A 72089-nucleotide genomic window follows, 5' to 3' on the forward strand; every position below is an offset into this window, starting at 1 on the left:
CAAAGAAAGGATAAACCGATTTGGGCTGCTGAGCTTTGGAAAGATATTGCTGCCCGAATAAAGAACATGGTTGTAAAGATATGTCATGTAGATGCCCATGTGCCCAAGAGTAGGGCTACTGAAGAACAGCAAAATAACCATCAGGTAGACAGAGCTGCCAGAATTGAGGTGGCTCAAATAGACCTGGACTGGCAGAACAAGGGTGAATTATTTCTAGCACGGTGGGCCTATGAAATCTCGGGCCATCAAGGAAGAAGTGCAACATACAAATGGGCTAGAGATCGAAGGGTGGACTTAACTATGGATGCTATTGCACAGGTTATCCATGACTGTGACACATTCGCCACAATTAAACAAGTCAAGAAGATGAAATCTCTTTGGGGGGAATATATATATATGGGGAGATGTGGCAGGTTAATTATATCACCTAGCCACAATCTCGCAATTGTTAGTATTATGTGCTCTCCATGGTGGAGGCAACCACTGGGTGGCTTGAAACATATGCAGTACCTCTTGCTACCACCTAAAACACCATATTAAGTTTGGAGAAACAAGTTCTCTGGAGACATGGCACCCCAGAAAGAATTGAGTCAGATAATGGGGCTCATTTCAAGAATTCTCTTGTTAAAACTTGGGCCAAAAATCATGGCATTGAGCGGATTTATAATATCCCCTATCATGTACCAGCCTCTGGTAAAATCAAATGCTACAATGGGTTATTAAAAACCATGTTGAAAGCAATGGGTGACAGAACATTGAAGCACTGGGAGAACCATTTGGCAGAAGACCTGGTAAGTCAATCAATCGCAATGGTCCTGCCAGCTCCCTACATGCTGTCAAGGGAGATAAGGTCCCTGTAGTACATGTAAATAACATGTTAGGAAAAGCAGTTTGGGTCTTTCCAGCTTCTGGGAAAGGCAAAACTCTTCATGAAACTGTTTTTGTCCAGGGACCTAGGTAAACTTGGTGGGTGATGCAGAAAAATGGGAATGTTCAATGTGTACCACCAGGGAATTTGATGTAGAGAAGTGCAGTCAGTAATTCCATGCGTATATATAGATTTCTGTGTGCACGTGTTTAATGTTTGTTAATTATGGTTTGTCTGTATATATTAAGCATGATGTTGTGATGTAGGGTGGAAAGGGTGGAAAGAACCAAGCCTTCACTGTCTTGGAACAAATCCAAAAGAGAAAGTGGAATCATTTTTTTTTCCCAGTGGTGCCTCTACCATCATAAGCAAGTAATGCTTACCATTGTGAGATCGTGGCAAGGTGATATAATCAACCTACCACACCTCTCCATATTTATACTTTTGCCATCGCCCTTCCCCCCAGAGAGGTTTCATCCTCTTGGCTTGTTTAATTGTGGCATGTTTCACATGAATAACCTGTACAATAGCGGCCATAGTTAAATCCTCCCCTCAGTCTCTAGCCCATTTGTATGTTGCATATCTTTGTCTATGGCCTGAAGTCTCATGGGCCCACCAAGCTAGTAATAATTCACCTGCTGGGCATGCTGAGGGCGAAGAAAGGTGCGTACAAGCTCTGGAAACAAGTGCGTGTCACCTGGGAAGAATACAGGGATGCCGTCCGGATTGCAGACGTAGGATCAGGAAAGCCAAGGTGCAGGCAGAACTGAACTTGGCGACGGATGTGAAAAACAATAGGAGGACTTTCTACTGGTACACTGGCCAGAAGAGACAGGTCAAAGCGAGTGTACCTCCTTTGGTAAATGTAAAAGGAGACCTGGCTTCAACGGTTGAAGAGAAGGCTGAGGTACTAAATGAATTCTTTGCCTTGGTCTTCACTGGGAGCCACGATTCCAGTACTTCTCATGTCCCTGAGCATCCCTAAACCTTGAGGTGGGGACTGGGGTGGTAAATCTCTTCCCACTGTGAGGATAGAGAAGGTCCGAGACCACCTCATGAGACTGAATGTGTACAAGTCTATGGGGCCAGATGGCATGCATCCCAGGGTTCTGAAGGAGCTGGCTGTGGTGGTTGCAGAGCCTCTCTCCATCATGTTTGAAAAGTCGTGGCTGTTAGGTGAGGTCCCGGATAACTGGAGGAAGGGTCACATCACTCCCATTTACAAGAAATGGAGCAAGGAGGACTCTGGGAACTACAGGCAGGTGAGTCTCATCTCTGTGCCTGGGAAGACTGTGGAACAGATTCTTCTGGATGACATGCTTCATCATATGAGGAATGAGCGTGTGATTCAAGACAGCCAGCACAGCTTCACCAGGGGAAGGTCATGCTTAACCAATCTGGTGGCCTTCTATGGTGGAGTGCCGGCACCGGTGGACAAGGGAAAGGCAACCGATGTCATTTACCTGGACTTGAGAAAGGTCTTTGACATGGTGTCTTGCTCCGATTTATAGGAGGGAGATGAGGTTCTTTTAATATTATATACCCGGCACGAGATTAAGAAACAACGGTTCATATGTTAGTCCAACCAGTTTATTATAATCCTAATCAGGGAGACGGGGAAGGGAAGGAGGGAGATAGAAAAGATAGGAAAGAAGCAAGAATTGCATAAAGCGGGGATAGTCACCACCAGGATCCAGCAGCGGTCCCGTTACACAGTGTTTCAATGGTCCGAGGTAGAAGCAGCAGGGGGGGAGAAAGAAGCAGCGTAGCCGGCCTTGGGCAGCAAGCAGGTGGCAAAAGGAAGTTGCGGAGCCGATCCAGGAGGAAGCAGCAGGACTCAGGTAGCAGGCCCAGGGGAGTCCGCCAGCACGCAGGAATTCCGTGGTGAGAAATCTGATGGCAGACACCTACCCTCATGGTTTTCGGTTCCTCCTTTTATCCTCCTTTTCCTCCTGCCTACGTGACATCCCTGGGTGCTTGAGCAAGAGTCATGTGCTATCCCCCCGAGATGGCCATCATCCTGAGATAAGTCCACACAGAAGACCACTTCACAGCTATTTAGCTGCAGCTTATCTTCCTCTCCTTGCCCCTGGCCTTGTCCATCAAAGTTCTCCAGACAAAGGATTTCACCACCTTTGCCCAGGACTAGCCTGGACTTGTTCATCTATGTCCTTCAGACAAAGGATTTCACCACCTTTGCCCAGGACTTGCCTGGACTTGTATAAGTCCATCTGTGTCCCCAGCAAGCTTTGAGACACTGATGTTAACAGAATAATATCTTACACATGGTTCCCCACCACATCCTTATCTCCAAATTGGAGGGATGTGGATTTGATGGGTGGACATTTGATGGATAAGAAACTGGTTGAAAGGCCGCAGACAGAGGGTGGTCACCAATGGTTCTATGTCCAGGTGGAGGCCGGTAACTAACGGCGTACACCAGGGGTCTGTCTTGGGACCGGTGCTCTTTAACATTTTTATCGATGACATCAATAAAGGAATCAAGTGCACCCTCAGCAAGTTTGCTGACAGCATCAAGCTGAGTGGTGCAGTTGACTTGGTGGAAGGAAAAGATGCCATTCAGATGGACCTCAACAGGCTTGAAAGGTGGGCTCGGGTAAACCTGATGAGGTTCAATACGGCAAAGTGCAAGGTTTTGCAGTTGGGCTGGAGGAATCCCAGGCATCCATACAGACTGGAAAGAGTGGTCCTTGAGAGCAGCCCTGCAGAGAAGGACCTGGGGGTCTTGATGGATGAAAAGCTTAACATGAGCCAGCAATTGTGGCCTTCCAGCTCGGAAAGCAAATGGTATCCTGGGCTCCATCAGAAGAGGAGTGGCCAGCAGGGACAGGGAGGTGATTGTCCCTCTCTATTCTGCTCTCGTGAGGCCCCATCTGGAGTACTGTGTCCAGGTCTGGAGTCCCCAGTACAAAAAACAGAGGGAGCTGTTGGAGAGGGTCCAAAGGAGAGCCATGAAGATGATCAGGGGACTGGAGCACCTCCCCTGTGGAGATGGGCTGAGGGAGCTGGGCTTGTTCAGCCTGGAGAAAAGAATGCTGCAGGGTGACCTCACTGCAGCCTTTCAGTACCTAAAGGGAGCCTACAGAGAGGAGGGGAAACAACTCTTTGAAAGGGTAGATAATGGCAGGACAAGGGGAAATGTTTTGAAGTTGAGGGAGGAAAGATTTAGGTTGGATGTCAGGGGGAAATTCTTTACAGAGAGAGTGGTGAGATGTTGGAACAGGCTGCCCAGAAAGGTTGTGGATGTCCCATCCCTGAAGGTGTTCAAGGCCAGACTGGATGGGGCCCTGGGCAGCCCGGTCTAGTATTAAATGTGGAGGTTGGTGGCCCTGCATGTGGCAGGGGGTTTGGAGATTGATGATCCTTGAGGTCCCTTCCAACCCTGGCCATTCTGTGATTCTGTGATGTGCAGTCTGGTTAAGCAGAAGGAGGAGACCCTAATGAAGAAGAGAGAGGTCAGATGACATACCAAGTCCTTATATCTGTTCCCCCTGAGCAGAAATGATAACAACAAGCAAACAGTGTTCTGGGGAATGTAGTTCTTCTCTTCTGGGACAGGTACCTGGAACTGGAGCATTAACAGTTTAACTCCCAGTGCAGTACATGATGTTATGATGTGGAATACCGATAACCAAAAATCATAAAACCATGACAGAAGATCTGCACCATGTGGTACAGGCCTATGTTGAAGTAGTTCTTGAAGAACTACAGCCTGTGGGATGACCATGTAGGGTCATTTTATAAGGAGGAACCCCATGCTGGAATAGGGAAAGAGGGTGAAGATGAAGGAACTGCAGAGATGAAATATTGTAGACTGTTTGCTACTACTATTCCCTAGAGATGTTTGGAAGGGGTATGTAGGAGGAGGTAGATGAGCAGAAAATGGTCTTAATTTGCTTTTGGTTTATCACTGCTCTAGTCAGTTAATAAAAGACATCAGAGTACATTAATCGTTCCCAAGCCAAGTCTGTTTTGCCCATGACAGTAATTTGTGAGTAATCTCCCTGTCTTTTACTCAACAAACAAACATTTTTTCATCATTTTTTTTTCCTTCTGGATATAAAATGGAGACTTGAAGATGTGATTTTTCATCTAATAAAAAAAATACAAATAAAAACCAACAAAAAAAATAAAGAAAAAAAAAACTTTCTCTGGACTGCTATTTCTTTGAAATTCTATTTTCTCAAAACTGGTGAGTACTTTACTTTTATTTGCTTAACTCACTGGTTCCTTTGATTTTTTATTTTGATCAATGAATATTGAAAATGCAGTCACATTGTTAAAAAAACAAACAAAGAAATAAGCACACAACTTTCTATTTAAAAACTCTCCTATATATGATGGTCATGCTCTTTCTTTTATAACTTCCCTCTATTCATTTCATATATGTTTTTCATAAATCTTTATCATCAGTTCTTTGGGCAGTCTACATTTATATATAATCTCTCTTTGTTTTTTTTTCTGCTTGTGTGTATATATATTATATATATTAATCATGCTCTCTTTTGCTTTCATGCTCTTATTCAGAATTGCCAGGCACAAGCAAACATTTTTTGAGACAACTTTTTTAATATCAAGGTAAGATAAATAACTGCAAAATGTGAAGGATATTGTCAAAAGCAGATTTTTAAATACCACAGTGTTTCTTCTTTAGTAAATGATATGGTAATTAAAGTTAGGAAAAGTATTAAATTGTTCATATATCAAAAGTAAAGGGATTTCAAAACTGATGAAAATCATTGCCTTAATTTGACAAAGACAAATAGTAATAACTAAACTTTTTTTTCCCTCTATATAGATAACAAAACATTTGAAACTAGCTTCAGTAACTTGAATACAACTTTGTATTACATTTTTGTAATTATGTTTGCTACGATTTATCTTCACTCACAGTCAAGTACTTCATATTTAAAAGAACAATTATAATTCAAGATCGAGTTAAAAAACTATCTTCCCAAATGCTATCAACTGCATGTGTTTACCCTTAGTTTGTTCTCAGTCTGGTAACTTTTTTTTTTTTTTTCCTGTGTTGAATTTTAGAAAATTTCTTCTGTTTCCCTGCAATTCTTTCTTTCTGACACTTCTACCATTATTTTCAATAGTATTTAAATCTTTGCTGTGCTTAATACCCAGGAAATTTCTTATTTGTTGCCTAATTTTTCCTTTTTAAAGTAAAATAATACATATAATGGTATACAAACAAAACCCCACAGCTTGAAGAAATTATAGTGTCTGTTGTAGAATAGAATATTTTCCTTTTTTTCCCTGAAGGTTACATTATACTGAGAAGCTCAGTAAGCAGGACTAGCAAACAGGGTCTCAGCAGCTCAGCAGCTATTTGTTGTTTCCAGACAAGCTTCTTCACCTGTCTACTCTTTCCTGATCGAGGAGGTCCAACATTTTCAACACCTTTCTGCATGGTGAGCTTCTACGCAGTTGCAGAATGATTATTTTATTGTCACTAGAAATTGCAACAACCACGACCAACAAAAAGAGATTTGGTGATAAACTTGTGAGAGCAGAGAGCCTGAAGGCATCGCTTGAGATATAGTGGTACTGCCAACTCAGCAGTAATGCATCACAGAATGCAGACCTGCCTGACACAGAGTGACTAGAAAGTAGGTATATGTTTGCCCAGTCTGTTATGGAAGGCTAGGGAAAGTTAAGCAAAGGTTAGAGAGAGCATTAAGGAGATACACTAGGAAAACCTCCTTTGAGAAAGCAATGTTTCTAAGAATCTACCATGAGTGACTGTACACAGTGCAAGTGTAGCATGATTAACAGGCAGAAGGAGTTTTAAAGTTCACGTATGCTCTCAAAGGTGTGATTCCACTGAGATTAGAGGAGTGACAGAATAGTTTGCATGACTGCAGAGTTGTGATGTGTCTAGATTTTTCAGATAGGACAGGTCAGGGAAGAGCAAGATTTGCATATGAACACAGGAGAGACTCAAATGTACAGAGCTCTGCTTGGGGATGGCTGGTTAATTAACTGAGAGCTTATTGGGTGACAGTAAGAAGGGAGATGAAAACAGTGATCATGGCCAAGTGTCTGTTACTTAATGACTGATCCAAAAATGAATAAACCTCTGTGGAAAAGCATGCAAAGCTGACCTTGGATGGAGAGTATTAACAATATCAATATTTTTTAAGGTGCATTGTAGCAAAGTATAACCAATGTAGGAGATTTTTGGAAATCATGGAAAACTGACTGAATAGAAAACAGTTCTGCAGGGAAACTTTGGATATATACAAATCTTCAAGAGTATGTCCTTGTAACAGTGAAAATCAGTGGCATCCTGAGCTGTACTGGTAAGCATGCACCTAGCAGGCTAAAGGAATAGATTATTCTCATTTGCACACATGAGAAATATGTGTAACATTGTCCAATTTGAGTGGAATCCATAGAAGAGACACTGAAATACTGGAGAGAGTCAAGAAGATGGACACAAATGTGCACATGTCTGAAGAATGTGAAAGTATTACAGAGATAGAATTGCACAGCCCAGAGAAGTGCAGACTCAGGAGAGGATTGTGTTACAGTTGTCAACTACTTGGTGGAAGGATTCAGAGAAATTGGAAACAAACTCTTCCAGAATATTTGATGATAGAAGAGAGAACAAACGTTGGCTGAAGCACAGATGTTAAGACACTAGCAAAAAGGATCTTTGTAATGGATTGTAGTAAAACACTGCTGCAGGCTGTCTGAAGAGGCTCTGAAACCTTAATTCCCCAACACTCTGAAAGGTTTACTGTCCCTAAGCAACAATATCGAGGTTTGAAATTGAGTCTGCTTTTATTGACATTGAGACGTTGTTCTCCAGAGCACCCTTCCAATTGGAATTATTATATTATTCAGTGCTCTTTTAAAAAGCCAGTGAGAGAAAGTCACACAGACATGCTGAAAGGAAGGAGCTTACCTCTCTATGCTGAAGTCAACTGAACTTAAAGCGAATCATAGAACATCCAAGAAGAGGGAACAGTCAGAAGCAGGCAGAATTAACAGACATGCAGTAGCTAAGACTGTGAACTCCATCAGAAACAGATGTATGGAGGAAAAAATGAATATTTAACCTGTCCTCAGTGGAAAACTTCATAAGATCAAAAGAGGATATGCAGAACTGACAGTCAGGCAGGAAGCAATCTCTTCTCATTGACATAAGCCTTGGAAGAAATAATCATGGGATTGTTCAATGGCTTTGGTTGGAATGGACCTCAAAAATCATCTAGTTCCAATCCCCCTGCTGTGGACAGGGTTGCCAACTGCTAAATCATGCATTAGATCATGTTACCCAGGGCCACATCCAACCTGGCCTTGAACACCTCCAGAAACAGGAAGTCCACAACCTCTCCTGGAAGCCTGTTCCAGAACCTCATCACCCTCACACTGAAGTAAAAACCTTCCTCCAGACATCTAATCCAAGTTTTCTTTCTCTTGGTTTAAAACCATTCCCACTTGTCCTATTACTATTTGCCTATGTCGTGGGCGACCATGTCAAAGGCCTTGCACAAGTCCAGGTAGATGTCATCAGTTGCCTTCCCTTTGTCCACTCATGCCATTGCTCTATCATAGAAGGTCACAAGATTGTTAGTCATGATCTGCCCTTGCTGAAGCTGTGTTAATTGTCTCGGATTCCTCATGTGCCTTAACATGTCTTTCAGGAGGATCTGTTCCATGATCTTCCCAAGCACAGAAGTGAGACTCATCTACCTGTAGTTCTTCAGATCTTCCTTCCACTTTTTCTTAAAAATAGAACTGATGCTTCCCTTTTTCCAGTAACCAGGGACAGGCACAATTTTCATACATGATAGAGAATGGTTTGGCGACATCAACCAGCTTCCTTAGGACCCTCGGATGCATATCATCTGGTCCCACAGGCTTGTACACATTCAGCCTCATATGACAGTCCAGGAATTGCTCTGCTATTACGGTGTGGGGGATTTTTCTCCCCTAGCTCCCAGCTGGAAGTTCAGGAATGAGAGTTTCAAGGATGTGAGAGGCACAAGAATCCTGGCTGCTGGTGAACACTCAGCCTTCTCCATGTCAGTTGTAGCTGGTTAGCCTTTCTCAGTTGTCAGAGGGGCACTCTCTCTTTGGCCAGTCTCTACCAGTCAATGTACTGATAGAGTCCATTCTTGCTTTTTACATTCTTTGCCAAGTGCAGTTCCACCTGCGCCTTGGTTTTCTTGATATTATCACTGCATGTCCTCTTATACATACTTGAAAGGACACTGCAGATGGAAAAGAGCCCCACTAATGTTTTAGAAGCAGCTTAGAATAGGTTTCTTTTAGGGAAGGTCATCAGCGTTATACTCATCTACAGAAAGGGTGTAGGAGAAGACCCAGGAAAAATACAGACCTGTTAGTCTAACCTCAGTTCCTGAGATTAATAGTAATGATAATTATATCTATATCTTTCAATCTCTCTTTACATATACTTGCAAAAACAGGTGATACATTACACAATTGCTTATCACCTGCCACCTGGTTTCCAACCAGTCCCTAAGCAGTGGCGAGCTCCCCACAGTCCATATGTTTTCATACAGTACTGAACACCTCTTTGTTCAGTTTAGGTCAGCAGTTCTGGTTCTGTCCACTGCTACTCCTTATGCAACTACAGCCAGAGAAAGCGTAAGGACGGAAAATATGGTCAACTTCTCAGTTTCTCTTACTTATCAAGTCTTATGACAATATCCATCAGATGTAGATGCAGACATCTGTAGGAAAGTACATCCCTCAAAATAGGCATGGAAAACAATTTTCCCAGAACTGAAAACTCTTAATTTTCAGCTTTTGAAAGAATTTTCATTATTAGTACACTATCCAGTTTCACTAATAAAATAAAATTATATATAAAAAAGTATATTATAAAGTCAACTTCCCCTTTCCTTCTACAGAATTTTCTTTTAATGGACAAAAATCTAGGAATTTCAGGGAAATCGCGCTGAATAAGTTGGAATCTCCCATCATTCAGTGCCTTAAATTTAAAAATCCCTTAAAATTAGTTAGCATTTTTCTTTGCAAAATAATTGATGCATCCTATATAATATGATTCTGAAGATGGAAAATAACATTTTATCAGATATTTACTACATATATATATACATATATAATTCAAGCTCCTGTTAAAAACATGTTGCATAAAAACAATCTCAAAAAGTGATTGAATTTTGTAATCACTCTAAGGTTAAATAAGCTAAAATAAAAAATGTTTTTTGTTTCTCAGGGCAAAGAAATTGCTTTTTGTTGTTATTTTTTTTTTCCTTTCAAGAGAAAGCATGGCCACTAGATGGCAGAAGTAGATAGTTTTTAAAATACATAAATTCCTTGAAGTAGCTGTGGGTTTTTCTGCTCTCGTTGTTCGGCTGACTGGGGAAAGGGGAGAATGGGGACTTTTTTTTTTTTTTAATTGTTATGGCTACATATCATAAAATGATGAAAGATAGATAGATTCAGGTTCAAATATTCATTTGAATGCCATTAATCGAGTTATATCTGTGAAAATATAGTGAAATAATTACTAAGGTCATCATTTAAAATAGAAAAATTACTAAAAATTACTGATGAGATGTAATAATAACAGATGAAGACAACGTGTAGAAAAGATATGAACATGACAGAGTAATAAAGGAAAATGGGAAAGAGAAATATTTCCTGTTCCAAAAAAAAAAAAAAAAAAAAGAAAGAAAGAAAGAAAATGTATTTCTTCAGGTTCTTAAGTTTGAGTAAAGAACAGATTTAAAATTTAATGTTTTGTAGTTTCTCAGTTAAACTTATCCATACTAACTTTATTCACGTAGCATACATCTGTCATCAGGAAAGAGATAAACTGATACTCAGTACATTTAAATTTTTCCAAGATAATAGAGTGAGTAATGGTAATTTACAGAACTTAGCATGGTTTGTATGTCTTATTTAAAAGCATTAACTTCTAAATATTTAAGAACTTCCCATTGCATTTTGTTAGTTATGTTAAACTTTCTACTGGAATACTAGGCTGGGAAGAAAATAATCTTTTAATTACATTTTTAAACCTACATAGTAAACTTTCATTAGCATAATGATATCTCTTGTAATGTGCCTATAATTATACAAAATGGTGTTAAAGTGTATTTTTAATAGTAAGTGTAAGAATATTTTTCTGCAGTATCATAGTACTCTGTTACACATAATTAAATAGTCATTTGTTGGCTGAAATTCATATCAGGTATTAAAACGCTGAAGCATAGTTTCCTAGTCACCAGTTCCATAGTTAGTGGAGAGCTGAGATGCTATTCAGTTAGCAAAATACAAACTGATGATGTTCTTTCTATGAGTTATATTTAGAACATCAAAGAATTCCAGACAAGTTTGCTGTTATGACACTCATATTACAAGAGAGCTGCAACTCTTGAATGGCACCAGAAAACCAGACAGGATATGCTGGGATGCTATGTACATTTGTGCAGTAAACAGGACCAGAGCCAGTGTCACACTCAAAATTTTATTTATAGACAGAGAAATCACAAGTTACAAATATAATAAAAATGTTAAGTGTAATCATTACTAATCCACAACCAGTAACTGGTGCAGAAAAAATAATAAATGATAATACAGCTAGAACAACTCCACCTCCTAGTTTTCTACTCTTATTTCTGGTGTTACACACATTTCCACTGCTGTTTGGGGTCCTAAGGTTGGCCTCTGCCATCATACCAGGCCTGCCTTTCTCTGTGCTATATCATTATGTTAGTCAGAAATAACTAATTCTACATTAAAATAAAAATAAAAACCAAAAAACTAGTTGTTACTGCTATGTGCATGAAAATACAGTTTAAATACAGAGAAGTTCAAAGGTATAAGAAGTAAGACCTAGGCACCTGGTCAATAAGAGAAATTGGTGTTAAGAGTAAATGATATAAAACAAAGCTTCAAGCAGATCAGCAAAATTCAGGGAGTGTAGGCCTGAAAATGTTGAGGCCTTTCAAAGCTCAGCACAAATCTTACAGCATGATACTAGCAATAGTCAGCATGGTTTCACCAATTGGTAGGGAGCTGTTCAGCTTTACAGGTAATGAAATGCTAAACATCACTTCAAAATTTGGCCTTAATGACACCTGAGAAACCCTTCAGATTGCCAGTTTGCTTTCAGTTGCTGTTTTAGTAGTGTACAGGCCTCCTCTTATCTGCTACATACATGCAGAGACTTCATATGCCCTAGGAAACTCAACCACCAGACTGACTGTCCAGGAAAATTAATATAGCCTGATTGCTCTACCCTTTGAGTAAATTAGCAACTCTTGAGTGTCTGATGACAATTATGATTTATTGCTGCACTGGAATCTGAGAATTTTATTTAATTACGCACAATCAAATGCAGGAATCTTAAACTCTTTGCTGCATACTGAACTATTTTTGGAGTATAGTTTTTATTTTATTAAAATTTCAGACATTTTTAGACATTTTAAGTTTTTTTTTTCTTTTATTTTTCCCCATACTCTTACATCTTACAACTTTATAACTCCTGTTTAACTTCTAGGTTAGCATACAGAATGGGTAATCTGTAATTTTCCTTTATGGTTATAGATGTTTATTTCAACAAAGCTTGTAGAATATTATTGTCTTTGCTTTTCCTATTTCTTTGTTAAATTTGCTGTAGTTTCTAGTGGATTAAAAAATTAATCCACTCTGAAGGAACTTTCACAATCAGGAAGGCAGTTACATAAATGTATGCACAAATGTAAGACAAGTAGGAAAAAGAGACAACATGACTACGTAACTCTATATTCTCAAAATAATGCAACTGTCCAGAATAGATTTAATACAATTAAAATATTACTGCCTAGGCATCTACTAATTGTTGATATTTTATATTTCATTGGGTTATCTGGAGCCATCATATTATTTGTCTGTTCTTCAGTTTCTCTGGGGAACTAAATGATTGCATGAAGTGGCATGCTACTAATTCTTATGGTTTATAGGTTTTACCATTAAAATTCAAACTTTATCTGGAAGACAACACACTAAAATCCATACCATCTAGAGATACGATTGCAAATATTAGTATTTTTATCTCCACATGGTAGTAGATGTAGTGATGTTAACAGTTGTGACCTTTATTCAGGCAGTAGTTTCATTATGTATGTCTGTAGTATTTCTGAGGTTGGGAGGTCAAATTTTGCAGCAGCATTGGTTTCAATAACCAAATATCATCCTATATCTCCTGTTTAATGGACATATCTATTGACCTAAAATGATGATCAAAGAAGGTTTTTTGTGATGGGTGAAAGAACTCAAATTACAGCTTCTTTGTCACATGACATCTTGAAAGAAAATGACACAGTGCTAAAGTACATCATCCAGAAAATTTGAATTGATAGGTCTAATTATTCATGAATACTGAAGTTGAAAGAGAGAAGCAAGCTCTACAAATAAGAGCCTGTTGAAGCAATTTTCTCTGCAGTATTGAAAAACTTTATAAGAAATTAATACTGGGGATTTTTAAATGATCATTGAAATTGTAATTTCATGTTCTGGGATATGTGAGGAAGTTTCAAATTATCACCAAAATGCTTTAAATCAGGACATTGTCTCTAACCACTCCATGCTTGTTGTGATTATGTGGGAAGAACCAAAACAGACCCGTAACAATGTCTCATGTGTTTACCAATATGTTTTTTTCCAATGTTTTTCCATTTCCATATACACACAGAGACAACTGTCTAACTATACAAAACTTGCTCATAACACTCTTTAATGGGAAAAGACTGCGACTCTTTCTATTACCTGAAAAAGAATTTAAAAAAGTATATCCAGCTTTATTTTGAGAGCTAGTATGGAAAACTAATTAGATCTATTGTGTCAAAACAATATATACCTCATTTCATTTCAAAGAAAAACACTGTAGAAGAGTTAAACGGTATCCCGTTACAAACAATGAAATGTGTACAGCTTCTTTAAATCATAATTAGATTGGCAAAACAGGTGAGCTAAAAAATGACTATTTCTCCTTGCACTAAATGTATCACTTTAGGGACAGGAACTTTTCCATTATTTATAAAATATGTATTGGTTTGATAGAATACATCTTCTCCTGTTACAACAGCAAATGGACAGATAGTAGAAATACTAAGTTTATTTACCTCTTAGCAAGCATTTTAGAGGAAAAATGCTAAGTTTCTCTTAACATTTGTGCTACGGTAATTGCACTTTTGCCATCAAGTTACTATAATGACTTATTTTTGTCCAAGGACTGAGTATACTATAGACAGCAGAGGTTTGACAAATCTAGGTAGTCCATGGTCTAACAAACAATAGCCATTTTGTTAAATGAGACTAAGGAAAGCTCATCTGCAACTTTAACACTCCACTGAAACAGAGAAGAAATTAATAAAATCGCTCTAGTCAGATTAAAAGATTTGACTGCAACAGGTCAGTTTCTGTACTGTTGCCCTCAACTATTGGCTGCCCTCTCTATCACAAAGACTTAGGCTGGTATGATCAATCAGAATAGAACAACTCTTCTTCAACTGCTGATTATCTGCCTTCCCCTCCCCAGTGATTCAAGTGTATACAGGTTTAGGTAATGAAGACTGATTAAAAAAAAAGCATTTATCACCCACATTTTCCTTAGTAAAATTTTCCATCAGACAACTGTAAACAGAAGCTAAGCAATCTCAAGCCAAAGAATGCCTAAAGAAATACTCATACTATGTGCTGTCAAATCACCTTTTACAATGTAAAGAAAGACTTGGGGACTTTTAAGACTATCAGCTACATCTTAGTCTGTTTAAACACTATAGAGAACATCTTGGAATCAATTTTCAAGTTTACCAAGTAAATATAACTTTGTCATTTCCAAGAAAGCTATGTATTTCTCTGACACAATAGGGTTTGAACTTGCCTGAGTAGGATTTAATTTGTTTTAGCTGTGACAAAAGCTGCTTAGTAGTAAGTGGGCTGCCTAAGAACTGCTGTTTAAGAAGTTGTAGTCTAGCTTCATTAACATCATATCATCAGTAAAAATCAAACAAATCGATATGGTCATTGAATACCAAACATTAGCCCCTTATATTAATTGTATCTGAGGAAACCACCATATTACTTTAAATAATAGCTAACCAGTGAAGATTTTCAAACATGAAACAGAAACCACTGGCTTAAGCACATTTTGTGTTAAGAACATATAAAACTAATCCCAAAAAGAGACAATCAAGAGGAAGAAGTATTTGTCATCAGTATCAGTCCCTCTCAGTTCAGGATAATAATGACTGATCTCAGCTTTTCTTGAGCCCAGATTGAACTTAACAACAGAAGATAAAAGGAAAAGATTCCATTAAGTTTTTCAATAAATAATTTTAACTGTAACATTAGTTAGTCCTTTTCTATAATAATTAGATGATTTGATCTACAATTGCTAGTCCAACTACAATAAAACTTCTACTGCCTCATAAATCACGTAGCCATCATTTCATAATAGAAGACAATTACATTAGTCAAATAAATACTATTACACATTATTCATATGTTGAAAATATGAAATGGAATCTATAAACTTGCAAGATATCTTAATGTCTAGACTGAAGCAGTTTTTAAAGATGTAAATGCCATATTTTTCTGTTTTCTTGAATTTGTACATACATCAAAGCTCAATTTTTTTCCCAATGAAATATGTAAAAATGTCATCAAAAGCTTGTCTATAAGAAAGAAGAACACAACAAACAAAAACCAAAACAAAATAAAACAAAATTGTTAAAAAATATGGGGTCGGAAGTTGATTATCTTTCTTTACCTCCTATTTGATTTTCTTCATGAAAAGTATCTAATTTACCCTTTCCCTCAGCACTGGGAAGCTACCTTATAGTGCAAAAGCTTGTAGCTACCATTGGATGAAATTTTCAGTGGAAAAAAAACAGTACAAAAGATACATGGGTGCATCATACACAGTGCAATTTCAGAAGGAACCTTTTCTTAAAACAGAAGAACTGTTTTAAAATCAAAGATGAAAAAAGTAAAAGTAATTTCATATAGTGTAACTAACTGTTGATTGTGAGCAATCTCCTCTTTCTTTTGAAACCTAATATCCTAATCTATCTATATGGAGCACTTATCAGTGAAGCAACTACTAATTCAGACAATCTTCCTACCCAGTAGGTCAACAAGCCTATATAAAAAAAAACTTTCTGATTTAGGTACACAAAAAATTTGTTCTCTCCCACAAATTCAAGCAATTTTTTTTGTCCCTCTTCCTCAATTTATCATCTAGGAAAACTACAAATTGACTGTGTAATAAAATTTGGAGGGCAGATTTCATTCTAAAGCTACAAAAAATGCAGAAAAGGCATTCAAGGACTTGTTTTGTTTCTGTTTCTTTCTGGTTAAATTATTTCATTATTTATAAATCAATATTTCTCTCTTTGGGGGGTCCTATTTTGCAACCACAGTTGCAATTAGTTACTGATAACACATGATCTCATTTTTTCCACAGAACTATTGACACACAATGTAGAAACAAATTTCTTTCATATTTTTGTTGCTTAATGTAAAAATGAATAAAGATAATAATCACAGATATTTATGTAATTATAATCAACTCTAATTTTCATCGCCGTGCTTATATTTAGCTAGGTGGCTTTCAGCATTATCACTATGGGTGGTTTTTAATATTTCAGTTTTGTTATTTGTTCTACAGTAATCCAAGTTCAAATAAATAAATAAATAAATAATTATATGAACACCTGTAACTGGGTGGAGTACTTCTAGCAAACACTGCCAGACTACTGATTCATTGCATTACTGTAGCTCTTAAAAAACTTATCAAAATATTATGAGCATGAATAAGAACATCAATACACAAGCATTGAATAGGAAAGCAGAAACATGTATATTAATACGTGCCAAATGAAACTGCAGATTCAGTTAAATGAATGTCAAAATTTGGAGTCTCTCCCATATGATCTGGACCTCTTCAGCCCAGAGAAGAGGAGACTGAGAGGAGATTTCATCACTGATTACAAATATCTAAAGTACAAGAGTCCAAGAGTTAAGTGGATGAGGCCAGATCTATTCAGTGGTGCCCAGCAACTGGAAAAAGGGGCAATGGTCACAAACTAGAACAAAGGAAGCTTCGTCTGAACATGAGAAAGTATTTCTTTACTTTGAGGGTGACAGAGAACTGGAACAGGATTCCCAGAGAAGTTATGGAGTCTGCTTCTCTGAAGATACTCAAGACCCACCTGGATGCCTTCTTGTTCAACCTACTCTAAGGAACCTGCTTTAGCAGGAAGATTGGACTTGATGGTCTCCAGAGGTTCCTTCCAACCCCTATGATTATGTGATTCTGTGAAAAATTACAACATTTTCTATAGATTCAAACACTCTTCTAACCTGAGATAAATATTTGCATAATAATGTGTTCACCATATATTCTACCTGTTTTGTGAGATAAGATTATTACTTACATATATAGACAGAATGGCAGTGATTTCTGATGTTAATGTGAAGCTGCGATTCAGTTTGACATGACATTTGGCTGCTGTGAAAAAGATGTTGAGCTCTGAAAACAAAATTAGCCTTGTTGTTCATGCCAGGAATCATCTATTTTCAATTTTCATGTGCACATGATTATTATTTTTGGGATCAATATAAATTAAGATGGTAACAGGAACTGATTCCACATGACCTTTACCATACCTTTTCTCTTAGGCTCATCATGTTGTTGGATAGATTTCACTACTTTAACAGAAGTGGTGTATTTCTTGAGATAGATTTTGAAATTTTGCCAAAAACGCAGTCAGTATTGGAAATTAATTAAAATAGAAAATCTGAAAGTGTGTAAGAAGCTATTACATAGAACTTCCAAAGTAAACTGAGAGAAGGAAAAACAGTTATGCTTCATCAACATATAAATAAAGCAGGTAAGATTATTATTACTCTCCATTTCTATTTTCTTATCTTTTTCCCACTATATTTTAACTGAAATAAATTCCTGATCTTTTATTTGAAAATATTTCCCCTGTTTTCCCCCCCACCCACCTCTGTCAATTTGATATACTGCATTAATCACTGGAGGAAACAAATAATGACATTTTAAAGTTATTAAAATACAGAATTGTTAACTAAACATGACTTGGGAACTGCATGCAGGCTCAAGTTTGTACAGACCTTTATGTGAATCTAAAATATAATATTTTAAATTAATGGTGATTATAGTCTAGTAATTTTTCTTATTTGGTGGATGAACATTTCCACAATAAACAAACAAACAAACAAACAAACAAACAAATCCTTTTCTCCTTCTCCAGTAAGTTAAGAATATTGTCTGAATTAATAAAAGTAATATTTAAATTTTATGAACAACACACAAATAACTATTTTTGTTCAAGATCTTTTCCTTTTTACTTCAGGAATTCTTCCAGGAGAGGGTGATATTGAATTATAAATCTAATGCTATCATGTCTGCCTTCATTTGAATCTAAGTAGATTATTTCCAACAATAAAGATTCCAAAATTTTCTATTTTGTCAAATAATTACTTGAAAAAGGACAAGGACATTGTAAAGTCTTCAAATAAAAACAATTAAAATTTCCAAAATTAATAGAGAAGGAGTAGAACAGAAGTTGTTTTGGATTTTTTTTTCCTCTTCTTCTCACCAAAATGAGAAACATTCATATGAATCATGATAATCTGATTGTATATTATGTATGCAAATGTGTATTAAAGAAGAGAACAAATCATTAGTGCACCATTTACAAGGTCATTAAGGATGGCTCTTTTTTTTTTTTTTTTTTTAATGATTTTCCTGATACAGATTTTTACTCAGTTACAGAGAATATTACAGATTATAAAGAACAAATGAAGACATTTGGAGTGGTCATTTGTCAAAAATTGGACAAAAATGAATTGTAACAATTTCTTTACATAAACTGATAAACTAGAATATTTTAAGATATTATTACTGTATTTGTAAAATGTGAAATATGAAATCACAGTCACAGTTGCAAGCTCTCTTTGCTCTGTGTAATCACCCGAGTCAAGACAATCAGACTGTATTTATGATCCAGCAACTCCAAGCTGATGATCTGCCAACAGACCAATGCAGATGGATCAGCACTGTTTTCACTAATGAGCAAAGAGTCCTTTGCAGAATTTAAATTTATATCTCACTAGTCTGCACTTAAAATTTGAACTTTTCCACACGATATCTTTATGATGCAAGATAATGAGTGGAAACGCATTACACTGGATAGAGAAAAAAGTTTTCTATACTCTGAATATCTCTTATTGTCACTTACATTGGGTATCAGAATTTCATTTCTTTTTCTTGTTTAGTCAGGTGTTACAAAATTGAATAATAACAAATATCACAAGTTGTTACTGTGAAAGACATGAGCATACTTACTTTTGGCATATTAGTTAACACTGATGTGCCAGTTACGTATTTATATCACAATTGCTATTCAAGAAAGACTGACAATATATTTACAATAGCTGTAAGATGGGAAAAGCCTTCAGTAGAAATTAATGGATATTTTTTCTGTAATGAAATGCTTCATTATTAATCTTACTTATCTTTCAGCGACTGAATTTTAATCAATGTCACCTGGAAAAATCTACACTCGATTGGATAGAATCAAGACAATGTGTAGCCACATCACTTGACTTTAAAATCAGAAACACATCTGACTATGTACGTGACAGTCTATGTACAGATCTAACTTTTAATTTTCCGCATTATTTTACTCTGCTGCTAATAGTGAAAAATTCAACAATTTATGATTATTTTCTAGAATGTACTTATTGTCTATATAAATAAGAAGGCATTCTTTTTTAAGCTCTTGAATAGTTGATACTTCCATAATTAAGAAAAAAAAAAACAAAACATATAGTTAAATATAGCTCTTATGTTGAATCCATTAAAATCTCTTGTATGTTGGCAAGTCAAAATGTTGGATACCCATGGTATAGTACATTTTTGTGAAAGTATATCTGTTTTATCTTGAGACTAGTGATTACTAAAGGAATGTATATGTCCAAGCTGAATGGCTGTGAAGATGCTCAGTACTTTGATAATTGATGTGACAGCATCAGCTTATTGATGTACAATACTTGTCTGGTTTGTGTTTTAGACATACTAAACAATATAATTTTGCATCAGTATATTGAGAACATTAAATTGACAGTTAAGCCATTTGGATCAATTATGGGCAGAAGACCTGTGACTTTCAAATTATGTTCTGTATAGATTTCTGATTCGGTCTATATTATTGCTAGTTGCCAGTGCTTCTAAACAGATATGAGACAACTTTTCCTTATAATAGTTTTAACAATAAAGTCTTTCCAAAATTACATAAGAAATGTCAGAGATATGACATTTCTTGATGACCATAAACTGCCAGCTTTCATTATCTGCTTTCTCCACTGGAACAAGAAATATCAAGTAAAGTACTACATATGGTATACTTTCTATCTTAAAATTAAGTGTTTCAAAACTGGGTTATGTCATTATTTTTAATTGTGTGACATCAGTGTCTACACTTGCCAGACCATCCATAAATATTAGGAAAGAATCCAGGATAAGTGTTGTGGTTTAACACAATAGGTGGCTCAGAACTGCACAGTCTCTCACTCACTCCCCCGTTTCCCAGCGGGATGGAGGAGAGAATGAAAAAAAAAGCAAAAAAAAACAAATTTGAACATGTGAGTTGAGATAAAACTATTTACTTAGATAGAGAAAAGGAAAAGGAAAATGGTTATGACTACATATATATGCAAATGTATAAAAAAGTGATGAACAAACAACTGCTCAGCACCCCTCCTGTCCCAGCTGAAACTAAGACAAAAATGTAGCATTAAGTAACTTTCTTGATTTCTCCAAGTTAACGTTACATGGTCTGTTCAACACGAACTATTTTATGCTGACATGATATTTTAGTGCTATGTGCTGTTTTCAGATAATGAAAGTATTATTTCCATAGCAACTTTATACATAAACCACATAGCATTGTATAGAATCACAGAAAGAATCACAGAATGGCTTGTTTTGGAAGGGATCTGAAAGATCATCTAGTTCCTATACTCCTGCCATGGGCAGGGATGCCAACCACTAACTCACACTCAACATCAGGTTGCCCAGATTTCCATCCAATCCGGCCTTGAACACCTCTAGGGATGGAGCATTCATAGCTTATCTAGATAGCCTGCCTCAGTACCTCACCACCCTCATAATAGAGTTTGCTCCTAATATCTAATTTACATAGATCTTTAACTTGCCCCAGTTATTGGAAGTGAGGTGATTCATGCTGTGTACCCAGAGTGTGACTAAGGCACACACACACAAAAAAAGTGAAATGTTGTTCTCTCAGTTTACCACAAATTCATAGTTAGGATGATGGGGAAGAGTAGGCAGCTGATATTAAAAATAAGAGGAAATAAAAGCAAGGGCTCTCTATAGAAAGCAAGAAGTAATCGTCACTATGGATTCCAGTGGCATTCCATTGATCCAAGGATATCTTAAGGTTGATGAGGAGGATTCTCTCTCTTGTTTCCTCTTATTTCCCCTTTCTCTTGTTTTAACAGTCCTTTTATTTTCCTGTCAGTCTTGGGTTCCTAGGTAACAGCACATGTTGGTGAGTGCGTCCCCTTTCAGGTGGCTGATCTCCTTCAAGGACCACTCTCCAGGAGATTGCTTGGCTGTACCCTGGACTCTGGCAGAAGCAGTTTTAACTTCATTGCCCCTGGCATTTATGAATGGGCATTGGCAGGTCTGGCAAGACAGGAAATGGCTATGGGCCTTTGTGTAAACCTTGAGACAAAGAGTGCTAAATGGATCATACAAACTTTGAGATAAGGAAGCTCACAGCAAACTTTTGAGTCCAAAACAGTACAAGAGTACAGCTACTGAATCAGTAGCTGTCCTACTATTAAGATCACACTTGCTCATGGTCTGTGAATGCTTTGCACATATGCTAGATATGGTTGTTATTAGAACAAACATTAATCTGTAAAGTCTTGAAATGAGATAAATTTAATAGGATAGTTTAAATGTTCATAAAAGGCTTTATATGTTAGCAAGGTGCATAGCAGGTAGGGTATAGCACAAATAGAGTTTTGGAAGTATATACTGCATTTAGCAGTGTCATTGAGAGAAAGTAAATGTGCGTATCACTTTGACCACAGAGATGAGATGGACTGTCTCAATAAAAAATGTCACTACTTCACCCTATTCTCATCTTCTTCAATAGCAAAAAGAACATAAAGTTCACTCTTTCTGTCCTACTTTCTGCTTCTTTCTTTACTGGAAATATTCCCACTCTCATCTCTCACCTCTGAGGAAATGAAATTTTCTTTCATCTTCATAAAGAGTATTTTCCATGATTTTCCCATTTTTACAGGGGCAAAGTGACCGATTCTGCTGTACTACTGGTTTTTCCATATAAGTCCATATAAGCAAGACAGATTCATGATTTAAATAAAATAGATAAGATGCTGCATATGAATAAATATGAAAATATGTTGTATATGAACAAAAATTCTTACTTCATGTACTGCTCAAATGTTCAGTTTGCCTATATATCTTCATAAAAAAGCAAAACTCAACATTTGCCTAAATAACGTTTGGAAAATAGCACTGAAGAAAGATATGTAAGCATGTTCTTACTTCATAAATTAAACAGAACTTAGACTAATGAGCTCAATGTTAGAGGTATAATTCTGTCATCAAAATTACAAGATAAGCTATAGGTATAGCATGCTTAACTGATCAAAAAAATACCTCCCAAGTGCTTAGTTCATATACATGAGATACATGATTTTTTAAAAAGAAACTTGACATTCCTTCTGCAAAAATGAACTGAGATATAGCAATATTTTTTTTCAACGAAGAGAAATTTCATCAAAACTTTTAAAATTACCTTCTTTTAATTAAAAAATAAAAAATATGAACAATTGTATACTTTCTTATTCATTTAATTACTTTTTCCTTCTAATATACTAACTTCAGTAGTGGTTAGTAGGACTCTCATATCTTTAAAAGTTAAATTCTTAAAATAAATGACTATTTTAGAACAGAAGCCAAAATGAAATCATTGGCAGATGTGCATTTGTATGTTCTTCCCAGCTAGATAGAAAAGCTTTTTGATATTTCTGGAGTGAGTCCCAAATCTGGTAAATTTAATTATTGTAATGGGCTCTGTTTGCTCTGTGATAATAGTATGAATAATATGAAATAAGAACTGTGGCTACATGGCAGAATGAAAAGTTGAGACAATATATTCTAAAATGCAGGAGTGAAGTTGATGAGGCCAGACTCTTCAGTGATGTGCAATGGAATGAGGCAATGGGCAGAAACTAGAACACAGGAAGTTTAATGTAAACACAAGGAAGAACTTCTATACTGTGGGAGTGACAGAGCACTGGAACAGGTTACCCAGAGAGATTGTGGAGTATCTTTCTCTAGAGCTATTCAAGATCTGCTTGGATGCTTTTCTGTGCATTTTTCCCCTGAATATGTACATAGCATCCTCATGTGAATGCATTGGCAATTTTTAAGTGAATTATGTTTTAAACTTGACTGACTATTGTAGTACATTTTTTAGGTGTTTCCATTTCTTCAAGCTGTCAAGTATAATCTATGCTGGCTGAGTTTCTGTGGAACAGAAGTATCATGTAATTTACAATTAGGCTATGTGCAGGCATTATTATCATGAACAGGCTTAGGCATACTCAGCATGTAGAACCTAATTTGCATCTAATAAGATACTAATGTTTTACACAGCAGTTCCACTATTTGATAGTTTCCTATTTAGACTTACTGGAAAAGACTGAAACCAATGCTTTTTAACATGAAAAAGAAACAAAGAGAAAAACATATAAATTGTTATATCTTTTGTTCCACTTGTTGATAAGAACACATTTAGTAATTATTTTTTCCTTGTTCCCTTTTCCTGTAAATGCTTATAACATTGTATATCTGTATATTCATGTTCTACGAGTAAAATTTAAAAAACATTGGCAGATTAATTTCAAGCTATTAGTTCTTCTGGAACTATTAACATCTTAAAAAATTACATTTTTCAAAATACATGATGAATCTGTACAGCATGTGTATGTGTGTGCTTGCCTACAACCCATCTTAGGAACAAGAAGACAAAACATAATTTTTATTTATTTATTTATTTTCTTTTAAAATACTATCGCACACAGGACAGAACTGTTCTGTTACTAAGTTTGAAAACTTTACACAATTTCTTTAACCGTGGAAAAAACAAATAGAACATATGTAGCACATATTAACTTACAATTATATTTTAATTTATTTCTTCATACAAACGTAGTTTAAGGAATATTGTCAAGATGTTAGGAGTAATTGTAAAAAAGATGTCAAATGCCAAAGAAAACAAAGGAAATTCTCCTGTTGATTTTACGTTGGGTTTTCTCTCCTGCTTGACAAAAAAATGCTTTACAACTGTCTTAAAAGTTTCAGTGCCTATGTGGCAATGGAGAGGATTACTTGACTCTGAAACTACAGTAAAATTATTGTTAAATCAGTGGACAGTAATTCTAGGTTGCAAAGATTATTAACAGAGAGAATGCTACCGAGATTTTTAGGCTGTTAGCATACTACATAATGCCAAATCAAAATTCGATTGTTTGGTTCTCAGGTAATAGGCAAGCCAAGTACAACTAAGAAGTATGAATCTGATTCATCACAATGGAAGACAGCAAGTACTCAGGTGACTTTTGTTCTCTCTAGACCAGTCACCTCCAGGCATTAGTTTTTGAATTGACATTCAAATATTGCTAAGTACAGGAGGAAGAGGGAGGGGAAGTGGGAGAGAAAGGAGAGAAGAGGAAGGAAGAGGGGGGAGGGGAGAAGAATACAGATTTTCTCAGAACAGGTTAGGATAATTTAACTTTGATAATAAATTCTCCTTACATTGTGCAGAACTGTGAGTTTTTTGTCAGTGAGTAAACAAAGGAGAAATACAGAGGAGATTCAAGATCTATTGCACAGAAGGAAATAACAGAAGTTAAATAACAGATTGCACATTTGCAGTAAGATAAATAATACAATAAAGTAGGTGCACTAAAGAAAAAGTATGAATTATTTTCATAAAATAAATCAGTTTAGTGTCACCTGTTCCTAAAATAAAGGCTATTTATACTCACTATATCATATTTTATGAAATTACTAACAGGACAGTAAGATTGTTTTTGTTCAATCCAGCAATTAATTTAAAGGAAAACAGAACTTTTCAGTTTGAAAAATTAAACAAAAATAATAAAAGTTTCAGTACAGCTTTTCTTTAAAATCCTTTAGGGAATATGATACTTACATGATTATTATTATTAATGTACCAAGAAAATTAATGTTTTCAAGCATTTCAATCTGTAAATTTAAGCTTAATGACTACATTAGCTTAATGACTACATTTTATATTCCTTATAAAACAAATGTTCTCCAAAGTAACTGTATGTATAAGTTCTGACTGACAGGATGGCTTTCTGTTACATCTTACAGACTTCTCTGTAGTCTTCAAAATTTTCCTGAAAAGAAAGAACAAATTACTAAGACTTTCATCAGACATCAAACAAAGTATTCCAGAAGAGTCTTGAGAGGTTTTTTCTAATCATACCAAAACATAGTTTGTGTCAGTTGTTTTGTCTGTAATGTATAGGCACCTGAACAGATTATCATATAACATAGAATTTAATAAAGCTTGACACATAGCATTCAGTCATTCTCTGTCAAGGGTTAAATACAAGGCATTGTAATTTCCACCTCTATGTGTTCAAAAATTCAGTACCTGGGGGATAATTCTGCAGAACATATGTATTAGTTAGAGGACTGCTGTCTCCTTACTTATGATATATGGAGATATTGTAGTTAGTGAAGAATTAAAGAGAAATGATATAAAATATTTTGGCCCTCATGGAAGTAAGCATGCATGACAATTTTAGATTTTATTCATACAGCTTCAAAAATTTTGACGTTGTCAGAGCAACTGATAAAGATGAACATTTTAAGTGGAATCTGCAAAATTCATATCAGATCAGTCTTATCCATCAACAGGCACTTCCAGAAATATTCTTTATAATAACTTAATAAATGATTCTTTCATTTTGGTAGAAAAACAACCACTAGCCATGTTTTAAAAAATCTAGTAAATATGTAAGGAATAATAATAAATGACGAACATTCTCAGTGGTTGTTTTAATTATATATGATTATGAAATGCTTTTTTGTTTTTCTAGTAGTTGATTTATAGAAACATTTTTGTGATCATGTTTTACTCTAGTGGATGTTAACTTAAAAGTGTAGTAATGTTGTTTTCATTTATGACACAAATACATAGTTACTGATATTCTCCATCTCAATCAAGTATGAAGTATGAGAACCTGTAAAAATTAAGTACAAAGGATTTTATCCTAACAAGCCAAAACCTCTACAGACATATACAAATATATATGTATGTATATATTCAATAAAATTTTGATAATGTACATTATATAGAACATATACCATTATACCTCTTCACCTGGAGGTGAAGCACAAAAGGAGTTACTGGAGCCTGACTGGTATAGGGCCTCTAATAAGCAAACTGTTAAGTAATCAAGACGCAATAAGAAAAAACAAAATCAGAAATTATATGGTGTACATTATTAATATGCCCAAGTACCAGATCTGTTGTTGCTTACCAAAATGTTTGTGGCCTTGTGCTAGTAGGATGAACAGGAAAGTAGCATTTACAGCATATAAGTCCAGCTGAAGCAGTGTAGGAAGGAGGATAAGACTGTTCCTTGTATGAATGAAACATTTTGCTGTAGTCCTACAGGGTCTGCTAATCACTTGTTTAAGAACACAAAGTGTTCTTGACTCGGAAGACACACATTTAAGAATGCTGTCACACTGAGAACAGACCATTTCTCATCAAAGAAATATTTCATGGAATTAGAACAGAATCTCACACAGATAGGTACTAAAACTCTGTGCTACAGCATCTGTAAAAGAGACAATTATAATTAACCCAGTTCTCCTCCTGCAGAACAAGAGGGGTATTTTTGAATAAGACTGACTGCAATCATTGTGCAAACATAATCACTATTTTTTTTTTTTTCAGAAATAAAAGACATAAAACTGTAAATCCTCATTTTCTACTCCAGTCACAGTGAGTTGACTGAACTAAGCCGTACAGTTTCATTTATATTTTTGAATAATCCTGCATTTAATTGTGATATACATATTTTCCAGAAGACAATGTTTCCCTTATGGTGTGTTTTGTGAAGTGCTTTAAGTCTGGAATGTTTACAGTTTTTAAAGCAAGCATTTACAGATATAAATTAAATGCAACATCTGTCTCAGAGAAGAAATGAACAAGAGCCACAGTAGACGGTTTACTGTCTCACAAAATCAACAATTAACAGTTATCCACAAAATAAGTAGCTGAATTTTACTTTCTGAAGTTCAGTTAGACACGGGAAAAAAAGGTGGTTTGCGTGTTGCAGGAGGAAGAGCTGATCTGTCTCAAGGTGGAGCTATATCTTATATTAAATGACACTGGTAGACTAAAGCTCTCTGATGGGGAAGGGCTTAAAGGCTGAGTCAAAAGCCAAGAAGTCTCTTTATTCACGCCTACCTCCCAGCCCCTGGCAATCTGACTAATAACAAACTGAGCTAACAAGAAAGACTAGAAAGAGCACAGAGAACACAGAAGCAGCTAGGATCTAAAAATCTGACGAGCCGTGATCAAGTAAAGCTGTGCTTAACATCTTGTTTGTTTACTGCATCCGAGTGCTTGCAAACAGTTAACTGCATGCAGAAAAGTCAGCATAGCTGAGAAGTATGCTGTGAATTTTAATTGAGAGAAAAGGAAAACTGCTTACAGGATGGTCTAATGTGCACTCTGTCTGGATTTTTTCTTTTCAGTTGTACGCTTTGTATTTTGTCTTCTGAACAAGGATTTTAACTTTATGGAGCTGTAGTATCACCAGAGCTTTCAGCAAATAAACTGAGAAGAAAGTGCATATTTTTCACAGAGAAAAATTACATTACATTCACACAGCTGCTTCAACTGTGCATTACTGAGAATTTCAGGGGGTTTTACTGCTGTACAGGTAAGTAAAATATTCCAGTTTGTTAAGTAGCTCTGAGTTTAAGAAACTAATTTCTCAGTACCAATTAGTTTTATTTTTTTCTGTATGATTTTGAATTACTTTTAGGTTAAATGATGGTGGTTTATACTCTTATTGCAAACAGTCTTCCAGGTGCATTTATTCATCTTGTAAACAGTATATCTGAACAGTAGAATATGCTTATTAAGGAAGCACTGACATGATGTCAGTTGAAGGTGAAATGAATAGATGTTACCTTTTATTTTCTGAAGTGCAAAAATTGTCTTAAATACTTTGACTATGTTCCCTTCAGAAATTAATAAACAATCCTAAAGGCTTTTAGAAAGTGCCACTTCCAGGATGGAGGTTTTGAAATTCCTTGTTTGTTTGTTTGTTTGTTTTTTTAAATAGTTGAATTAAAACAAGCAAAAAATAGAACCCCAAGTAAAATTTAAAATAATAGTAAAGCAATTTCAGTGTTCTAAGAACCTGTTGTTGATTATTACTTATCAATCACATAAGTTCTTTGCTGTAAAGTGATTTATTCTGAAAGTATTTAACATTGCCTTGCAGAGAAGACTGTGACATTTTTTATCTTTCAGAATTCATACTGCAAAAATACATTATGCAGTTAGACAGTGACCTACTGAAAGCAGATTAACTCAGCTAATGTAAGTTACTAGATAGAATTTTCTGAGTAAGCTCATCCCAGGAAACAGAAAAACATCAAACTTGTTAAGTCTTTTAAACCAAATTTTATTTCATTGTGAATCCATGTTGATCATCTGCCACTGGAAAGCAGTTTTCATTTTATAGTTGTAGCCCACCGAGAGTTTCATCAAGTTCAGAACAGAACCAAAATTCTAAAAAAGGAAAAATAAAAGAATTCTTGTATTATTTCCTAAGTGTGTGTGTGTATTTATGTGCGTGAGAGAGTTCTAGCAATGTTGTCCACAGAAGTATGATGATGATTAAAATGTGACTGCTTTCCAACTGGTAACAAATGTTGTTATTTTCATTTTTAAAAAGAAGGCTTTCATTTTAATAAATAATTTTTTAAATATGTGCTTGAATGCAACATGCTTTTCAGATTTTATTTTTTTTTCATTTATGTTTCCCCAGGGATTTTTTAAGTACAGTTTGAATTTGATGCAGATCAAAGCTGGAATTTCTATAGGGGGAAAAAAAAAGTGTAGAAAGAGGTTCAGCTAGTCAAACAGTAGGTTTGGAGATGGCGTCTGTGAAAAGAGCCTGTGTTCTTTTACCTTGGGTCAGTGGAAAATACATTGATGAATATAAATCATAAATAAATTTCTAGCATACTCTGATCCTACCATTATTCTGCATACTTCAAAATAAAGTTTTGTTGTGTTGTATCTACCCTATACACATTGAGAGAAAACAAAACAAAACAAAAACAGCAATTTAAAAGATATGCAGTTAGAGTTCAAGGACTAGTCTATGAGACAAAAAAAATTATTTCCTCTACTGAAACAGACATGTATTTAGGGGGCACTTTCAAACACCACAAGTTGCACTCACTACTTCTAAACTCACACATCTGCTTCCAATTATCAAAATTTTCTAATGGAGAAAACGCAATTCACTTTGCATACATTTACTGTTGATGTGTATGTGTGCATTGTGTGTGTATAAAACACTCGTACCAGAGCAATGAGGTGCTTACATATGTAAGTCCTTACATCCTTGAGAAGAGGTGCTGCTACTAAGATACCACTATTACTGAAAATGTATTTTTGAGAAACATCAAAACATATGGTCATACTTTGAGAATTTTCATGCCTGTAGTTGAATATATTCTCAGAAAGGACACTAATCCTTCTGAAATTAAGACTTCAAGTGGTTAATTCTGTAGTGATAGTTAATTCTGCAGTGACATTTTGTACTTCCTGTTATAATAACTTACTTTGAAAATTGATAGAACTCAAGTATCTGGATTTCTTAATTCATCTGGATTGATCTGCTTAGATCAATCATAGAATGGAGTGCACCAAAATGTTGTTCTGTAGTAAATCTTCCATTCCATTTGAAGATTTCACTCCATCTCACATATCAAGAAAAATTTTCATTCACACTAAATAGATAGAAACAGAGAATCTTCACGTGAAAAGTGTAGTATAAACAAATTTCAAACAATAACAAATACTTGAGTTAAATGTGTTCATTTTGCTCTAGACTTCATAGTTGTACAATAACGATGCATTTCTCAGGTATTGCAAAGTTTGAGACCAGTATGGTGGTTGACAATTTAAGTTACATAATTGTATATAAGTTACATATTGATGATACTGCCAATAGTTTTTAAGTAGTAAGGCAAAGTTAACTCTGTGTACATTTAAGAATTCCTGTGTCAATTAATATCTATAATAATTGAAAGGAACTGAATAATCAGTCCCCAAATAATCTCTTTGTTACTTGCCTACCTATTTCTTCTGAAATATGCTGCAGTTTATTTTCTCTCTTCTTTTTCTTTAATTGTATACACAATTATGTGTATTTTTTATATAATCATGTTACACTATTAAAGAGGTTTAAAATGTGTTCTTATACTAAATATACATGAACTACATTATGCACATTAAAAATTATCTACAGGAAAAACAGTATTTTGTCTACTTCCTTTTCAGTTTGAGGATACAAGGATTACAGAGGAAATAACTTTTAACTTACATACATAATGCAGAATCAAAGGAGAAGTTCCCTGTATCCTGTTAGAATATATATATATATTTTCTTACATTATTGAATGAAACCAAATCTTGTATCTTCTCTTTAGCAGCTGGACAAAATTAAGCTGAGCTTAGAAAGGTACTTTTAAAATCTGCAATGTTATATGGTGATGTAAAGAATTAATCCAAAATATATAAGCTTTGATGTAAATTGCTTGGGGCAGTAATTTACTATTTCTATACACTGGTAAACCATACACTATATAAATTTTATATTTTTATATAGAAAATGCTTTTCTGATTATCTTCTCCTGAGGTGTATCAGCATGAAAATACTGAAGCACTCCTTATGACTCTCTGTTGATTCAGTACATTAAATTAAACATTTCAAGAAAAGCTGAGACAGGGCAGGCTAGGGATAAGCAATCTCCCTTCCTGCCCCTCCCTCTCCCTGCCCCCCCAAAAAAGAAAGAAAGAAAGGAAAGAAAGAAACAAAACATACAAAACAGAAATTGCACGAATTGTGAAATCATGACTGTTGCTTTTTCTTTTTCCATGCCTCCCCCCACCCCTTCTTTATTATAGAATCTGCTGAGCAAGATGAAGCTCTGGATTTTTGTGGTATGTTCAGTTCTGGTTGCATCTGATCCTTTCCAGTCAGAAACATCTTTTACTAGAATCAGAGGATCTTGTCAGAGTTTGTGTTCCTGTGAAGAAAAGGATGGCACTATGATTATAAACTGTGAAGAAAGAGGCATCAAGATGGTGTCAGAAATAAATGTCCCACCATCACGGCCTTTCCATCTTAATTTGTTAAACAATGGCTTGACAGTGCTACATGTGAATGATTTTGCTGGCCTTGTTAATGCTATCTCTCTACATCTTGGATTTAATAATATTGCAGATATTGAGCCTGGGGCTTTTAATGGTCTCAACCTTCTTAAGCAACTTCATATCAATCACAATTCTTTAGAAATACTTAAAGAAGATACATTTGATGGATTGGAAAATTTGGAATTTCTTCAAGCAGACAACAATTTCATCACAGTGATTGAAGCAAGTGCCTTTAGCAAGCTCAGTAGGCTTAAAGTGCTTATTTTGAATGATAATGCTATTGAGTACCTTCCTCCAAACATATTTCGTTTTGTGCCATTGACTCATTTAGATCTTCGGGGAAACCAGTTACAGACACTACCATATGTTGGTTTTTTAGAACACATTGGTAGAATACTAGACCTTCAGTTGGAAGATAATAAATGGGCTTGTAACTGTGATTTGCTTCAGCTGAAGACATGGCTGGAAAACATGCCTCCTCAGTCAATAATAGGAGATGTTGTATGCAATAGTCCTCCAGTTATCAAAGGCAGCATATTAAACAGGTTGAAAAAAGAATCACTTTGTCCCATTCCTACTGTCAATGAACTTGAAGATCCTTCAGGGTCACTGCCCTTGGTTATAACCACCTCTGTAAGTGATAGTCACTTGTCAACTAAGGTCATTCCTATACTGAAAGCTCCTACTAAAGAAACAAATTTAATGCTTCATACTTCAAAGCCAACTACACAATTTCCAGGAATCTATTGTCCCATTCCCTGTCACTGCACCAGCCATATGCTCTCAGGAGTTCTCATGCACTGTCAGGAGCGAAATATTGAAAGCCTGTCTGATTTAGGACCTCCTCCTACAAATCCTAAAAAACTTATTCTAGCAGGAAACATTATTCAGACATTACTTAAGTCAGATCTTATGGACTATGCTAGTCTGGAAATGCTTCATCTGGGGAACAATCGTATTGAAATCCTCGAGGAAGGAGCTTTCATGAATCTGACTAAACTGCAGAAACTGTATCTCAATGGCAATCATCTTACAAAGCTAAGTCAGAATCTTTTCCTTGGCCTTCAACACCTTGAATACTTGTACCTTGAATATAATGCCATCAAAGAAGTTTTACCAGGGACATTTAATACAATGCCAAAACTTAAGGTCCTCTACTTAAATAATAACCTTTTGCAGACTTTACCACCCCATATCTTTTCTGGGGTGCCACTTGCCAGATTAAATCTGAAAACAAACCAGTTTGCTCATTTGCCAGTGAGCAATATCTTGGATGAACTGGATATGTTGGTACAAATTGAACTTGAAGACAACCCCTGGGACTGTACATGTGATTCAGTTGGACTGCAAAAATGGATACAAAAGCTGAGTAAGAGTACAATGATGGGTGACATTTTTTGTAAATCTCCAGGACACTTAGAAAAAAAAAAACTGAAATCCCTGAATAGTGAAGTCTTGTGTCCAGATTTAATAAACAGCCCTGCCCTACCAACTCATGCTAGTTTTGCAGTTGTAGCAACTTCTACTACTAGCAACACTGCAGACACCATCCTGCAATCACTTACAGATGCTGTCCCACTTTCTGTTCTAATACTGGGACTTCTAATTGTGTTTATAATTATTGTATTTTGTGCAGCAGGAATAGTTGTTCTTGTTCTGCATCGGCGGCGAAGATGTAAAAAGAAACAAGCCAGTGAACAAATGAGGGATAGTAGCCCAGTTCACCTTCAGTACAGCATGTATGGGCATAAAACAACACATCACACAACGGAGCGTCCAGCTGCAGCTCTCTATGAGCAACGTATGATTACTCCCATGGTTCAGGTCTATCATGGCCCATCCTTCAGCCCAAAGCATACTGAACAACAAGAAGAGGAAAGTGAGAAAGCAACTAATGATTCCAAACATCTCTGCAGAAGTCTCCTGGAAAGAGAGAATAGTTCACCACTTACTGGTTCAAATGTCAAATATACAGCTGCAGATCAATCTGCAGAATTTCTGTCTTTTCAAGATGCCAGCTGCTTGTACAGAAACATTCTTGAAAAGGAGAGGGAATTGCAGCAACTTGGAATCACAGAATATTTAAGAAAAAATATTGTTCAACTCCAGCCTGAAATGGAAGTACATTATCCTGGAACACATGAGGAACTAAAGCTAATGGAGACACTAATGTACTCTAGACCAAGAAAGGTTTTTCTAGAACAAACTAAAAATGAGTATTTTGAACTCAAGGCTAATTTACATGCTGAGCCTGACTACCTGGAAGTCCTTGAGCAGCAAACATGAAGTGGTAACACACTGGGCTAGGGCCAAATTTCTGTATTCCATTTTTAAGTTGGAACTGTTGAAAATAAAAGTGCCTTGTAATGACAGTCAACAGTAAGAAATTAAGCACAGCAGTAATCCTAGCAAAAAAAAAAAAAACAACCAAAAAACTCAGGGATCACTGTGGGAAGCCATGGGGTTGTGTGTAGACAATATGTCTCAACTCAAGTTAAACATGAATTGTGTGATTGAACTGTGAGAGGAAGATTGCTTATTGCAATATTCCTTAGCATTTTTAAAGGTGTATATGGCATTCTCTTTTGTGTACCTAATCTATGAAAAAATGTTTGTTACCTGTACTCTCTGTTTTTCCCCTAGTTTAATTAGATTCCTTAAAACAAACACAAAAAGAAAAACAAACAAGCCCTCACACCTGTGTTTGTAGTTAGAAGCTTAGAGTATTAAGTATTAGTATGAGCACTGCATACATGACCACTGTCTACAACCACACCTAACGTACTCTTATAATAAATATGAAAGGATTTAAAATGTTGTCATGCTAAATGTCCGTTAAAAACAAAAAGAGAACAAATTTTGTTTATCCATTCATTGACACAGAGCCTGCATATATTTAATATTTTATATGGAACTTCATCATATGGATTCTTTATCAGTATGAGGAACAAAAAATATATGTGTTTACCCAACATCTTACAAGAAGATCTGCAAGCCTTTTGATACTTACCCTATCTGATAGCTTTACTTAAGTTTGGACAATCTTTTCTTAAGCTGCTGCTATAAAATATTGTGCATCACTGGTGTTTCAACTCAAGATCGTGGGCAATTGGAAAAGCTACTGAGGTTCAGCTGTAAATATATTGCTGTATTTAATAAGTTTGATTTTTATATATCTATCTATAAAAATCATTTCTGTGCTGGCTTTAACTATCCTCGGAGGAAATTAGTTTGCTGCAACTAGGAACTTCCAGGTGCAAAAGCAGGTTCTTTCCCTCACTACCCAAAAGCAACTTCCAAATAGAATAACTGCAACAAATCATATGTGTGAGGAACAGTAATAGTATTTAGCTGTTGTTTGTACAAAATTGTTATATTTTGCAGAATCTAGAAGAAAGTAAAGTGTTGTGGGAAAAAATACAAAAAGAAAAAGTAGAATGTCAGATTTATTTTTGCAATGAATTCTAGCTAGATTTATATATACTATTTATTCTGTATAATTTGTATTATTATTTTTTTTTTTTCAACTCACTAGAAAAGAAAAAAGCTTATTCCTAGCTGCCTTTCAGGAAAATTAAGAAACTGGTCAGTGAAAATGAAATAAATAATTTTTAAGTGTCTTTTTTTTAGAATTCGCTTTTTAAAGAATAAGGCAGCAATTTCTTCATTTACAACTTTTGAATTGTTCAGAAATTGTCAGAAGACAATGCTGTTCATTGTTGTTATGTAGACAGGATTGTCTTGGTGGGAGTGCAGTAAGGTCATTCAGTTTCTGTGCATGACTGACACAGTGCCAAAACACAAATTTTGACCCTCATATATCTTTCTCTGAGTAAATCTTCTGTAAACTCACTATGCATGAAGAACTTCCATTTTGCTAATTTTCACTTGTAGAGCTAAGGATCGACTGAATTGCTGCAAGTCTACATAGGAATCCCAAATTTTACATTGAAGTCTTGATAAATATATTGAAGTCTTGATAAATATCTCAAAGAGATATATTCTTTAGTTTATCTTACTGCTGATGTATTACCTATATGTATATACAAATGTGAGTTCTTCATTTTATTTGCACAGAGGTTTATACGCTTCTGACATATTTTTTTTGTATATTATATACACAAGTCAGATTCTCAGTTCTTTTAAATTGGCATAAAGATAACGTCCTAAGTGGTGTTAGTCTATTTTCTGTAACTTGAGGATCTGACCACTTGTCTCTGTTAACAAATCAATTTCCTTATTAACATTTTTGAGAAGTCATCACTTTACTATCGAAAACAAACTCCTTGGTTTCCAAGAATCAAAATGCTATTTGTTAGAAAATAATAATATTTCTTCTTTCTATAAATGAGAGTAATTTAGTTTAGAATACCTCTGTATACATAAGAATTAGGAAGAGTAAATCTGGTTACAATTTATATGTTTTCTTGCTGTCTTTGTTCTAGACAAGGGTAATGCTGAGTACTACTTGTGGAGGTAAAGAATAAGACAAAGTTAGAAAACTGAACTATATTAAATTTACATTAATTTAAGTATCTAGTGCTATTATAGCTATTTTAATATATTTTAAAGACATGTGAATGGACTTCATGGGCCTGTCACAGATTCTGTGGAAACCCAAACCTTGTTCGGTAGGAGATACCAGAGTTCAATTGGGATTGCATAGAGCATTAAAATGACACTAATTTTCTACATTTCATCAATTAAATTCCACTCAGAAAATAGTCTAATAATAACCAATGAAAAAAATGAATTCAGTCAATGGGAACTGACTAATAACTGACTGAATTTTCAATCTGCCCTACAGAGGTTGTTCTTTTCTAAATTCTCAGGGATTTAAAATTTGTGCAGAGAGAAAAATAACAAATATTTATATGGTACATTATAAGCTTTAGTACTTTAGTATTTTGGTGTCTTTCATTTCAGTAATAATTTTTATTAGCAAAAATGGGTGTAAAATTATTACTCTGTAATTGGCAAGATGCAGGGAAATGATAATTCAGGCCCTCAGGCTTTGATTTAAGAGAAATAGTTTCAGACTAAAGACAATTGCCACATGCACAGATGTCACTTTGCTTAGCTGTTAACAGAAAATTGGCAGAATGTTGAGGACAACTGTGTGACAAAACATTCTTCTTCATCGCCATCTCAAGGCTTCAGGAAAAAAGAATGAGCTAAATTCAAAGCAACTCAGTTACAAAGCTGTATCAGAGGATCAGTCAGAATAAATGAATAGAGCTTTAGCTTTTAGCTTTCCCTCAGATGGGAGATTCACATCATTCATTATATCAGCGTGACTGTACTCTGTGGTAGTCTGTAAAACTACAATAAGTTTTGCAGTATCCAGGAATCACAAAAATATGTCACATCATCCATTTTCCTATCATCTGTTCCTATTGGACTATCATATATTAAATGTTTGTATGATGAGGTGAGAGCAGGTCTGTCTGTTTTCTTTCCTCATACTAACATTCTAAGACTGTTCTTTTCCAGCTATGAAGAAAATGTATATTGCTATAAAAAAATAATTTGGCTTTATATGATTATTCTTCAGCTGAGGACAATCAATATTAGCTGACACAAATAAAACCATAACACAAGAAATATAGTATATTTGAAAGGGAAAAAGATGAAATATCTATTTGTAAAGGTTCCTTGGAATGTGTTCACTATAGCAATTAAAAAAGTTACCTAATATTGTTACTGTTTCTGGAAACTTGGAAAATTTATTCAGATTTTTTTTTTTTTTTAAGCCATGTTCTGATATTTATTTATTTTCTCTAATGATAGATAAAATAAAGTGGTTAAAGAGGTTTCATACCTTTCACTTAGCTAGAATAATGGAGGCTGGAAGAAAATCTGGAAGCTTGACAGTCTGCAGCAAAGTGAATCCATTTTTTCTCTTCTCAGCACCATCCTTAACTGTTTGCAAAAGTAGTGCTTTATCAAGCACACTGGTGTACTTGACAGGTATGTTATTGTTGCTAGGGTACTTCAAGATAACCAACACTACTATTTTCCCTCTCACATTTGAGAGAAGAAAATATACAAAAACTATATGGACTCAATCCCTAAATAAAATGGAAAAAAACAACAACAACAACAACAACAACAACAACAACAAAAAAACACCTGTATATTTGCACTTATTTTATTTTGGCTTTATCTATTTAACCTCATGAAAGTCAAACACATTTCCTCTTATTTCTTCTACATTTTTTTTCTCATAAGCTTTTAATATTGATACTGAATATATTAACTACAGTAATGCCTTTTCAAGCTTCTGAGCAGAAAAAAAAGCAACACTCCACAAAAACACTTTCTATCAGAAAACTGACTTTGCATGTAAAACAGTGCATTTGCCTATTCAGTATTTTTACACATTCTTCTCCATTAGAAATACATATCTTCTCTAACCAAATTCTAAAATGAAAATGAGTCTGTACTTTTTATCTGTGATGTATCAAAGTTACAGGATTTACATGTGAACTTTCTTCACTTGCAGTTATTGTTTCACTAATTGGAACCTGAGGATCAGGTTCTGTCCCCTCTCTTCATGACAAAGAAGTTCCCAGTATAACCTCTAATAGCAGCTCTTTATATAATATGCTGTTTATATACACAGAGGTTGCTAATTGCATACTATTCTAAACTGAGAAGTTATGTATGACTGAAAGGGCAGTCTATCTTACCAAGATCCTGTTACCTGAATATGAAATGTATATTCACTGCATCAAAAAATATCATTTCAGAGGGTTTAGACTTAGAGACAAGTGAAAAAAAAAAAAGGAGACTGAGTCTCAAAATCATCATCAGAAGGAATTCTGAATTATTATTCCAAGGATACAGTTTTCTAGAGCCATACCACTTATCAGCCACACCAGAACAATCTGTAAGTTTCATGCAGATGCGCTGAAACCATTATGATTGCTTCTCTTAATTCAAAAGATTAGCTGATACCTGCGCTGAAGACAGCATACTACTATTCTCTTGTGATGCCCCACTACAGAATACCTCCATTTCCGTCATGGACAAATACTGCTCAGCATAAATAGCTCTCTTGCAGTAAAACTGAAACCTACTCCTTGGGGAGGTTTTAAATGTGTTCACTGCCTTCAGTTTTCAGTTCCTTTGGCACTTGATATTAGGTGCATCCTACTGGATTTGGGACAGGGAAGACCAATATATTACAGAGCTTGTATGATAGTTCAAAAGATTTGTCCCTTTTTTATTTTCCAAAGTTTATGATATTCTTGGACTTGTTCCAGGTATTGGTATCAAATCCCTACAGTATCAGGAACTTACTTGCCATACTGAAAGGATATAGCATGACATTTGCTTTCCTGTGCATCTCCTAGCAGTCAGATTTGGCCTTTTGACACAACAGAATAAATTCTTAAGAGCAACAGTCTAATGGGAAGCAGCTAACCTCAAGAAAAAAGTAAAACCAGCTGCTGTTCAGCTCTATGAAAGCAAGATGTGATTAATTTTTTTTTATTGTTCAATCAACTTCAACAAGATGGTGTGCATATGTTCCTCTTATTACTATAGCTTAGTTCATGCTATAGAATGATGGCATAGAGAAAAGAAGTAGCAACTTAATTTTATATATCAAAGAGTAGTGTTACTATTATAATTTCAGCTGTTTACTTCTCATTTTGAGACAAATTATTTTAGGAAATATGATTTTAAAAAATCTTGCCATTGTAACTAATTACCTAAAAAACTACAGATGAGTACATAATTAACTGTTCAAACAGAAAGAAATCTGGAATAGTTTATATATGCAGAAATCTGTCCTAGGGAAAATTAGCATTGTTGTTCTTCTTTTTAAATAAACTGTAACAGTTATTTTGTTAGCTCATGAAACTATTATTTTTAGTCAAAATTAAGAGCCATATAAGCATTTTTTTTTGCATTTTTTAATTAAAAACCAATAAAACACTATCATAATTATGCATATTTGAGTTAAATACCTATTAGAAATGTCCATACTAAGACTTAATAAAAAGACCAGTACTGCAAAATATAATCTAATACCCTTCTCCTCTTTCCTCTGTCTAAAAGCAGCACAATGTACTGTGAAAAAAATGTATATTTCCTGGGTAAGAAGAAGAAACAGATAAATTATTTTGTTATCTTAGTTATATTTACTTTTGGAGATGTGAAATATTTTGAATTTGTCCCTATGGTACAGTGTGATTATTAGTTCATATGAGCTTGCAAATACGTAAGAAATTCAGATTTAGAACAATGAAATGCATGTATTTATTAACACAAAGACATAACTAGTAGGCTATGTAAACATGCCCTTTTGTAAATAGAAGGTATTTGCACTTTTAAGAAGATACTGTGTGTCAAATATCCTTTGAATACACCTTCAGAATGGGATCCCAAAGATTCTCTTACATCTTTAAGAAACATGTTAAATGTGAGACTCAGGCTGTCAGTACTGAGCTTGTTCGTGGTCATCCAGAAAGTTCAGATGTTTAGATATTTGAAGGTCACTGAAAAACTTCAAAGGCAAGATGCTGAAGAGCAAGACTAACAGTTAAATATTTTTTAGATGGCTCTTTTCATTATACCCAATTCAGTGTTCTATGGAATTAAATCATGATTTAAGGATGAATACGAAATTCTAATAAATCAGAAATGCAGCATTTAGATGCCACTGTTCACAAACAGTAAATGACTCCATGAGATATCATGGAAAGAAGATTAAAATAGTCTTTAACAATCTTGTATTATGTGTCTTTAAGTATCTTATAACATCAGAAAAAAATGATGGATGAAAGGGGATTGTTGTGTATTGATCACTCATGCATACAGATTTTCTGAAGGCAAATGCTGGGGAGGACAGCTAACTGCTGCCATACATGATATTATGAAGGCTGAATCATGTTCAATAGATTCTAAGATAATTATGTGTTATAAGTTTAAAACTGTCGCTGCTCTAAGCTCTGAAGTGTCATCTGAAATCAACAGGACTTTTTGCAGTCTCAGATTCCATGAAATTTTTTATTCATAAAAACCTCCACAGAAAAAAACAGAGGCTTTATTATTTTCCTACTTAAAGACAGTCCTGTAAAAAAATCTTATTCCTTCTGAACTTTGTTTCCTGTCTTGATATAAAGGCCATTAAAGCTAAGTAAATATTTATTTCAGATCTTGATTCTGCATAATTTTATTAGAAATCTATATTTTAGTCTGCAATGTTGTGTGTGTATGTGTGTATATGCACACACATACACACACACTTTGCACTTATAAGCGCAAAAACTTAGAGGTGTTGCTGCACCAAGTTTTTGACCATCCATAATGAGTTATGAGAAGACAAGATCAGCTACAGCTCTCTACGACCAAATCAGATATTAATGTCATATAAGAGATTCTGAAGATTTCCACGGGGCTCTTGAAAAGGTGAGAGCGATGTGTCCAGGTTTTTTTATTGTGTATTTTAAGTCTTTTAAGTTATGAAGCAGCAGATGAGGCGAAGTTTTTGTTTGTTTGTTTATTTGTTTTTCCTAAAGGAAATTCCTAAGAATTATGATAGTTTCATATTAAATTAATCTTCTAATTTAAACCTCTGAAAGGTAGTACAAACCTGAATGCATCACTAACAAAACAATTATTTAGCCAGAAGAGGAAATACAAGATTCAAAATCAGAGATATTAAAGATAAATATGTGATAGACTATACAGAGAACAAAGTATCAGTACTTGAAATAATTTAATCTTCTCCCCTTTTTTCATAATTTTTTTTTTCTTTACCTGATATTTGAGTTAAAACAATGCCCATATGGTGTATTTATTTATTTATTTATTTATTTATTTATTTATTTATTTATTTGGTCCTTTCTTGGAACCTCCTCATAGAATTGAGACCAAAGATTCAATGCAGTATTAACTGTGTGTACCCGTGCATTAGATCAACTGTGTTCCTTAGTTTGAAGTATTTCTTGCTTAAAAAAAAAAACCCTTTTATATATTATAAATATTATCTTGATCCTGTTTGCATGATTTTATGCAGCACGGGGATGATCAGTCTCTATTCTGGATTTTCCAAAAAGAAGTGATGGCTAATGTCCTAATAAATTTGCTAGCATATATTTATTTTATTTTGTTTGTTTTCTCTTTTAGGGTAAAAACCTCTCAATACAAATGAATAAAACAATCAGGAAAAATATAGTAAGAACTACAGCAAAAGCTAGTGGAGTTTTCAGCTTGATGGAAAGAATGTGTTTTCAATAAACACAGTATTTCATACAGGAAGACTTATATTTTGCCAGAATTAATTTTTATTTTATTTTATTTTATTTTATTTTATTTTATTTTATTTTATTTTATTTTATTTTATTTTTTTTCTATCAATAATGAAATACTTCAGTAAGTCAAACTGTTCTGCTCTGATTTATTTTGATATTATCCAAGTATAATCTTTCATAAAACCCCAGAGAAATTGTAGGAGATAAGCATATGATATATTTCTGTTGAAAAAGTTTAATCACTGAACAGCACTTTTCATTGTATTTTTATAATTTCCCACTTAGCTTGACTGCTAGAAGGCCTGGAAACTAGGGGTTTGAAATATATTTTGCCATCTGTCAGTCTATATTATAGAAATCTTGCATTAGTTTCATTTACTAAGAAAGAGGGGAAAGAATAATTCACATTGGAATTTAGTTACATTCAGTTTAGACTTTTCTGCTAGTGGAACTGCATGTGAAATGCAATAACCGATTTCCATTGTATAAGAGGATTATCATTTCTCATGAACTCATTAGAATGCAAATTACATAGACAAGACGCCAGACTCTTACAGACTGCCAGGACTAAGAGCATCTGCACTAGTTGTGCTTGTATTAGTATCAGATGATTCCTCTGACGTGAAACAAAGATATGAAGCAGATGAACTGCAATATGTATTTAATGTTTACAACATATGTATACAACATGCTTGTAAGTGAAAGAGCTAGGGCTGGATTCCCACAGTCTCAAACAGCTTTTAGTTTTGAATCAAAAACTTACAGAGCAATTATTTTCTGACTAGTTTATAGAAAGTGCTATGGGTATAAGAGAAAGAAATATGGTAACTTTTGAGAAGTGTCTATTTTTTAATTAGGAATTTGTAAAGTTAATATCTTTATGAAGAGGTTGTCTATCCAGTACATGAAAGAGTTTATAAGCAGGAGGAAGAACACCTTTCTACATGATTAGGAAGGAATGGCTTTAAACTAGTAGAGCAGAAATTTAGATTAGATATTAGGAGAAAATTCTTTACTCAGAGTTGTGAGGTAGTGGAACAGGCTGCCCAGAGAAGCAGTGGATCTCCCATCCCTGGAGGAGTTCAAGGTCAGGTTGTATTGTGTTCTGGATAACTTGATCTAGTGGGATGCAACCCTGCCCTAAGCAGGGGGATTTCAACTAGATTATTTTTAAGGTCCCTTCCAACTCAAACCTTTCTATGATTCTATTATTTCTTCAGATGTATTTTGTGTGTGTTCCTTTCTAAAAGTTCTAAATAATAATAGCTATCTAATTTTCCTTGATATGAAGGATTGATAAGTATAGTGACAATTTAGTGGTTATCTTTAATTTTTATTGGACTTTTGTATAAAGGTAGTGATTTGGGTTCTTGTCTGTTTGTTTTCCATAGTGCACCAAAAAAAAAAACCCAAACAAAAAACAACCAAACAGCAACAACAACAAAAACAAAAAACAAAAAAACCCACCTGCATTATGTTAGAAATGATATGTTATGTTAGAAATGATATGTCACCACTATAATGCCAGAAGTCCAATTATAAAGAGATTTAAATGCATATAAAAAATGGACAGTGAAGCAGATATTTCAAAGATATGATAGGTAGTAAGTTAGCTACCTGAACAAAACCTCAGAGATGAGAAAACAAGAGATGCTTTGCTATCATATACAAGCTGGGGATATATGCGTATCTCTCTTTCTATTATTAATTTTTCTCACCTGTAATGAGGGAGATCCTCTCCAAAATCTCCACATCTTTCCTTTGTAGGGGACCACAAGCATGGACACAGTACTTCAGATGGAGCCTCACAAGGGTAGAGGTACAATCACCTCCCTTGTCCTGCTTGTTACCCATCTCTCAATGCAACCTAGAATACTTTTACTCTCCTAAACTGCAAGAGTGCACTGCTGGTTCATGTTAAATTTTTCATTTACCAGGATCCATAAGTCCTTCTTAGCAGGGCTATTCTCAAGGAGTTATTCTGCCAGTCCGTATGCATATCTGGGATTATCTGGATCCAAGTGCAATATCTTGCACTTGGCTTTGCTGAACCTCTGTTTTTTTGTGGCCCATCTTTCAAGTTTGTCAAGGTCTCTGTGGATGGCATCCTTTCATATACTGTATCAACTTCACTACTCAGCTCTCAGCTTGGTGCCATTTGCTCTACAGAAGTTCTGAATTCTGACTTTGTATTTTGCCAGGACCATCCTCCTCAAGATGACAAACTATACCTGGGCATGATCACTGCAGTCCAGGGTGCAATGATCTTAACCTCTTATCCTCCAATCTTAACCTCTTTAATGAGCTTGTTTGCATTGGTGAGTGCCAGGTCCAGAAATGCTTCTCCTCTGTTAGATTTGCCTAATTCCTGGACCAGGAAGTTACCATCAACACACTCCAGGAGTCTTCAGGGTTGCTTGCAGCCTGCCATATTGCTTTTCCAGCAGATATCCAGGTGGTTGAAATCCCACATCAAGTTGAGAGTCTGTGAAGGACAGTTCCTACAGCAGCAGCAGCAGCAAGCAGGCCTCATCTACAGACTCTCTCTGATCAGATGGACTGCAATAGACCCTGATATCCTTTATTGATATGGTCCCTCATTTTCACCCACAGTCTCTCAACCTGATTGTCACTGCTTCTCAGAGGCAGCTCTTCAGACTCTATCCATCTCTTAACGTAGAGGGCAACTCTCCCATCCCTCCTTCCCTGCCTATCCCTTCTGAAAAACTTGTAGCCCTAGATAGTTGTGCTTCAGTAATTCTCAGACCCTTTTCTGTCACATCTAGTTTAAAGCTGGGTAATCAACCCAGTCAGCTTGCTTCCCAGAACAGTTTTAACCCACATGCTCAGTTTCATTCCATTTGATGTCCACATACTTCTTTAAGGCTTGTCCAAGATCGTAGAATTCAAAGCCTTGATCATGACACCATCAATACAGCCAGTCATTTATCTGACCTGTTCTCCTCCTTTCTGGGTCCCAGACGCCAAATGGGAGGACAGAAGAGAACACTACTTATGCTCCTGATCCCTTCAGTGTGTTTCCAAGAAATTCAAAGCTTCTTAATGTTCTTCAGTTTCCTTATTTCAGCTTCTTGTGACCCAACTTGAAAGAGAACAAGTAGATAGTAGTCTTCCTGTTTTATCAGAGACAGTAGCATTTTGATATCTCTAACAAGTGCCCCCAGCAGACAGCAAACCTCTCTGGAGAGGTTATCTGGGCAGCAAACTGGGACCTCTGTGACCCTCAATGAGGAGTCCCCACTTACTAGGACTCTTTGCCCTTTTTTTGGTAGCGCTAGTTATTATGTGATGCCTTCATTGACCCTGCTTAATGTGCATTTCATTTCCTGGGTTGTGACTGCTATATAAAACCTTTGAACATTCCTCAAGAAGTAAATCTTAAGAGTTCAGAAACAGATCATCCCTGTGTGCCATAAGTTGAAATGGCATGGGAGAAGACCAGCTGACTGAACAAGATGCTGCTTGAAGACCCAGGGGAAAAAAAAAAAAAAAAAAAAAAAAGTTTACCATTGTTGGAAAAGGGGGCAGGCAACTCAAGAAGAACAAAAGGATGTTGCTAGGATATTCAGAGGGAAAACTAGAAAGGCAAAAGCCAAGCAAGAACTTAATCTGGTCAGCAATGTACAGTGCTGCTCAGCGCTGGTGTATTATCAACAATGTTTTTCTCCTAAAGCCAAAACATAGCATCACACCAGACATAATTAAGAAAGTAAACTCTGTCTCAATTGAAACCTGGGCAAGGGGGAGGGCCAAGGAGAATTTCTGTCTTTCACTGAATGAGGTGGGAAACGTTACCGGCAAGGATAAGGAAAAGGCTGAGGTTCTCAATGCCTTCTTTACTTCTGCTTTTAATAGATCAGTTGTCCTCAGGGTGTTCATCCCCTCTGAACTGGAAGACAAGGATGGGGAGCAGAAGAAACGCCTCACAGTTCAGAAGGAAACAGAGACCTGCTACTCCACCTGGACTGTTACGTGTCCGTGGGGCCAGATGAGATCCACCCAGAGGTACTGAGGGAGTTGGCAGAAAGTGATTGCCAATCCATGTTCTACTGGAAAGGTTCCAGATGACTGGAGACTTGGGAATATGATGTTCAAATACAAGAAAGGTTGGAAGAACAATCCAGGGAAATATAGCTCTGTCAGCCTGACCTGGGCAATGGGGAAGATCGTGGAGCTGATTGTCTTGATTGCGATCACACAGCATGTGCAGGACAACCAGAGGATAAGCCCTAGCCAACATAGGTGTGGCCAACACTACCAGAAAGCTGTGCAGCCATTCAACAAGACCTGAACAGACTGGAGAGCTGGGCAACAAGAAACCAGATGAGGTTTAACAAAAGCAACTGTAGAGCCTTGCACTTGGGAAGTAATAACAGTATGTATCAGAACAGGTTGGGGCATGACCTGCTGGAGAGGAGGTCTGTGGAGAAGGACCTGGGTGTCCTGGTAGATGACAGGTTGGCCATGAGCCAGTAGTGTGACCTGCTGGCCAAATGGGATCCCGGGGTGCATTAAAAGGAGCATGGCCAGCAGGTCAAGGGAGGTGATCCTCCCCCTCTATAACTGCCCTGGTCAGGCCTCACCTGGAGTACTGTATCCAGTTCTGTGCTCCCTGGTAAAAAAAAAAGTCAGGGATCTCTTGGAGAGAGTCCAGCGGAGGGCCACAAAGATGATAAAGGGTTTGGAGCATCTCCTCTATGAGAAAAGGCTGAGAGACCTGGGTCTGTTTAGCCTTGAGAAAAGAAGACTCAGAGGTGATCTTATTAATGTTTATAAATCTCTTAAGTATGGGAGTCAAAGGGATATGGCCAACCTCTTTTCAGCGGTCTATGGGGACAGTACAAGGGGAAACAGCCATGAACTTGAGCACAGGAAGTTCTGCAGTGTATGTTAAAGAACTTCTTCACAGTGAGAGTGACTTCTTTTTAAAAGAAGACTGGATAGACCATGCAGATCAGGTGCAGACCTCTCTGATTCCTCCTTTAGCTTGCTACTCCCCTAAACACCTCATGCAGATTTTATACAATAACAAAATACTCTACCCAGGTATCTCACAGTCCAATTCCCCTTAGAAGCAATGCCCTATTCCCTTAAATATCTACAAAACACCTGGAAATGTCTGGGCATTACATACTTGGTATAGGATGCTGGATATTGCTGAATAGTTTTCTGTTAGTATATAGTGCACTGTACTAATCCAGAAGAATCATAGGATATAAAACTTGAGCAAATACAGGAGCAGGGCATGCCATTTGACCAGGAGCTATTAAGGACTTACTGTTTATGAAGTAGAGTCATTGGGAGTTTAAGTACATAGTAAATCAATTTATACATTGTTTGTTACTATTGATATTTTACTGTAACACTCGTATTTGTATTCAAACACACAAAGACATCGCTGAGAGTGAGGTTCCTCTAATGAAGAAGTATTTTAGCAAAGACCACATTTATGAAAAACTGACTTTTTATATGTGGAATAGAAGTCACTGAAATTATAGTAATTAGCTCTTTATTTTCCTCCACCTACATATAGTGATTATATCTGTGTAAAATGTGGTAAAGAAAATAAAAATAATAATTGTTTGCCTTTGATGCTTATTCTTCTTGATTTGCAGAGCTGAACAGGATAAACATTTGGTTCTTTGTTACTTTCCAAGGCTTTTGATAGTTAACCAAAATGACCAAAGCTATAAATGCACTACTCATTACTGTTATTAAATATTTGCAGAGAGATTTTCTTATAGCTTTCATCAAATTGAAAATCTAAATTTTTTAGACTGAACCTTGCTAACTTATTGTAAGATCTGACAAGCAAATGACATTTTCTCAGGTTAATGAAAAAGAGCTCATTATAAAGATTGAATTTACAGTTCTTATAACAAGTATTTAACCTACTCCCCCAGAGCTGGATCAGTGCTGCAATGCCAGTGAGTCAAGTGTAGTTTCCTGATCTTCAGTAGTCCTAAGGTCATTATATTATACAGATATGCTTTTAAAGACTAAAAAGTAAACTGCTCATCTCTAGGATGAGATTCCTTAATTCAGTCAAAATTCAGCAATTCTCAAAGTTCATCTTCCCATCAATTACATTCTATGTGTTTGCTCAGTCATGTAACTTGCTATTTATGTAACTGATTTGACATGAAAATGAGTTACGTTCAGTCTCCATGAGAGAATCTGGATCCTTCATCAATGGAACATAGTCTTTTTTTTTCATTTAATTTTTCATGTAATTTATTTAATTTAAGAAAAACAGCTATACACTGTTGAACCATATCTTTAAGTTTACTCTATTATAGGATCAGAGAATATGCTTTTGGTATTTATTGACTTACAGCAAAAACCAACAGATGTCTGAAAGAAATAAAAGATTATGGACAAAAATCAAAGTCTAAAATATATGTATACATACATGTACAAGAAGAATGTATTACTGCATATAAATTAGATATAAATTTTTAAAAATACTTGAATTCCTTAGATATGTGTTAATTAATTAATTTTAGTTGAGGCAGAAAAAACAAGATACTTAATAACCAACATAACAAAACTAGTAGACAGTAATTAATATTTTTATAGTGGTTCATGAAATGACTGTAATTAAATACTCTACTTTCTAAAGGAAAACAGATGTGTAACAAATAATAATATTTTTGTTTATTCAAAACCAGAGACGCTTCATCTGAATTACTATTTTCATGTTTTTTTTCACCATAATTTGAGAAAGATTTAGAATAGCTAGAGAAAGACCAGAAGATATCAAAAAGAATGTTCAGTGTCTAGAAAATGTACTTTCTACAAAAAGACTGAATGGGCTGGAACTGTTTATCATAATGAAGAATAAAGAACTATGGAAAGAACATAGTGATAATTCCTTTGATCCATTAAAGTCTGCTGTAAAGAGGAAATAAATGACTTCCTAGGTAAATAATAATGGTATTAAGTTTTAACAGGGGGAAAATTAAGTTAGATGTTACTAAGAAATCCCCATATAACTTCATAGTAAAGATAGCTTAATAGATAGATTTCCTGTCTGACAGATTATTAAATCTCTGTTACGAGAGATTTTTTAAAGCAAGTAGGGCAAATGAGTATCAAGACCATATTGGAGACAATGTGTCCTTTGAGAAGAGCCTTGACTTCAACTCCAGAAACAACAACAAGATTTGTTTATTTATTTATTTTTTTATATAACAAACCTTAATCATTGCTGTATTTTTCAGACAGGTCTTTTTTTTTTTTTTTTTTTTTTTTCATATAGTCATTATGACTAAATGTATCATGCAATATAATTTGAATTCTAAAGGCTGTACTGGAAAATTCAGTATCATAGTTCACATAGTATATATGGATAGTACATTATTACTTCCCATTACCTCTCCTCCTATTACAGATATAATTCATATCCTTCTCATGGGTGAAGATGTAATGGACAACTCCAAACAATGTGAACTCTTTGAATAATTTCCAAAAGCAAGCCAGAATTTAATTAGCAAGCATATCACACTCCATTTCATGTTATTTTTTCAACGACTTGTGAAACTCTTCCGTCATTCATGTGCTGATTATCTTTTTTAAGTCTCAGGTGTCTTCCTTGACAAATAAGAAGTCAAGGCTAAAACTTGTTCTATGCAGAAACATGTTTGTCTATGCTATATTTACTCTGTTATAGCTAGCTAGCTAGCTAGATAGATGGATAGACAGACAGATAAAGAACTTCTGAAACAGATTAAATATATATATACATATATGTATTCCCTTTTTCTACTACTACTCAGAGGATTTCTTCTGGATTCTTTCAGATTTCTTGTCAGATCAAACATAATTTCAGTTTGTACTTTATGAAGAATTAATTGAAACTAATCTATTCTAGAAATAGAAATGCCAAGGATAATTCTAAGGTCTAAATATATGGAAAATGTAACTAAAGTTACTTTGTCTGAGGGCTTTATGAAGCGTGAAATTTATCTTTTGGATATACAATTTTTTTTTTTATTTTTTTATTTTTTTTTATTTCATTTTTAAAAAAATTCAGTCAGATCTATTCCATGACTGATATGGAAACAATTTAGAAATCATAACTGTTAAATTCAGACTGTTCTTCCATGCTCCTTTTGCTGACATAGGGTTGATAATATTTCTGGTTCTTGAATTAGATTATTAAATATTTGCAATTCCTTTTTTTTGCTGGAAAATTGAATTGTTGTCAATGCTTCGGTTTTCTGCTGCACTTAAGAATAAAATATGAATTTGTTAACAGAAAGGATGCTTGGACTCTGTCATTAGTATTTTGTTTTTCTTTAAATGGAAGTAGATTTACAAATGATGGATACTAAATGTTGCATATTCACTTTGGAAGAAATGTTATACTAATCAGTTTTAGTTTGCCCAAAAAGGGAAACTCATAAATGGATTGTATTTATTGGAATGGAAATATAAAGCTTTGATGAAGGTCTCGTTAGAGAGTGAAAAAGAGACTAAACCAGACACAGTGGTTTGTACAGACTGCGTATTTTAAAATCTTTTTGACATGCTGTCCACAAGAATCAGCCAGGCAACCAGGGAGATTGAGAGAAAACTTCCTAAGTGATTTTAAAAAGTAATACACTTTTTTTTTAATTCATCAACTGTTATTAAATTAGTTTGCTCTCTTAACTGTCACCTCAAGTTTCATTCAAACAGAAATCTGCAGTAATATCTAACCGCAGGACATGTATTCACAAAACTGATTAAAATGCATCTTTTTTTTGGCAGATGTTCTCTGTGTATTGTTCCACACTATGATTTCTTTTTAATGATTGTGGAAAAGCAATACTGCTAAGAATATAAGATTGAACAGAACATATTACCTCCTTAGTATAGGAACAGTTTAATATATCAAATAGTTGTACACGTCTGTCTCCTTCAAAGCTAGTGCTATTATGATTAAATAAATTTCTCCTTGAAATGAATGAACAGTAGATTAAAAGAATTTCTTACTTGTGCACACGTGTGTAAACCATATTCACAAACACTCATGTGTACACACATATACTATTTAATTTTTGCTGCTTTTTTACACAACATCTTCTTTAACAAAGTTTCCACATCTGTTCTCTTTCACACATACATATATATAAATGGTCATCGTAAACAGACACACTCACCACTCACACAAACACAAACAGCAATGGTCTCATTCAGTTTTTGCCTTTGCTTAATTAGGCCAATGGTCTATTAGTGAGAATTGCTAACAAGAGTAATGCCTCCTATTTTATTATGTTGGCCCAAGATGTCAGAGGCAGACGTTTGTTCTGTGGCAGTAGAAGTTGATCCTTCCTGCCCATATTCCAATAAATTTTGTAACTGTGCAACATATGGCAGCAGCAAAGCAGACTGGCAAAATGGCATCTGACATGGAAGTACAGATCACAGAATCATGGAATCCTTAGATTTGGAAGGGACCTTTAAATGTCTTCTAATCCAACTCCCTGTCAATGGTTTACAGGCTGGTTCAGTCCAGTTCCATGACTAGAAGGGCGGAGGGATCCGCAGATTCGTGCCCCCGGAAAAGGAAAATAGGGGACCCCAAAATAATTGAAAACAGCGGCAACAATCTGAAGTGAAACAAATTAATTTACTAAATATCGTATCAGTAAAATATAATGAGAGAGAGAGAGAGTGTGTGTCTGAAAAGTGGATAGGCCTCACAACAACGCTGAGGTGAGAAGCGCAGTCCAGTTGAGCCGATGAAGAAGTACAGACGGAGAAGTACAGACGGAGAAGCACAGGCGGAGAAGTGCAGATGGAGAAGTGCAGGCGAAGAAGAGAGCATCAGGTGACCTTCCCAGGAGTTATATCTCCTCGCTGACCACAAAGCCCCCTGGGAAAATCTAGTTGTTCTTCTCCTCCAGACAGGCACCCGGAAGTTGAGCATCAGCTGTCAAACCCCCAGTGCATTACATGATGTTATGATGTGGAATACTGATAACCAAAAATCATAAAACCATGACATTCCACTACTTATTCCACATCACTACATCATGCTTAATATATACAAACAAAATATAAACACACGCACAAGGAATTACTGACGGCACTCCCTCAACATCAAGTTTCCTTGTGGTACACATTGAACATCCCTGTTTTTCTGCATCACCCACCAAGTGGACCCAGGTCCCTGGGCAAAAACAGTTCCACGAAGAGGTTTGCCCTTCTCAGAGGCTGGAAGAACCCAAACTGCCTTTCCCAACGTGTTCTTTACATGTACAACAGGGACTTTATCTCCCTCCACGGTATGTAGGGAGCTGGACTGGGTTGGACCATCACGATTGATAGATCCTCTGGTATTGAGTAACCAGGTGGCTTCTGCCAAATGCTTCTCCCAGTGCTTAAATGTACCGCCTCCCATTGCTTTCAGCATAGTTTTTAACAACCCATTGTATCATTCAATTTTACCAGAGGCTAGTGCATGATAGAGAATATGGTAAATCCACTCAGTGCCATGATCTTTGGCCCAAGTATTTACAAGAGAATTTTTGAAATGAGCCCCATTATCTGACTCAATTTTTTCTGGGATGCCATGTCACCACAGGACTTGTTTCTCAAGACCTAATATAGTATTTCGGGCGGTAGCATGGGGTACTGCATATGTTTCAAGCCACCCAGTGGTTGCCTCCACCATGGTGATCACGTAACGCTTACCATTGCGAGATCGTGGCAAGGTGATATAATCAACCTGCCATGCCTCCCCATATTTATACTTTTGCCATCACCCTTCCCCCCAGAGAGGTTTCATCCTCTTGACTTGTTTAATTGTGGCACACGTGTCACAGTCATGAATGATTTGCGCAATAGCATCCATACTTAAATCCACCCCTCGGTCTCTAGCGCATTTATATGTCGCATCTCTTCCTTGATGGCCTGAGGTCTCGTGGGCCCATCGAGCTAGAAATAACTCACCCTTGTTCTGCCAATCCAGGTCTATTTGAGCCACCTCAATTCTGGCAGCTCTGTCTACCTGATGGTTATTTTGCTGTTCTTCAGTAGCCCTACTCTTGGGCACATGGGCATCTACGTGACACACCTTTATAACCATATTCTTTATTCGGGCAGCAATATCTTTCCACAGCCCAGCAGCCCAAATAGGTTTACCCTTTCTTTGCCAGTTGTTTTGCTCCCACTGCTGTAACCACCCCCGTAGAGCATTTGCCACCATCCATGAGTCAGTGTAAAGATAAAGCTTTGGCCACCTCTCCCATTCAGCAACATCCAAAGCCAGTTGGACAGCCTTTACCTCTGCAAATTGGCTCGATTCTCCTTTTCCTTCAGTGGCCTCCGCAACTTGTCATGTGAGGCTCCACACAGCAGCTTTCCATCTGCAATGCTTCCCCACAACACGATCCATCTTTGAATAGGGCATATTTCTTTTCATTTTCTGGTAGTTGATTGTATGGTGGGGCCTCTTTAGCACGTGATACCTCTTCTGCTGGTGATGTTCCAAACTTTTTGCCTTCAGGCCAGTCCATGATCAACTCTAGGATCCCTGGATGGTTGAGATTCCCCATCCGCGCTCTCTCTGCGTAATCAGTGCAATCCACTTACTCCAAGTGGCATCAGTAGCATGATGGATGGAGGGACCCTTTCCCTTGAACATCCAGTTCAGCACTGGCAGTCGAGGTGCCAGAAGGAGCTGTGTTTCTGTACCGATTACTTTGGAAGCAGCCCAAACCCCCTCATACGCGGCTAAGATCTTCTTCTCAGTTGGAGTGTAGCACTCTTCAGACCCTCTGTACGCCCAACTCCAAAATCCTAGGTCAGCCTCAGGTCTCTCCTGAGGGTCTTTGCCACAAACTCCAAGAGGGACCTTTCTCTCTAGCAGCAGTGTAGAGGATGTTCTTCGCATCCTGTTCCATCCGTACTGGCCCCAGGGCCACAGCACGGGCTATCTCTTGTTTAATCTGCTCAAAAGCCTACTGCTGCTCAGGACCCCACACAAAATCATTCTTCTTCCGTGTCACCTGATAAAGGGGGCTTACAATGAGGCTGTAGTTTGGAACATGCATTCTCCAAAAGCCCACTACGCCCAGGAATGATTGTGTCTCTCTCTTGCTAGTGGGTGGAGACATGGCACTGATTTTGTCGATCACATCTGTTGGGATGTGACGACGGCCACATTATACCTTGCCACTTTATGCCTAGGAACTGAATTTCCTTTCACTTTGCTTCGCTTAATAGCGAAACCAGCACACAGAAGGATCTGGATTATTTGCTCTCCTTTCTCAAAAACTTCCTTTGCTGTGTTGCCCCAAACAATATACTGTAAGTGCTCAGGAGCACCTCCCTGTTCCGGTGCAGCTTGGATCAACCCAAGGCAAATGGTTGGGCTGTGTTTCCACCCCTGGGGCAAACGATTCCAGGTATACTAAATGCCCCTCCAGGTGAAAGCAAACTGTGGCCTGCATTCTTTGGCCAAAGGAATGGAGAAAAAGGCGTTAGCAATATCAGTAGTGGCGTACCATTTGGCTGCTTTTGACTCCAGTTCATACTGGAGTTCTAACATATCTGGCACAGCAGCACTCAGTGGGGGTGTGACTTCATTCAGGCCACGGTAGTCCACCATCAGTCTCCATTCTCCACTGGCTTTATGCACTGGCCATATGGGGCTGTTAAAAGGTGAGTGAGTCTTGCTAATCACTCCCTGATTCTCTAGTTGGTGAATCAGCTTCTGAATGGGGAGCAAGGAATCCCTGTTGGTGTGGTACTGCCGTCTGTGCACCATTTTTGTAGCAATCGGTACCTGTTGCTCTTTCACTCGTCGCAACTCCAAAACAGATGGATCTTCTGACAAACCAGGCAAAATAGACAGCTTCTTAACACCTTCTGTGTCTACAGCAGCTATTCCAAAGGCCCATCGATACCTTTGGGTTCCTTTAAATATCCCCTTCTGAGTAATCAATACCAAGTATACATGGAGCCCCTGGGCCAGTCACAATAGGGTGCTTTTGCCAGTCTTTACCAGTGAGGCTCATTTCGGCCTCCAACATAGTCAGCTCTTGGGAACCTCCAGTCACCCCATTAATATAAATTGATTTTGTCTCTTGGTGACTCGAGGGCATTAGAGTGCACTGTGCACCAGTATCCACCAGGGCCTTATATTTCCGTGATTCTGATGTGCCGGGCCATCTAATCCACACAGTCCAATAAACTCTATTATCCCTTTCCCCCCCCGGCTGGGGGCAGGGCCCCTCTATTTGTTACCTCCATTGTCTGCAGCAACTGGAGCAATCACCTTTTTGGAGAAGTTCACCTTGGTGGTTGATTTGTCTTGTAATTCTTTTACCAGTGCTTGAAGTACAGGAGTAGGTTGTTTATGCCAATCCTTCATATCTTCTCCATGGTCACGTAGGTAATGCCACAAGGCAAAACGTGACGTAGTCTTACTGTTGTCACTTGCTCGAGCAGGAGAACATCTTCTTTTGATAGCTGAGATGTTGGATGATGCTGGCTGGGAGGAAATCAAGTTGATCAGCCCCTCCAGTAGGCTGTTTTGGGAATTCTGGTCCCCATTTGATGTATCTGTTACCACCATGGATTCATCAGCATCAGGTATGGTTGGTAGTTTTTCTACTATATCTTCTTGTTCTCCATTCTGTCCAGCTTTTCAGCTACTTTTGTAATGGCTGAAACACAAGCTTGTAGAGGGCTTAAATGTAACTCGAAGTCTTGAAGTTTATTAACCAATTCATTTATAAGGGGTCTTCTTTCCCCTCTGCCATACATGGCTGCAATGTGCTGGCGTATCTTTCTGGTGCGGTCTTTGTGAATGTACGCCACATGTTTGGTGTACACCTGACTCTCTCGGGATCATGCTCTTGGTCTGGCTCATTAGGAATGAAATCGGGGCTATGTAGCATTTCCACCACAGCATATTCTCTTAAATAACAGATGCCTTCTTCCATATCAGCCCATTTCTTTTTCTCAGGCATCAGATTGTCTTTGAAGGGGTATCTTTCTTTTACAGCTAACAACATCCGCTTCCGGAGGATAAAGGCCTGGTTCTGGCATGTACTAATTCCTCTGTCAGTGGCTGAGTCCCTAGCAATGCCACCCAGTTGTCGAGCTTCTCTACTATCCAGCCACACACTGTTGGCCCCGTTGTCCCAACATCGAAGTAACCAAGTGGCAGTAGGCTCATTTGGGTGATGTGAGAAGTCTTTTCTCAGACTTTGAATTTCATTCATTTTCAGAGATTGATCAACAATGGTAGCAATATCTTGCTCACCTCTTACTCTTTCAGGACTTCTTGTTGCCCTCGTAGGCGTTGGTGACCGTGGTCTTACTGAGGACCCCTCCCCTGGACTCAGGGGTGCTTCTCGTGGATCTCGGAGCCACTCCTCTGGACCTCTTTCCTCCTCTTTCTTCTCTTCTAACTGAGTCGAGATTCGTTTCATTTTCCGTCCTCTTACAGAGGCAACTGACATCAATTGTAATGCTTCCTGTAGTTGATCAGTTTAGTCAGTGCCAATGCTCTCATCCTCCAGTTCAGCTTGGAGCCTGTCTCGTTCGATTATGAGAGTATCTAGCTCAGATTGGAGGGTGTCTTGTTGAGATTGAAGACTGTTGAGTTTGGATTGCAGGGAGTCTCTCTCAATTCGGAGGGCATCTCTCTCAGATTGGAGGCTGTTTCTCTCAACCAGGAGACTCTCTTGCTCATTTTGTACTGTTTACCTGAGACTCTCCTTTTCAGTTTCACAAACTGTCTCCCTCTCCAGGACAGTATTGAATAAGGCCCAATAAGCATTAGCCAGGCCCCAACTCATTTGTGCCTCCTCAGATCTGCCTGAGCCGCAACATTCCTGTCTCAAATATCTGTTTAAGCTCTCAGGGTCTTTCAGGTGTTCAGGAGTAAAGTTCCATGACACTAAAGATTTCCATCTCTCTAAAGTCTCTCCCAGGCCTCTCCACACTCCTTGCCACTCAGTATTCTCTGGTTTTGGGGAGGACTTCCTCAAAATATAATAAATACTAATACTGAGTGAAATGGTGAGCAGTACATTCACGGAGATTAATAACGTGATCAGGTGTGCACTGAAAAGCTGCATAAAGAATTCAAAGGAGAGGCTGGAAACCTGCTAATAATCCCCAGTCCTGTAACATTAGCAGCTCCCTCTGGAATGGTATGCCACATAGTATGCAGATGCCATGTAGTTATTTCCATCAGTGTTTTCAATCGATTATATACACCTATTGCTCCATAGAGCAAAGTGGTGAACTTAATTAAGGCCCAGTATGTTTTTAGCATTAAAAAAGAAGAAACAGTGGCGTTCAGTCCCTTGAAAGGTAGTTTCAGAAGAGAAAGCATTTTTTTTTTCTTTTACAGAAGCAAGATAGCAAGGCTCAAAGTTTACAAATATCCTAGAATATTGGCAGTCCGCCTGGACTTTTCAAGGTCACATTTTCAGAGAGTACTGGTGAAACAGATAAACTTTCCCAACGAAGCTCTCCAAGAGCAGACAGAGAGATTCACTCAAAAAGCTAAAAAGCAACTGTTGCCCGCATTCTCCACCAAGAATGTCAACAGTTTATGGGCTGGTTCAGTCCGGTTCCATGACTAGAAGGGTGGAGGGATCCGCGGATCCGCACCCCCGGAAAAGGAAAATAGGGGACCCCAAAATAATTGAAAACAGCGGCAACAATCTGAGGTGAAACAAACTAATTTACTAAAGATAGTATCAGTAAAATATAATGAGAGAGAGAGAGAGTGTGTGTCTGAAAAGTGGATAGGCCTTACCACAACGCTGAGGTGAGAAGCGCAGTCCAGTTGAGCCGATGAAGAAGCACAGATGGAGAAATGCAGGCGAAGAAGAGAGCATCAGGTGACCTTCCCAGGAGTTATATCTCCTCACCGACCGCAAAGCCCCCTGGGAAAATGCAGTTCTTCTTCTCCTCCGGCCATGCACCTGGAACTTGAGCATCAGCAGTCAAACCCCCAGTGCATTACATGATGTTATGATGTGGAATACTGATAACCAAAAATCATAAAACCATGACACTCCTCTGCAATGAATAGGGTCATAACAGCTCAATCAGATTGCACAGAGTTTGATCCAGCCTGGACTTGAAAGTTTTCAGAGGTGGAGCATTACCACAAGTCTGGGCAACTTATTCCTGTGCCTCGCCACCCTCACTGGAAAAGATTTTTTCCTTATGTCTAACCTAACTCTACCCTCTTGGAGCTTGAAACCATTTCCTCTTGATCTATCACCACAGACCCTGCTAATGTCTGTCCCCTGTCATTCCTGTAGCTCCCCTTTAGATATTGAAATGCCACTATCAGGTCACCTTCTCTTCTCCAGGCTGAAGCCTCTCAGCTCTCTCAGCCTGTCCTCATAGAAGAGGTGTTCCATCCATTGGATCATTTTTGTAGCCCTTCTCTGGACATGCTTCAACATGTCTATGTCTCTCCTGTACTGAGGACTCCATATCTAAACTCAGTACTCCAGGTTAGGCCTCACAAAATAAACAGGCAAGATCACCTCTTTCGATCTGCTGGACACAATTCTTTTGGTGCACTCCAGGATATGGTTGGCATTCTGGGCTGCAAGGGCATATTGCTAGCTCATGTCCAGCTTCTCATTCACCAGTACCTCCAGGTCCTTTTCAGCAGGGTTGCACTCAATTCTTTCTCTATAGCATGTGATGGATATTGCCTCAACCCAGGTGCAAGACTTTGCACTTAGATTCATTGAACTTTATGAGATCCACTTGAGCCCACTGCTCAAGCCTATCTAGGTCCGCCTTGTCAAGCAAAGGTGCATAATTGAATTCCTTCACTCAGAAAAAAAATTATACATCTTGACATGCTGAATGCTTATGGAGACCAAACGGTGGATGTGAGCAAGTGAAGTGGTAGATGGTGTTTTTCAGCAATGTCTACAACAGAAAGACTACCCACATTCTGGATGACCTTGCATGACTGTCGTACCACAATATGAATCTTGATCAGTTCATCCATGCAAACTGGTTAATGGTAGTGACTGTTGAAAAATAGTGTTTGTAACTGAGAATTTAGTCTTTAAAACAGTATTATTGTGCTCTTCGTATCTGCTGTATGGAAATAAGTAGGAAGCATTGCTTTTGGAGTTGCCGATGTATATATGCTGTCACATCCTGTCTGTGAAGGGAAAAAAGGGTAATCAGATTCACAGATCCCCTTGGTTAGATTAAAGTGAAAAAGCACTTAAAGTCCAAAAACAATAATAAATTTTATTGAGAATCAATAGAATTGACAATAGTCATTTCATTTGTATAGATACATAAATTGTTAGAAAGCTATTTAGAAAATTATCTTCTCACCCTTGAATACTATGGAGATTACTCAGGCATTTTGTACTGGAAACTCTGTGTTATGTGCACAGTTCTACTGGGAATGGAAAAAGAACACAGATAATTTGTCACAATACACTCGTATTTCTTACTTATTTTTAGGTTCCTTTTTGTTCATCGCCCTATAAGTTTGGCATTTCTGTCTATACTGGTATCCCAATTCAATAGGAGGGATAAAAAATAGCTCACCTCCATATATCACTCAGACAAAAAATGTGGTCTAATTCTTCTGTACCTGGAAGGTTCATCAAACTCTTATTGAAGTGAGAAAGAGCTATATCTCCTATTATAAGCAATTGTGTTAGGTCTTCATATGAGTCGTTATGTGATAGATAGTTCATGGATATCTCGGAACACAAGGGTTATTTTTTAATAATTGGATCTAGATTAACCCCTAGGTCCAGAGGTTAATCTGGGATGAATCTATAATCTCTGTTCAACTCACAGCGTTTCAAGTTTAAACATCACCATTTTTCTTAGGGGAAAGGCAGGGCTATGCTCTTCATTTGATGATTGGCAAAAAGTCAGATGTAAAATGTGATTCATCTCACACTCTTTATTGCTCAGGTTCTTTATTTGGTCAATAGAGACCATTGTGTTTCTTCATATTGTAGAGATTTTAAATAAATCAAATGTATTTTCTTTACAAAAACATTTTTTCTCCATTATTTATGTTATGTGACTAGGTTACATAGAAACCTTTGTTGTACCTTCCTAAAACCTCCCACAGATGTTTTAGGGCTTGTCCATGGTCACAGACTTTTTAAAAAGGGTATTCAGTAGAACTCCCTCAATGTCTCATTTATAGAAATTCTTTCTGGGGGTGAGGGGGAAAGAATTGTACTACTATAAAAATAATATTTATCGGATTTGGAGGAGAAGGACTTGAAAGTATGTTTCTGAGAGGTTAAAAGGTGTTTTATGGTCTTACGCCCACCAGAATTTGTTTGTTTCCTCCATGTAATCATTTTCCTGGCTTTGATTAGTCACCATGATTACATTGATTTCAAAATTAATTGTTAAAACTTATTTTATTGTTATTTATAGTTAAAGAAATAATTAAGACAAAGTACTGGTCTTAAAAATATGCATAAATTTAACATCCAAACTTCATTTCAAAATGTTTATATTTTACTGATCAACCAGTATTACTAAACTTCTCATTCTATACTTATCACTGTAAATTTCTCTTCCTATGCAAATTGTCTGATATATACCAGATCCTTAAACCATTTCAATTTATTATATTTCTAAACTATTGATGTGAAACACTGAATATAAATATCTCTATAAGTTTACATTTACCTCTCATTGTTTTAGTGTAGTTAGAGGAAAGTAAATTGTTTATCAAAATCGGAGTGCTTCTTTGCCTTAATTCTAAACAGTTTTTAAATCAAGTATCATTATTTGTGTGTGTGTACACCAAGTACAAATTAATATTAAACAAATAGCTTCAATCTAATTCACATGACTGAAGAATGACCTACAAAACAAAGAATAAGGACTGTGATATTTACAAGATTCCTTTCCCAAACATAAAGCATTTCCAAAGACTTGCTTTTTGTGTTACTGGGGCTTGTGTTTCCTTCTAAATATGATACTTTGTGTGCTGAATCAAAGCTATGAAATACTGAATGTAATATTTTAGTTTTTTTTTTTCCAAAGTAAATTAACGCAACATACTCCTGAATATAATATAGTATGTATTACTTCATAATTGTAATCTGATACAAGTTAAAATGTTAAAGTTGGCTTAATGTATCATGTCTAATTAAAGTACTGTATTAACTCACAGAACTTTTATTGTAAGGATAATGAAATTTGAACAAGAACTGTATATTAAAGTTCTAAGCATCTTGATATTTCCATGACAAACTGACATCCATTTTGTGAGGAATAAATATATAAATACTTATAGATACTGATTTTTGGATACCTCCAGTTTTTTCTTCTATCATCTGCCCATTCACCAGTGCATTAGATTCCAGTTTAAGTACTATAAAAAATGGAAAATAAAATTTAAAAAAAAAAACAACAAAATTTACATATATATAGTTAGCAAGAAAATAAACAGGGACACAGGAACAGAATATATAATAGTAATACTGCAAAAAAGGCATAGATCCTTGAACTATGTATTTAAATGGAATCTCCATGTCAGGAGAGGTATTATAATATATATCAAATTATGAAAATATATATGTTTATTAAAAACAGTATACTGTTTTCTCCTTCCTGGATATTGTTATTTAAACTATTTATGCATTGAATGTAATATATCTCTTTAACGAAACAATGCAGAGTAAACTATTATTTTTTTGTTTGTAAATTTGTAATTCCTTTGATTAATTCAGGTAGGATCTTGAATTTAAAATAGTGAAATTAGGTAAGGCCAAAATGATAGGAAAGATATCTAAAAGTCTGTGTACCCTTATTTTTGTGGAAACATATTTCTTCCTTTACAAAATAGTTCTGTGGGAAAGGGCAGGTGAGAAAAAGTGACCCAGTGAAAGTGGGAAGAAAAAAAACAACAGCAAGTGGCATATGTACCTACATCATTCACAAAGTTGTGGGCAAATCATGGTAAATCAGACATGAAGTATAATTTGTTTCTAGTAAATTATGTGAAATTCTCCTCCATGTGAAAACACAGAGCAAAGACTAGGGGCTGTGAACCAACTATCGTGAAGTCATTAACGTTTCAGCGTGAGGTGGGCTGCAGGGCATGATGCTGGGACCTTCACTCTACACAAAATTGCATTGTTTGTGCTTCAGTAAGCAGGGCATATGTAACTTTGTAAAGCAAATTTTTTTTTTTTTTTTTTTTAAATAATGTTGCATAATGCTATTTAATCTATAGGTTTTCATCCTTCATTTCTTTTGTTTCCTTCATACCTATTAAAATTCCGAGGTAGTCTTCCAGATTTCATAAGATGCAAGATTTGCCCCTTACATAAACAGAATAGTCCTGTTTATATGAAAGAATAAATCAGAGCAATGTATATTTTTAATGTGGTTCAGGTTAAAGGACAATACGGACATTAAATAGTATGTATAGGTAATAAATGTACAGAGAGAAAAAGAAATGCAAACTCACAATTTTTAAAATTTTATCTCCACAATGATTCACTCAAGTGTTCTCATCTCACTATGGCAAAACTTGGTCAGGCTCATTCCATTAACAGATTTGATGCAGTCACCCACATCTAGATGGTCATTCCTAGCAATTCCTTTTTGAGAAAGGCAGTGTACTCTTGGTCTCCCATCTTCGTTGGTTCTACCTCACACTATGGTGTCTTTTTTTCAATAATTCAACTGTTACTGATATCCAGTGATCTATCAGATGTGCTTGCCTCATTAGAAAACTTTGTGTTAAGGATCTCATTTCAAAAATGTCCTGAGTATTAATACCAGACTTCATAATCCTAGTGGTAAATCTCCTCTATCAGGTACTTTTTACCTTTCATCTTTATTTTCTTCTCTGTTTGGCAAGGCTTAAGAAACATTCCCTTTCCTCAGCTTCACTAATTAGCAGCCTCCTTTAATCTCTGATGTACAAAGAGTTGTCTGAGCATGAATTAATGACAAACACTAGCATTTGATAACTTACTCTGTTACTATTAAATAGGGAAACATTTCCTTATGTGAGTTATGCCTAGAAATCATATTGTTTTCCTCTTTCTCTAAAAAACAAACAAACAAACAACAACAACAACAACAACAAAACAATAATAATGTTATTGGGGTGCAGGGGTCACTGCCATCAAGAAGAGCATCATGGAGAACTCAGGGAATTACAGGCTAGTCAGCATGGATCTCTTGGAAGGTGATGAAGCAGCTAAGCCTTCCAGGGACGTGGAGGACAAGAAATTCATCAGGAGTGGTCATGCTTGTCAAATCTGACAAATTGCTGTGATGAAATGTCTGGCTTGGAAGATCAAGGAAGATCACTGGATATTGCCTATTCAAACATTGTGAAGGCCCTTGATACTATCTTCCATAAGATAGAATAGTCCTAATCAACAAGATGTTGATGTAAGGGATTGATAAATAAACAGTGAGGTGGACCAAAAACCAACTGAGCCCAGAGTGTCTAGTCAAAGGCCAGTAACTAGTGTTATACTTTATACTAGAGTAAGTCAATTCAGTATCCAATCTGGTTCAACATCTTCATTCATGATCTGGAACTATTAATCAAGATCTGCAGTCATTAATTACACAGTTTTGAGTACTGTGTTCAGCTCTGGACCCTGCAGCATAAGGAAAAAAAGAAACAAACACAGAGCTACTAGAGTGGGTTCAGAGAAGGGTCATGAAGATGATCAGAGAGAGACGGAACACCTCTTCTGGTGTTGCACAAGAAAATGGGAAGGAACAGAATGAGAACAGCTGACACAAATGGATGAAAACACTATTTTATGCCATATGACATCATGCTCACCAATAAAAGTTTGGGGGAAGGAAGCAGGAAGGGAAAGATGTTCAGAATGATGGCATTTGTCTTCCTAAGAAAACATTGCATATGTGTCCCCATCACAAGAAAGACATGGAGCTGTTGATTCAGGTCCAGGGGAAGGCTATAAAGATGATCAGATGGCGGGAGCCCCTTTCCTATGAACAGGTTGCGCAGAGAACTGTGGATGCCCCAACCCTGAAAGCGTTCAAGGCCAGGATGGTCGGGGTCCTGGGCAGCCTGAACTAGTGGGTGGCAACTCTGCCCATAGAACTGTATGACCTTTGAGATCCCTTCCAACCCAAGCCATTCTATGATCCCATGATTCTACAATTCTGTGATTCTATAAGCCCTGCTTTCCTGTAAGTGTCTGAACCTCTTTCTGCCAATAAGAAGTAGCAAATGAAATCCTTATTTTGCTTTGCTTGTGTGCACAGCTTTTGCTTTACCTAGTGTATGTGAACTGTTGATCACAGCCAAAACCTCTGATTGACCACCTGAGGCAAGCAAGTCACCTGTGCAACTGGAAGGGATGGAGCCTGGCTCCACCTCTCCTAGATCCCATTTTAGAGCAGAGTGCCAATGAGACAGGATGTTTTTCTGGAGATTGCTCCTTGTGGAGTTTATTGCGAGTCTACGACACTGATGAGCATTTCCATTTATTTTTATTTTCTTTCTACTGTGATAACCTTACCAAGCCTAACCTCTGTATACCTGTTGATTGTATACCTATTGGTTGTACAATCGTACATCTGTTGATTGTACATATAGGAAACACACGAGGTTTTTCATTTTACCTTTCCAAATCTTTCCCCTCAACACACTGCAGGAAACTGAGTGAGTGTTTGTGTGGTGCTTAGCCATCTAGCAAGGTTAAACCACATTTGCTAGGCTTGTTTAAGAGAAACTGTGTTAATAAAATTATTCTCCGTGCTGTTGTGGAGAAAGTAGAAAAAGCAAGCAAGCAAACAAACAAACAAAAAAAGAAGTTGAAGCAAGAGTGGGCAGTTCACAAAAAAAGCCAGAGGCCATTCTGATTCTATAATCACCAGCTGACTGAATCCAGAAAAAAATCTAACTGTAAATTTAAGTTGTGTGTTAGAACCTTAATTACTATTTTCAGAAATTTTCTGCTCTGGACTTAGCTTTGAAAAGTATAAAGGCCAGATTGGGATAAGGCTGAATACCTTATTTGCAGTGCTGACGTATTTAGAAGAAAAGGCTTAACCCTTTTGTGAGTATGATCTCATAATTTGAAATGAATTTACTCTCTAACAGTTATCTATTTAGCCTGCATAATCTGCCCTGGATTTTTTCCAAGGTCAGTAGAGCGATAAGCCCCCTAGCACTTTCTTGAACAGTGGAATGAATTATGCCTACATATCATGCCTGACTTTTAAAAGCTTGTACATGGTAAAATGAATCTCACTGTTTTTTAATCCAGTACTCAATTTTATTCAATTCTGGCATATTCTTTGGCAGTTATATGCATTTATGCAGTATATTTAAAACTGAGTTAGATTTAAAAAGGAGCACTGGTGCCAGCATCTGTGCTGGTATCCTTGGAAGGGAATTGAGGGCCCCCTTTTAGAAAGCAAGGCTTGCTACACACTGCACAAAGAGGAGACCTGAAAATACGGCTCACTACTACCAGCACTTTCATGTAGTAGGCAAAGTGCTGAAAAGCAGAAGCCTAAATTCTGTGCCACATTGGGGATTGCTATATAGTGAAAATAGATATGTGAAACAACTCTTTCAAAAACTATTGATATTTTTGGCAAATAACCTGTTAGCTCTGATCTCTGTTACAGAAAATCAATGCTGAATTTATTTGCTATGAGTATTAACATCAACATATGATATCTTTGCAGAAAAATCAGAGCTTCAAAATTAGAAACTTTTAAAATAATTTAAGCACTTTTTTTCCTCCTGTTTTATGATAGGCTATTAAGCAGTGAATAATTTTAAATTATACAATTGAAATATTGAATTTGAATATTGAAAATCCAACACTGTGTGTTGGAGAACTGAAGGATGGGATTGTTTTTCTTTTATTTTCTCTTTGCTCACAGCTTTGTTGAAAGTTCTTTATGTCAAAATTAATTAGGAAATAAAACCAGTACAATACAATTTTGGAACAGACATGAGAAATGCAAGTTGTTAACCTCTGCTTAAATTGTGGAACACTGATATTAACAGGCAAGTTTACATTTAATTCTTTTCCTGGACCAGTAAATTTTGAAATATCCTACTAATACAACAGGTTCTTCAGAGAATATGAAAGTGTTACTACTCTTTCTGCTATGCATCTGACAGCCTCCAGTTTAGTCTTTAAGTGACTGTCATGAGGATGAGAAGTGTACATTTATAATCCTTCATGCATGGAGGGTAACAAGACGTCAGGTTTTCATTGTATAAATAGATACTTCAACCTGTCAGATTTGTTTAAAGGGACTTCACAGTCTTTTCAGCAAAAGCTCTTTAGAAAAATACAGCTGCCCTAACTACATTTTGCTTGGTGTACTATTTCTCAAATTGAGTCTTTCAGTGATAACTAGGTGAATTCCATTCAATGCTTACAATTCTTTGGGGCTGGAAAAATGAGAGTGAATGGTATGGTTAAGTCTCAGTAAAGGATAACCACACAGAATTGATTCAACCTTCAACCTGTGTTAGAACAATCAGGAAGAGTGTCAATAATTGAAGATTCCTTGCTGAGAGACATTGAAGCACCCATTTGTTGTCCAGTCTCTACAGGGAGTTCTGCAAACTGACAGAAGCCTGCATTCACAATATCATAAAGATGTTACTGTTCCTTGTGAAGCCAGAGGATTACTACCTATTCCTTCTATTTTAAATAAGGTCAAATTAGGCTGCAGTGAGGAGGCTCCAAAATATCAAAAGAGACCATATGTCTCTCAGGATATGTTGAAAGTTTCAGGAACACAAATACCATTCTCGTCTATGCTTTGAGTTGGAAATAGGATCCACGAAGAAGGCGGCAAATGGATCAGGTTAATCTGTTTGTGTGGATGGTGCCCAGCTCAGGCTTTTGGGTTCTATGAGAAGGCATCTTTGAGAGACTGGGCATTTTGGTGTCAAATGAGGCACATCTGACTTGGTGGGGAAAGAGTGTTCTGGGCAGCAAACTAGCTGGAGCTATTGGCAGAGCATTACGCTAGATTCAGAGGGAAAGAGGGATGTACTGCTGTGTAAGATGTTTGACAGAGAAAACCAGGAAACATCAATGCTTTAGGAAGTAGCAGGGAAATAAATCCCTGTGAATTATCCCAAAGGAATTTGAGAGGACTCCTCCAAGAAAGTAACATGGCTGAAGTGAAGTTCTGCTGAAGTGCCTCTACACCAATGCACACAAAGTGGGAAATGAGCAGGAGGAATTGGAAACCATGGTGCAATTAGAAAACTATGACCTAATTGGTATCAGAAAAAGTGAAGGAAAGAAATGCAAAACTGGAACGCTGCAATTAGGGACTGACGACAAGCTTTTCAGAAGAGGTAGGGAAGGAAGGAGGGGTGGGTGAATTGTTCTCTGTGTCAAGGAATGGATTGTGAGAAACAGCCATGAAAGTTTGAGAGTTTGTGGGTAAAAAAATCAGAGACCAGACCAGAAATATATATATCTCTGTTGTTTGGGATCTGCTACAGGATGCCTGATCAAGGGGAGTCTGTTGATGAGGCCTTCCTGGAAGTTCTGATGTACAAAAACCTTTACATGAGCCAGCAGTACGCACTTTCAGCCCAGAAGGCCAACTGTATCATGGGCTGCATGAAAAGAGGGCTGGCCAGCAGGGCAAAGAAAGTGACTGCCCCCCTCTACACTGCCTTTCTGAGAATGTGGAGTATTGCATCCAAGTCTGGGTGCAGCGAGGGTGACAATTTAACAAGAAGGATTTTCTTACAGACAGTTGTCCTTTTCTACATGGCACTTGTGAGATCACACTCAAATACCATGTTCTGTTTTGGAAAGAAAGGTGTTGAGTTGTTCGAGTGTGTGTTGAGAAGAATAGTGAAGCTGATGAAAGAAGTAGAAAACAAGACTTATGAGGAGTTGCTGGGCAAACTAGGAGATTGTCAGTCTCATTTTTAGTAAGCAAGTGATAAGAAATGAAGAAATGTTGTTCCAAGGGAAGTACACTATATCTTAAGAAATATTTATTTGTGGAGATGATGGTCAAACATCAGGCTGTCCAGTCCCAGTTTCTGGAGGTATTTAAGATCTGTCTGGACGTAGCATTAAGAGATATGGTTTTATTGATGCGACTGAGTAGATCAAGGTAATTTTTGGACCTGATGACATGAAAGGTCTTTGCAGATTCCATGACTCAATGAATGAATGTCGTTTTGAGATAATTAATGGGGTTAACACTTAAATTCAAAATATCTTCCCAAAAGTGTATTAAAATAACATTCAGCACATTCTTTCCTGTACATGCATTTTAAATTAACTCTCCATAAAAACCAGAAATGATGCAGTTGTACCTCTCCAACTGTCACTCAGTTATCCTCTTGAGCTGCCTTAACCTCTTCACACAAAAGAGTGGTAGTGCTGCACAATTCTGCCTTGGAGCTTTCTGGGGCTTAGAATATATTTCAGCACCCGGCCTGAGTTCTTCATGTTCTGACCTCCCACTGCCTGCTCTTATACTGCAGAACCAGATGGGTTTCCAGCAAGTAAAGACTTGGTAGTCTGAGAAAACTAAAGATGGAAAATAATAAATAAATAAACAAGCATATGAGCCTGATACAAAGCCTGATACAAAGCCTAATACACTTAAAGTCAAGATATATCTTTAAAAAAGAACTGCATTTGGCTTTGGCTGAGCTATTACAATTCAGTCTTGATCAGATCGAAGTCACTGACAATTAAATCTGTTTAAAAAGGTAGCATACTCCTTTGCAAAGACAACACTGAAGGTGCGTAACCCTACTACTGGATGTAATGGCAGAAGCAGGAAAAAAAAAGCTAGAAATTATGTATTTGTTATCAATATGTACCTAAAATCTCTTGTTCTGTACATAAATTTATTTTTGAATCTGAACTAAAAAAAAAAAAAAGCAAAAAAGCAAAGGTAAGCAACATTTTTATTTGGAAATGCAATGGAAAAATGTCAAGGATTAAGGTTAAGTGCAAATCTTTCTTAGTCTCTTCCACACTTACAGCCTCTTCAGTCATCTCCAATGTATTTGACATAATAAATCAGACTGAACACATAAAATATAACCAATTCTGTTTCTTATCCTAGAAATGTCTAATTAATATTGATAGGCTTGCCTTAAGTGGTTAAAGCTTGAAGAGGGCAACAAACTGCTGTATCCATCTGCATCTATCTGAACCTATCTGGTTTTTATATCTATGGTTCTCAAATATACATAACATGTGCATCTTAAGACTTGATCAGCAATGTGGTATTTGATCATTTCAAAAGAAATAATGTGCTAAATTCCCTATCCATATATTTTTAAATTGAAAGCAAAAAACAACAAAAATCATTACGGTGTTTCATCATGTTTGAAACTAAACTATGTTCATGGGTCATTATTTTCTGCAGTGATAATTGCTTTCTTCAGTTCTATTGAAAATATTATGTATCTAAAATGATACTGAGATAAGCTAATAGCATAATATTATCAAAATAAAGCAAAATGCTATATCCTATCCTTTTATTAATCTTCCTTTTCTCAGAGCGCTTACATCTTATGATAGCTGTTTGAGAACCATTTTAGGTGACCTTGCAGCTTTGAACTTGCTTCCTATATTTATCTGATAGAGACCAAATCATTTGCTGGAAGTCAGGCTTTATTTGGCATAGATACGGCCTTTGCAGAGGGGCTGCAGGGGAGCAACGCTTTGCTGTATGCAGAGAGTTCTGAGCTGTCCTGTCGTTGACATAGCCCATTCCAGCCAGTTTAAGGGTAAAGCTCTGATATCTCTTTATCTCTCTTGTATGTTTGAAGAAAGTGGAAAACAACGTCCATTTGGCATTTTCAGTTTAAAAATAGTAAAATCATATGGTAGGGATATATATACATATATACATATATCAGAGCAGAAACTGCCTTTCTGGAATTTCTACTGCAGGTGATGTCATGTCATGTGTGAAAAACAAGCATTGTCAGTTTTACCAGATTCAGAATCTGAAGTAAATTTTACTCCTTTATGCATTCATTCACCACTCCAGAATATTGCAGTGCTACAGAAAAGTAACTGAGCCGGTATTATTTAAAACATTGAATAAATTTACTATGTTTTGACTGTTGATTATGTCATTTTGAAATAATAATCTCTCTAAGTTTTTGTCAGCAATGCAAATAATTATCTTTCATTCTGTAAGATTTATTATCTAGATGCATACCTAGAATACTAGGCAGAGAAGTAGTTTTGCTGATTTGGTAACAAGTAGGTTACACGGGAAAGTTAGTGTTGTAATCAGCACTCCAGACTGTCATCCATTTTTCATTAGATAATATAATATTTGAGACTGGAGACATGTCTTGAAATGCCTGGCATTGCAATTTCTGCTTTTCAAATATTTTGCCATGTAATAGAATCCACAGTCTGTTTAAAAAAAAAAAAAAAAAAAAAAAAAAAAAAAAATTGCAGTCCTAGAGTAATACATGAAGCCAGAATGCTATAATAAGCATGGTAAATTTGTTAGTAGAAAATGTTGAAGAGAGCTGTGGGTCTTATGCCTCATTTGTCAAAGACAAGCACTTTTTTTGGTCTGGAAAAAAGCTTGTCTTTATATTTAGCGTTTAGGTCCATCTTCTCACCTTAAGGACCTGATTTACTTGTCCAATATTTGTTATCTTAGTGATTGAACATCATAAAATTTCTGTTGAAATCCTTCTTTAGCCTAAGGAGATTTGACCTGTATAATGTATTAAGTTACAAATAGGATATTTTCTATCGTTGTTGCTGTGGTCTACTTTGAATAACATTTTCATTATGATTGAGACAGACGTTAGATTTGAGCTTAGGAGTGCTAAATATTAGAGTGTATGTCTCTTGTTTCAGAAGCTTAGAACAACCTTCTGTTTCTGTTTGTATTCTGTTACAGCCACATGAAAATAGGTACACAGTGAGTTTTCCATCAAAAAATTATTCTAATGATTGCCAGAAGTGACCTGAAGCTTTCAGGCAATGCTTTGAACACTTTCTGTCTTGTTATTCCTGTATATAAATGAAAACCATCTTTGTAAGAAGTAGCGAGGGTACCAGACATGAAAGCCCTGGCATATACCTATCCAATGCAAACTTGAATGTAACTTTAATTCTTAATACCTCAGAACTAGCAATTCACAGAGTGATCATAGAATCACAGAATCACAGAATGGCCAGGGTTGGAAGGTATACTTAGGACACAAATAATTTAGCAAATTTTAGAGAACTTGAAGATGAATATATGATTCTACGTTGGTTGGTTTCCAGGTGATTCCTTTTCAGATAATGAAAAGGCACATTTGTATGGCAGTGTTTATAAGAAGAGTGTAAGTGCAGTTATACTAGAATAATGGACTTTTGTACACAGTGAAAGCCAGAGATGACTAGATTTTGTGTCAAACTTCAAAGCAACAAATGTGAGTTCAAAATGATTTCACTGCAATGACCAAAGAAAAATAAATTTGTAAGCATTTTGCTCTACTTTTAAAAGAATCATAATACATGCATACAAAGTTAAGATTTTAATTTCATGGTAAAATCAGCTTATGAACAGTCAGTGGTCTTTTTTTTTTTTTTTTTTTTTTTTTTTTTTTTAATTGAGACGAGGGCTCCTCACTATTTAGTTTTCAAATTTTACCATGAACCATCTATGATTCTGTTATGTAATTTTTTTCCCTTTAATATATGATTGTAGCCCATAATAATGAAATATTTCTGTGTTTATTCTTATGATGAATAGGAGAAATTTATTATGGCAGTCACATGAAAATTGTAAATATATATATTGTATATATATTAACACTTCCTAAGGAGACTAATGATAAAAGGTAACTATTAATTTTCAGTCACTATTCTAAAAATTTTATTTTTCAATATTTTTAAAGGGAAAAAAAATTCAAAATGATGTTTGACAACTACTTTTACTTTCAATATCCATCTATCATAACAGTTGGAGTTAATGACTTATTGATCTTGTCAAAGAGAAGCCATCTTTCATCTACATATGGAGTGATCCTATTGTTCATTTTCACACTCTTAAAGATCATATTCTCAATGAAATTTGATATGTATCTTTTTTTAAAAAAATCAAACTTTATGAATGCATAGTTTTCATACAGAAAGTATTAATGTATATTAGATTGACACACATTTAAAATATCCATATTTTATATTTTATTTCACATCAATTATGACTGCATGTGTTTTGTTGTCTTCATAAATTGTCTTTATTTCAAATTTGAATTTAATATTACAGCAAAATATAGATTACCTAAAATAATATATAATATTCTCCCCC

The 72089-nt window shown here is 36.3% G+C and overlaps 1 protein-coding gene across 3 annotated transcripts; it reads left to right on the top strand.

The window, feature by feature from the left end:
* The first annotated feature begins 27492 nt into the window (after positions 1-27492).
* SLITRK6 (SLIT and NTRK like family member 6) lies at positions 27493-39535 on the top strand. 3 transcript variants are annotated; one of them, XM_085215643.1, is made up of 3 exons: positions 27493-27618; positions 27795-27982; positions 31255-39535. In XM_085215643.1, exon 3 carries the CDS (start codon positions 31270-31272, stop codon positions 33787-33789), a length of 2520 nt encoding a protein of 839 aa, XP_085071769.1. In that variant the 5' UTR covers positions 27493-27618; positions 27795-27982; positions 31255-31269; the 3' UTR covers positions 33790-39535. The 3 variants fall into 3 exon arrangements, with proteins under 3 accessions (XP_085071769.1, XP_085071768.1, XP_010726994.2); XM_085215642.1 differs by having other exon boundaries at positions 27498-27708; XM_010728692.4 differs by having other exon boundaries at positions 27498-27982.
* Positions 39536-72089: the final 32554 nt, after the last annotated feature.

Source organism: Meleagris gallopavo, chromosome 1 (assembly GCF_905368555.1).
Source record: "Meleagris gallopavo chromosome 1, MGAL_WU_HG_1.1, whole genome shotgun sequence".
In the NCBI taxonomy this organism is placed as follows: domain Eukaryota; kingdom Metazoa; phylum Chordata; class Aves; order Galliformes; family Phasianidae; genus Meleagris; species Meleagris gallopavo.

Coding starts and splice junctions, on each gene's coding strand:
- SLITRK6 (XM_085215643.1), top strand. CDS start 31,270: ATGAAGCTCTGGATTTTTGTGGTATGTTCAGTTCTGGTTGCATCTGAT.